The following is a 64,266-nucleotide window of genomic DNA, read 5'->3' on the forward strand; positions in this document are numbered from 1 at the left end:
TTAAGGGCTATGACTCGTCGGTTATTTCACCCCAACCCTTCTTTCTTTGATTCTTTGGTTTACCCTTCGGGTAGGGTTTTAAGTTTTGATAAGGATCAGGTGCATAAGGGCATCCATGATCTTTTGTCCACCCCTTAGGTAGAACTTAGGATTGGATTAGGTGTACGAGGGCATCCTTAACATCCTTGATCATCTGTCCACCCCTTAGGTAGGGTTTAGGATTTGATCAGATGCCTTCGTGGATCAGGTGCACGAGGGCATCCTTGATCGTCTGTCCACCCCTTAGGTCTATCCACCCTTTAGGTAGGGCTTGGGATTTGATCAGGTGCTCGAGGGCATCCTTGATCGTCTGTCCACCACTTAGGTTAGGATTTGATCAAGTGCTCAAGGGCATCCTTGATCGTTTGTCCACCCCTTAGGTAGGACTTAGGATATGATCAGGTGCGCGAGGGAATCCTTGATTGTCTGTCCATCCCTTAGGTAGGACTTCACTTTAATAAACCTTTCTTCATTGTAGATAATAATAATTCCATTTGAAAATAAACTAAATAAAATGTTGATAACTTGCTGTTTGATCAGCTAGAAAACTGGTCTATTAACTACTTAAATAAAAACTTAAAGAAAAGTGATAAGATAAGCGATATCACAAGCTGTTGCTGATGCACTACTGATAGTATCTTCTGAGATGCTTAGCATTCCAAGGATGGTGCAGCCTTTGCCTGTCGAGCGTTTCCAAGCAATAGGTGCCCTTCCTATTATAATCAATGATTTTGCATGGACCTTCCTAAGTGGGTCCTAACTTCCTTTGTATGGGATCTTTGATGGTCGGGGTCACTTTCCTTAAGACAAGGTCCTCGATGCTGAAGTGTCAAGGCTTCACATTGGTATTATAGTGTTTGGCCATGAGGTCTTGGTATCGAGTCATTCGTTGCTTAGCGGCCACCCTTACCTCATCCAGCAGATCCAAGTGCAGACGGATCCCCTCTTCATTCTTCCCTTCGTCATGGTGGGCTATCTTATAGCTCGCTATTCCCACTTTCGTAGGGATGACAGCCTTACCCCCGAATGCTAGATGAAATGGTGTTTCTCCTATGGGTGTCCAAGCGGTTGTCCTATATGCCCATAAGACGCTTAGTAGCTCGTTGGACCATATCCTCTTTGCCCCCTCCAACTGAGTCTTGATTAGTTTGAGTAAGAATCGGTTTGTAACCTCAACTTGCCCTTTGGCTTGTGGGTGGGTGAAGAGTAATGATTTTTTATCTCTAATTAATTGCGAAAGTATTTAAACACATTGTTGTTGAATTATTTGCCATTGTAAAAAACGAGGACCCTAGGGATCCTAAATCGGCAGATGATGCTCTTCTAGACAAAGTTATGGACATTCTTCTCCATGATGGTTGCCAATGGTTCTGCTTCTACCCATTTGGTGAAGTAGTTGACCCCCACAAGAAGGAACTTGAGTTGTCGCATTGCCATCGGAAATGGTTCCATGATGTCTAGTCCCCATTGAGCAAAAGGCCATAGGGCGTTCATCAGGGTGAGTGGTTCTGACGGTTGCATTACGACATTGCTGAAGCGTTGGCACTTGTCACATGCCTTTATGTAGGATTGGGCATCCTTCTACATTGTAGGCCAATAGTACCTTACTCGTATGAGCTTGTGGACCAATGATCGTGCCCTTGAATGGTTTCTACACACCCCTTCATGGACTTTCCTCATGACATAGTCTGCTTCATCAGGGATCAAACACCTTAGGTATGGTCAGGGGAAACCTCTCTTGTATAGTACATTCACTATCAGCACGAAGCGTGCTGCCCCAACTTTCAATCGTTGGGATTCATCGCTTTCTTCGGGAAATGTCCTGTTCTTAAGGTAAGAGATGATCGAAGTTGTCTAGTCAGCACCCTTTGGAATCATCTGTATCTCTAATTCCTCAATGGCGAGGGATTGCTGAATGAAGGATAGGACTTGTCGATCGATCGTAATGTGTTCCACAGATGCTGCTTTGGCCAATCGATCTGCATATTCATATTCTTCTCTTGGGACTTGTAAGAATTTTATTGCAAAGTTTTGATTTGTCTATTTTCTAATAAGGTCGAGATACTTTTTCATTCGTTCGCCTTTGGTTTCGTAATCCCCATTGATACGCCTAACGACAACCTGGGAGTCGCTATGAAGGACGACTAATAAGGCCCTAGTTACTTTGGCCAAATCGAGCCCTATGAGAATGGCTTTGTATTTGGCCTTATTATTAGTCGTCAGGAATTGAAGTCAAATGACACATTTGATGATGTCCCCTTCGGGGGATTAAAGGACCACTCCGATCTCTCTAGCATGTTTATTGGATGACCCATCCATTTGAAACTTCCAAGAGGTTGCCCCCTAATTGTCGGTTTTGCCCATCGTGAATTTTGCAATGAAGTCAGCTAAGGCCTAGGCTTTGATCGTGGTCCTCAGGTGGTACCGTATGTTGAATTCACTCAACTTTATTTCCCATAAGACCAATCGTTAGGTGGCCTTTGGATTATCCATTGTTTTCCGAAGGGGCATGTCCATTTGAACCACTATGGTAGGTGCTTGGAAGTGTTGGGAAATTTAAATCCTGGTCGATAGAATTAATAAGTTTTAAACCTAAATTATTAATTAGATTTATTATGAATAAACCTTGTTAAAACAAACAAACATCAATATCATGCATATTGAAAAATTAAATAAGATAAGATATGATGACTTAGGAAAACCAATGAAACAAACTAGTTTCACAGTAAAAACTGTATGTATTTAGACCCCTTAAAACATAACCGGATTAACTTAGTTAATAAGCTAAGTTATTAATTAATCCAAATTACAGATTTAAGTTATCACAATAAAAAAAATCATATCATGTATAGCAGCGGAAAAATAATAATACAAAGATATGATCACTCAGGAAAACTAAGTCGGTAAAAAATCAGGGGAGGATTTAACCTAGCTACCCTCAAGGTAAACTTGAATCCACTATAGAAAGAATCAAAGTTTTACAATAGAATTTAGACCACTAACATTCTATTACTACCTACTAGTAGAAACTTATTGACATGACTACATGCAAAATTCGAGACCACGAACTCCTTATTTCTTGGATTCTCCAGCAAGTACAAGCATTCTCACTTGTGTATCTTTAAGCTCTTATGGTAGCAACTGAATGATCATCAAGTTCTTGAATAAATCTCCTCCTTGATAATCCTAAGCTTGTGTGAAGGAAAGCTTTTTACAGATATCACATGAGATTCATACAAACAGTAATATGAGCAACCTCTAAAACTTGGCTAGGATTTGCCTTATATACCTAGGGCAAAACATAAAACCCTAAATGTTTTAAATGAAATAGGGCTGAGTTGGAATTCTGCAGAAAAACGCATTCTGCCCGATTTTTGATTAATCGAGACTAAACTTCGATCAATCGAGCCAGGCCGAAATGCATAGTAACTTCTGCATCAGCTCGATTCCAACTTTACATAAAAGACATAACTTTGAGCAAGCCTAAACAAGACTAAACAACCTGTTTTGATCATAGTTTGCCAACATTACACATTAGAGTTCTAAATACATAAATTCCTAAATCTTTAAAATCTAACAAAAATCTGGGGAGAAACCTTCTCGAAAAGCAATCTACTATAATAAAGAGAAGTTTCAGATCCAGTACAAAACCTTTGTCCTAAACTCTATAATTCTCATAGATGAACTTATAGCAGAAACCTTATACCGCTTCAGAACCTCTGAACTCTTCAATATATGAACACCACCCTTTTGCATGGATCCTAGTACGTGACTAACCAATGATACATGGCTCCAAGTACGTGACTAACTCACCAACTTGAAGATGTTGTTGGCTGCAAAGTTCTTCACTTCATCAACAATGAAGATCAAGAAGCACTTGGTTACAAAACCCTAAGCCGCAAAGATGCAGTAGCTTCTTTCAGAGAAAATAAGGCACTCAGTCACTTTTTGCATGTGTTCTCTTTGTTACTCTTGTGTGACGGCCTTTAAAATAAGATTTATATATGTCTAGGGTTATGAGAAAAGAAACCCTACACATACACATTAGCATGGATTGAAAATTAGATCTAAAAATTTTGATTTTTTAATTCTCAATAGATACAATTGTCGAACTATCTGTCGAGACCTCGATAGATATATCTGTTGAGCTATCTATCGAGAATCTGTCCAGCTTTAATGAATAACTTTTCTTCATTTGCTTCTTGGTCCAATCTTCATGGTTTTAATACTTGGCTTGGACAACATGTTTTTTGAAATACTAAACTTATCATAGATCTACCCAATTACAAGTAAAGTACGTTTTGTCAAAGGATCAGCCAATTATATATGACATATGTTCTTAACAAGTTCCGCATATGTCCTAACAGGAAGTATGGCTCGAGCTTGCGTGCTATTGTGATCAAAGCAAAGGCTAACTTTTCCATGGGGGGATATCTCTCTTTTGCCCCCTTTAGTGCTCGATTGGTGTAGAATACAAGCAATTGTACGTAATCTTCTTCTCGAATCAGGGCTGAATTGACAACCATGGGGGATACGGCCAGGTATAGGAAGAGCTTTTCATCTGGTTTAGATGGACTTAGGAGCGGTGGGGATGCCAAGTATGCCTTCAACTCCTCGAATGTTTTCTGACATTCGTTGGTCCATTCAAAAGCTTTCTTTAGAATTCTGAAGAATGATAAGCATTTGTCCATTGCCTCGCGAGACGAATTTGTTAAGTGCCACAACTCTTCCGTTTAGGCTTTGTACCTCTTTGACATTCTTCGAGGGGCTTATCTCTAGGATTGCTTAGATCTTATCGGGGTTGGCTTCGACACCCCGTTGGGATACCATGAAGTCAAGGAACTTTCTCGATGATACCTCAAACACACATTTGCTAGGATTGAGCTTCATTTTGTAAAGGCGAAAGTTTCGAACGTCTTCTTTTTTTCTCTTCACTAACATGTCATCTACATATACCTCGACGTTCCACCTGATCTGTTGGACAAACATTTGGTTTACGAGCCTGTGGTATGTTGTCCCTACGTTCTTCAATCCGAATGGCATGACCTTTTAGCAAAAAAGGCCTTAGTTTGTGACAAACGATGTCTTCTCTTGGTTAAACTCCTCATGTTTGATCTGGTTGTAACCAGAGAAAACATCCATGAAGCTCAACAACTGGTGTTTAGCCGTCGAGTCTACAAGGAGGTCGATTTATGGGAGGGGGTAGCTATCCTTTGGACAAGCTTTGTTTAGGTTGATGAAGTCTATAAACATCCTTCATTTCCCATTTTCCTTCTTAACCATTACTACATTGGCCAACTATTCGGAGTAGACAGCTTGTGAACTTCTTTAGATATGGCCTTGTCCCTTTCTTGTGTGAAGACCCTCTTTCTTTGTCAAACAGGTGGAAAGGATAGAGAGACCTTGAGCTGATGAACCATGATATTTGGATCGATCCCGGGCATGTCCTTATGGCTTCAGGCAAAGATGTCTAGGTTGCCCCTTAGAAAAAGGATCAGCCCATTCCGAACCAAAGGGCTGGCTTGTGTGCAAATGCAAGTGACCCGATTTATGCATTCGCCATCTAGGGAAATGGTTTCTAATCCCTCCATCGGTTCTATATTCACTAGTTACTCCTTAATGTTCATGATGGTCATTTGTTCGTCCATCTCCAACATGGCTACATAGCATTCCCAAGCCGCCATCTGATCACTGCGAGCCTCTCCTATCCCACAATCCGTAAGGAATTTCAGTAGTAGGTGATATATGGATGTGGCTGCCCTCCACACATTGAGCGTTGTTTGCCTGATGATGGCATTATAGGCTGACGAGCAATCCACTACCAAGAAGGTGACATCCTTGGTGTTTTGTTGAGGATAGGTGCCAATGGTGACTACTAGTGTGACGGATCCAACAGGCATGGCCTTCGTTTTGCCGAAGCCTACTAGAATGATGTCTGATGGTATAAGTCGTTCCTTACCAATCCTCATCTGTTGGAAGGCTGGATGGTAGAAGATGTCGGCTGAGGTTCCATTGTTCACTAGGAATTGTTAGGTATTAAAGTCTACAATGGTCAGATTGATCACTAAGGCATCGTCATGGGGGTGGTAGACTCGCCGAGCATCCTCCTCAATAAAGCTGATCATTGGGTCATCCATCCAAGTAAGCTTGGGCGAATGACCTGTGAGCTGAACATTCTGCACCATCTGTAGGTAGGTCTTCCTTGCCTTCCTCGAGGATCCGAACTTTGCGCTCCCCTCGATGATCATTCTTATCTCTCCAAGTAGGGCCCTGAGTCATTCCTCAACTCGTCAGTTCGGCTCTTAGTCCCTTGGTGGGTTTTCTCCTGCTCTTTCTCGCCCTATGAACTGTTACAATTTTCCTCGTCTAATGAGGGCTTTATTTGTTACTTTAAGTCATAGCAATTAGAGGTGTCGTGCCCATAGTTGTGGTGGAAGCGACAGTACTTATTCTTCGGCCTCTTGTTTGGGTTGCCCTTTAGCTTATTGGGCCACGCCAAGGCGAGGTCATCCTTAATCTGCATTAGGACCTGATCAAGTGAGGCGTTGAGCGGAGTGAAGTTGGTCATTCGTCTTGGCGAGGGCCTTGACCTTTGTTCGTCCCTTCTGTTACTTGTTTGGGCTGCCTTCCTTCCCCTATTCGGACAGGGATCGTTATGCTTTTCTCGCTTCTTTGGTCCGCCCCCTCTAGTAGTCATGACATCCTCAGCATTCATAAACTTGTGGCTTGGTCCAGCATGTCAGCCATGGTCTTCAGATCGTTCTTGTAAATAGAGAATAAGAACTTTCCAGATTGGAGTCCATTGGTAAAGGTTGTGACTAGGACTTTATCGTCGACTTTGTCGATCAGTAGTTCCTCCTTATTGAACCAAGTGATATACGACCTCAAGCTCTCGTCGTCCTGCTGTTTGACGTTCAGGAGGCTTGCTAAGGACCTCTTGTGTTGTTGACCCCCAATGAAATGTGTGACATGGAGCCCGCTTAATTCCTTGAAGGTTGAGACAGAATTGGGGGCAATCTTGTCGAACCATACTCGGGATAGCCCTTTGAGTGTAATAGGGAAGGCTCTACACATGATCTTGTCCAGGACTCCTTGCAGGTGCAAGAGGGTTTGAACAACTCCAAGTGGTCGAGGGGGTCCTTCGACCTATCATATGCCTCTACTTGTGGCATTCTGAACTTGGCTAGTAGGGGGAAGGATGTGACTAGTGTAGTGAAGGGAGAATCGGTACGATGGACTAGTTCGTCCAAGCTAGTGGACACCCGACCCTTCAGGGTATTCATCATCATATCCATCTTCTCTTTCATCATTTGCATCTCTTGCATCATGCACAATGCACTGCCTTCTAGCTTAGAGGGATGACTGGTATCCTGCTGGTCCTGTCTACTAACGGCATTGCTTTTCTCTTGGTCGTCCCTCTCTTGGTGATCATTTGTCGGGGGACAATCATTGACACATTCGTCCTTTTCCTATCTGTCATTTTAATCATTCGGCTACCAATCATTCCGCTGCTTTAACTATCGTTCCAACTTGTGGTTCTGCTTAGTGAGCTGTTCAATCATTGTGGTGAGGGTTTACACCTGCCTTTCCAATGCATTAGGCGGGTTTCCAATCTCTTGGTTAGTGGTGGCCATTGATCGTGTCAGGACCATACAACTCTTTGTCTTTGAAACAGCGATATGACTTATCACTCGTTAGTGCCAACTAATGATGCACAAAAATCGTCAGTGAGTTGATTGTCCACACACATGCCAATGGGTGTCCTTGAAGAAAAAAGAGAAGAACCAATTAAAGGGCATTAGTGGGGTACCGGCCAAAGACCCTCCGAAAGTTAAGTCAGTGATAGAAGAATCTCCAAGAACCTAAGAGTGCAAGAAATAGGGAGAATTCATGTACTTTAAGAAGGGTAAGGTTTGTGGTTTATAAAGTGGTTGAGAGCTGACTTGAATCCTTTGATACAGGGGAATTTCCTTGTAGCGAGAAGGGTCTCAAGATGCTCAAGATCACCTTTCCATATATAAAAGATCTGATTGCGTGGTAGGGCCTTTGGTCGTGATGTGCAAGTAATTTCCATGTAAGGATGTATGAGTGGGCCCTACACAAGCCCCATGGAAACCCTAGGGGGACAGGTCATCAGGATCGAGGATTACCTGATTCATTGGCACATGGGTCGGTCATCCCTTTTTGGGGTTGATCATCCCTTTTGGGGTTGGTCATTCCTTTTGTGCACCCCCATACCAATCAGTCAAAAATTATCCTCATCAATATATATATATATATATGTATGTATGTATATAAAACTTTATTGATAATCCCAAAACGGTATACCAAAATAAACCTGTATCAAATGGTGTATATATATATATATAAATTTTTTTTTTCTAGACTGCTGTATTTGAAAATATTATTCAAAATGCCCTAATATTGTTTTTGGAACACCATAAATTTGTGTTGAATTTTATTCCAAAAAAGAAGTAGTCATTTCATTTGTGGACTAAATGCTAGCCAGAATTTTTCCTTAAATAATTTGGTGGAACATACATAATTCAAATAGGAGTTAGTTTAGATGAGGATGACGATGTTGTGTAATATTATATCTATTCAATAGAATATAATTATTTGCTTAATTACATGTATATAATCCGTTTGACAAAATTACATGATGAATTTGTTATATTTATTCTAAAAATCTTAATGTGTGGATTGTGGTTAGGAGGAAGAGAGATGGTGGCGGCGTTGATGGTGATAAAGTACGCACCAAAAGACGACATCAAATTATTCAGCAATTCAAGTATCTCCAAATCACATGATATGATTTAAGTGAGCTAGTTGTTTGGAAGGAAGAAATATCAATATATCTTTTAATAGATATTTTTGTAATCAAGCTATAAATTGATATATTTTTATATGGTTATTTTAGCATTCTTTTAGTGTGATTAGGGGTGTTCATCGAACTGCAAAAATTGCATCAAAACCGCCAGCAAAATGGCATAATCGCACCGCAGCGCAAGTAATAGTACACCACACCATACCACACTGCATGGTACAGTGCGGTTTGCGGTTTTATAATAAGAAAACCGTACAAATCACACCGCACCATACCCTCTCTATATATTAATATATTTATTTGTTTTTAATATTAAATATATTATTAATAGTTTAATAACCCTAGTTTAAAAAAAAAAAAAATTTAATAACCTTAACAAGTGTTGACTAGAAAAGCCAACTCAAAATAAAGAAAAACTAGCTTAATAATTTAAAACTTGGCCCAAAAAAAGAGAAAAATTAGTTTTGAGCTGAGTAAGAAAAATTAGTTTCCAAAATTTGAAAAATATACCGACTTCAAACTGCATCTTATATATAGTGTCGCCCATGTGACCACAAAAATAAAGTGCGGTGAAGTTATGATTTTGGCTAACTCTAAACCACACCACACCGTACATGTGACCGTAAAAATAAGGTGCGGTGTAGTTATGATTTTAGTTAAACTACACCGCAAAGTGCAGTGCTAAAAATGGTCCAAAATCACACTGCACCGCACCGCGAACACTCCTAAGTGTGATTATCAAATTACAAATTGTTATATTTTTAAAACTCAAAAGTATAAAAAGTTTTGCACGTGTCATTTTCTATAGATGATTCTCACATCTTTCTTTATTTACTAGAGAGAAAAAAAAAAGGTTATTATTTGTTGCCGTTCGTTCTATCAAATTTTATCATTTCCTTTTTCATTAATATTTATTAGGGTTCTGATGATTTTTTTATTTTATTACATTAACTCAACATGAAAGTGTGTCATATTTGGAGTTTTCAATGCTGTACATATGATGAATTTTTCAACAATGGTTGAAATATAAAAAGCTTTTGTATAATATAAAATAACTGTAAGTAAAATAAACACAATATGATAATTTTTGAAAATTTCACATATTTGTTTAAGCATTAAGGCTCAAATAAAAATGTGTTTAAAAATTTCTAAGAATGAACTTTATACACATATTTACTTAGATTATGTTATAGTAAAATTTCTATTTTGTATTTTAAAAAAAAAATTGCATTTTGTCAATTTTAGGTTGCAAGTTTAAGGATTGAATTCTTTGAGGAAAAAAACATAAGGGAATGTAAGTAGGTAAAAGTTTCTTTAAAACTTTCTGTGTTAAAAAAAGTGAGTATTCTTTAAAAAAAAAAAAAAATTTACACTAAATATCTAATAAAAAACCATGCGAAGCACGGGTGGCCACTGACTAGTAACATGAATATGCAAGGTCAATGCGCTAAAAGACTTAAAAGACTCGGAAGCTTCCTCCCTAGTTCATGGTGTATATCGAATATTGCTTTATTATTTGTCTTTTGTACTTTTTTTATTATTATATTAAAATCTAATTCATCCTTAAAAACTAAAAAAAAAAGAGTTTGCATTTTGCATAGTTGGGTAGAGTGAGTGAAGTCTGGGAAGAAAAGTTATGGCAGCAGGGGCAGCTCTTGGGGCAGTATTTGGAGAGGTTTTTGCGGTGTTTCATGACTCAGTTAAGGAAGTGGGAAGCAAAGCCCTTATGTTCAAACCCATTCTTAAAAGCCTCGAATCCCAGCTAGATAGTTTGGCGCCATTGGTCAAGGATATAAGACAGTTAAGCGAACAACTTGATCTCCCAAAAGTGGAAACAGAGACCTTGATCGAACATATGAAGAAAGGCGAGAAGCTGGTTCGCAAGTGCTCGAAAATCCGGTGGTGGAACTACTACTTCAAAGTCCTTTACTCCACCAAACTTCAAGAGTTGGACAAGGAGATCGTCAAGTTCTGTCAGGTCGATTTGCAAGTATATGGCACGAGGAATGCGTTGATGGCTTTGTTAAGTATGAATCGTATGCTGCAGAAAGTGGATTCGGTCGTGGAGACACCAAGGGCGTCGTGCGCGGTTCCTGGACTCCGGGATTTAACAGTTGGGTTGGAAATGCCAATAATGGAGTTGAAGACTCTGCTGTTGAAGGAGGAAGTGCAGCTGCTTCTATTGACTGCCCCTGGAGGATGTGGGAAGACCACGTTGGTCCAAAAGCTTTGTCAAGATGACCAAATTAAGGGTACTCTCATTTCTCTCTCTCTCTCTCTCTCTCTCTCTCTCTTTTTGGGTGTATGTAATTTTTTACTTTATAATTGGCACCTGTTTTAGAATATTGTTTGCATATTGTTGAAGTTATGTAAATCCTTATCATTTGGGAGTACCAACAACAAAATACACATAGAATTTCAGTTCTGAATCCTGATATGAATCTACTGATTGAATATTATATGTTTGGTTATAATTGGAATTGGAATAATGCGATTGCATTCACACATGAAAACTTGAATTTATGCACATGAAATTGAAATACTGTTTGGAAAAAAAAAAAAAAAAAACTGTCTCATTAGGTAAGATGTGGTATGCCGTGGCTAATTATGTTCATTCTTTTGTTTTGGCCCTTTCAACTGTCATTGCAGTGTTTTTTTGGCATATTTCATACTATGAAATTCTATCTTAGAAAAGTAGTAAAAGAAAAGAAATAAAACAACAACAACAACAACAATTGAGCCTTAGTCCCAATATTTTGGGGTTGGCTATGGATCTTGACAGAGTAATTAGGGTCATTCGTATGTATTTTTTTCCACCATTCTATTATATCTGAAGTTATACTTTTGTTACCACCTTAATTAACATGTAACATGTCAAATTAGGAGATGCTTAAAAAATACAATTCTCATATCTTCATAATTGGTAGCATTTTCACTTCTTGCCCTTTGCTGGGATTGGGATTGGGAATTCTATTCATATGACTTGGCCATTATGCGTGTTTGTGTGCGTGATGTTATGGATATGAAATGTGCCTCCACTGCAGCTTTCTAACTACACTGTTTTTGGATAGGCATATATAAGGAAAATATTCTCTTTGTCAACTTTTCAAAAACTCCCAACGTGAAGGTCATTGTACAAAAACTATTTGATTATAAGCATTGTCAGCCTAAGTTTCAAATTCAAAGTGATGAAGAAGCAATCGAACAGCTACCACAACTGCTGAATCATATTGGACCTAATCCTATATTGTTGATCCTGGATGACGTCTGGCTTGGATCAGAATCCCTTCCCGAAAAGTTTAAGTTTAATATTCCAAAATACAAGATTTTGGTTACTTCAAGAACTGCATTTCCAAGATTTAATAAGTTTACATATCACTTAAAACCGCTAAATGATGTTGATGCAATGACCCTTTTTCGTCACTCAGCATCCCTACAAGATGGGAGCTCTTACATTCCAGAAGAAGATGTCAAAAAGGTACTTTGTCAATTTGTGGTGTGTATATATTTGTACATTTGCCTTTTGGGTAAGGGATATAGATGATAATACCATATATACTTGCCAAAATTATGTTTTCATACATACACATACGTTTAAGCTTTGCTTGGTTTTTTTGTTTTTTGTTTTTTCCCCAACAACCCAACTTTCTCCAAAATCTTGGCCAAAAATTACCCCTGTAACCTCCAAACAATAACTGAGTTTATTTGGTTCCTTGAATTGTAGATAGTAAAAGGCTGTGGGGGATTCCCACTAGTCCTTCAAGTAATTGGCGGCTCACTGCGTGGGGAGCATGCAGTGGTATGGAAAAGTAGACTAATGAAATGGTCTAATGGTCAATCTTTTCTCGGTTCTGATGCTAAGCTGCTTGGTCATCTTGAAAGTAGCCTAGAATTTTCGGATGACAAGGTTATCATCAAAGATTGTTTCATGGACCTAGGTTCATTTCCCGAAGACCAACGGATCCCTGCTGCTATCCTCATTGACATGTGGGCAGAATTATATGAACTAGATGAAGATGGCATCAATGCCATTGCCCATTTGCAAGAACTCACTACTCGAAATCTGGCTAGTCTTGTGATGGCAGGGTATGCTGGCTTTCTATTTTTATATTATGATTTTCTTGGAGTGAGATTTCTTCATGTGATTACTTCTAGTTGCTAGTTGTAATATGTTATAACTCTATACCCGGCCGTAGGCCCAAATATTTTATCATGTCTTATGGCTTAATTAACTTCCAATGGCAATTTATAATATTATGGTTTATTTGACATGTCTGGCCAATTTAGGATTTTTCTTACCATTGGAAGGGTGATTACTTCAAAGAGCTAGAAAGAAGGAAACTTATACCAGACTAGAGATTCCAACTACTTTGGCCATGAAATGTGCGGGATTTCAAATTTTCTTAGTCTATATCTCTCCGTTGCTTGTCTCACAGACCCTTGGTTTGATTATTGTAAACAAAAATGATTTCCCTTGGTTGTCATTATATTCTTTTTTTTTTTTTTTTTTTTTTTTTTTTTTTTTTTTTTTTTTTTGAATGATAATGGAATATATGTTTTTCGTATGCAAAGTCTGAAAATTTTGAATATGTTCTAAGCTTCTAATTTGCCCATTCACCAGGAAAGATGCAAGTGAGGCCTACAGCTATTACAATGATGACTTTGTCACACTGCATGACATTCTTAGAGAGCTTGCTATGCATCAGTGTAGCAAAGAGCCTGAAGAAGAAAGGCTAAGACTGATTCTGAACATAAGTGGAAACAATCTACCAAAGAGGTGGATGGAAAAGAAACAGAAACTCATCAATGCTCGCTTATTATCTATCTCAACTGGTGAGTGCATTTCCTCTCTAACACATTATGTAAACTACATAATAATGAGTGATTATCACACTGTATACAATTCTTTTTGCAGATGAATCATTCTCATGGAGTTGGTGCAACATTCAAGCACCCAAAGTTGAGGTTTTAGTTCTGAATTTTCAGACACAGAATTACACCTTACCTGAGTTTGTGGAGAAAATGGATGAACTCAAGGTTTTGATAGTCACGAATTATGGTTTCTTTCATGCTGAAGTAAGCAATTTTCAACTGCTCGGGTCTCTACCCAATTTTAGGAGAATTAGATTAGAGAAGGTTTCAATTTCCTCCCTTTGCAAGACCCTTGTACCATTGAAGAGTTTGAAGAAAATATCCTTGTTCATGTGTAATATTGGTAAGGCTTTTGAGAATTGTTCTATTCAACTTTCAAATGCTTTGCCAAATCTAATAGAGATACGCATTGACTATTGCAATGATCTGTTGGAATTGCCTGTTGGGTTGTGTGATATTGTCCTCCTAAAGAAACTCATCATCACCAATTGTCATAAGTTGTCAGCATTATCTAAAAGAATTGGAAATCTGGTGAATTTGGAAGTACTAAGGTTTAGGTCTTGTACTGATTTGTTAGAGTTGCCAGAGTCAATCAGAAGCCTCCATAAGTTAAGCATTCTTGACATATCTGACTGCCTAAGCATTAGCAAGTTGCCAAAACACATTGGTGAGTTGTGTAATTTAAAAGTGCTCAACATGAGAGGTTGCTTGAGATTGCGTAATTCATTGCCAGAATCAACCTTGGAGCTTATGCAATTAGAGCTTGTGGTTTGTGACGAAGAAAGGGCCAGGCTATGGGAGCCTATCAAGGAATTCCTCACCAAGCTTAAAGTAGAGGTGGCTGAAAAAGATATCAACTTGAATTGGCTTCCCAAATAATGAGTTATGAGAATTGTTCTTCTTGGAAAATGTTTTAGGTTTGAGTTTATATTTTATGTCAAATGGAAATATGGAGAATTGTTGTGAATGCCATTGTCAACAGTAGCTGCTAGTCAAGATAGTCTCAGCAGAAGCAATGATTGTTCTTCATGAGAGAACCTGTGTACATATTTTCAAGGTGTTTGAGGATGCATACAAGTCAACACTGAGAATCATTATTCTTAATGGCATTGAAAGGTTATTGGGGAATGTTGCCATTAGGCCTCATTTTTCAATTATAATCTCTTAGAAGCTAGTGATCCTGCTTAAGCCCTGAATGATGTAAGCTTATGCTTGATCATTCTTTTGGCATAATCCTTGGGTCATTTCAATTTTTTTTTTTTGGGTATTATGTGTTTCTCTTGAACACTGCCTCTCTCTCTCTCTCTCTCTATATATATATATGTGTATATATGTATATAGGTTCCATTGGTTTGATCCTATAGAATCTGGCCCACTTTCTCATTGATTGAAAGGCATCCAGCAAGACTTTGTAATCTATGATAGTCCGCCTGTGGACATTGTTTTGCTTTTGTTTTATGACTATATTGGCATGTACTATGAGAGGACTCATCCTTAAACAGTTGTTTCCTTTGGGTAGTTCTTAATATATTATCCTTTTTACCAAAAAAATAAAAAATAAAAAATATGACTTCTCTTTTGAACACAAGTACTATGTGAAATCTTTAGTATTTTTTTTTCTCCTTTCTCTATCCCTACCCTGTAAGTGCAGCTTTTGAATCAAAGAGGACCTTTTGTGCAGTTACTTCATTAGCATCGTATTGTTTCCTAGGGAACCCTATAGTTTCAATCATGTTTTATTATCTGAGCACCAGTTGAATCTCATTTCCTAAAATGGGGCTTGATTTTGCCCTGAGAATAGAATGGCCCATGCGTAGGGCAAATTCACTCTTATTGGGTTTTGTTTTCTTTTTTTAGTTTTTTTTTAAGGTGTTTTAAGTTATAGCATCTTTTTGCACTTGATTAAACTCATCCAAAATAATACACTGGATGTTGGTCAGTAATTATGCTTCATGAACACTGATTAGATTTCCACCATAACGATCCAACAGTCACACTATCATAAGAGATCAACTACTAAGACAATGTCTTGCATGATTTCTATTATAATGTTTTCTAGATATCACAATTATATTCCAATAGTTATCAAAAACAATAACACACCAGTCTAAATTATATTCTAGATCAGCATAATCAGTTGATAGTTGAGACAGGAGATGCAATTTAGTTAGTAGTCCATTAAATCTGTATTTAATTCCATGCTTTGACTCTCATTCTGACTGTCTAAACTTAGCCTACATTTGGCTCCTTGCTGCCATCTGTTCTCTTAGCCAGGGTGGTAATGTGAAGAAAAGCAAGAAGAAACCAAAGGACTGATGTTGTAATCGTACTTGAAACAAATTAATAACGTGCTTGTAAACAAGTGCCTTTTAAACTAATGAAGCCACATTCTGAAAGCTTCATCATGATTCATGAGACGTTCTTCTTCATGATATTGCAGTTTCTTACGAATTAACAAGCCTACCAAATGCACATACAAAATAGAAAGCTAAATCAATTTGGAATTCTGATAGAGTCACTACTGATTGCCAGTTGCTTCTATTTCCTCTACAATTTAACGAGAGAATTTTTTTTTTTTTGAATCCAAGAGATAAATCAAGATTGCAACAAGCTTCTTGTAAAGACAGGAGAACTATATTTTAGTGGCTATAGAGCAGTACAATTCAAACTGGCTAAAATTCAAGCGATTAGTTACAGATATGTTAAATTATGATAGAATTTGGGGTAGAAAATTATATTTGTACAAACGAGAAATCATGCTAGCATGTTGCATAATGTAGTTACTACCATTCAAGGGACTCACAAACTAGAATACAGAGAAGAGATAATAAAAGAGTCTAAAGATGGTTCAAATGGTTCTTACTTCTTATATCAAATGGCCTCACCCAAGGCCTTGATGAACAAAAGGTTAATTTGGTTATCAATTATTATCTCCTTGTGGAAACTGGAAAATGGAAGTCCATCAAAGCTGGGCTATAGGGTTTGCTTGCATTTGCATGCGATAGTGTGGCAGTGCATTTTAGCCATTAGGGAGCTGTATTTCATTTGCACTGTGGTCTTATAGAGATAAAACGTTCACGGAAAAATTGATAAGCATTTTGACACCCAGGTTCTAGAAGTGGAAATCTTGGGATAGCGACCAAGATTTTGAAGGCACTCTTTAAGGTTTAGTGTAAAATCCCAAGCAATATACATGCCAGGCTTCCATAGCTAAATAGTATTCAATAGAAGCATGACAATAGTTTTAACAAGAACTGTAATAATACTAAATAAAGTGAAAACAAAAGCTACTTAATGCAAGCGGGATAATTATCAAGAAAGAATGCTGATGCTTGCACGAGTTCTTCAAGCACACCTCTAGCTAACTGTCGAAGCAAAAGAAGAACAACATTAGAAAAATTTATATTCTCCAGTAATTTGTGCAACCAATCAATTATCAACATGAACACAAGAACAGGTAAGATAAAGTGCAATTACTCTTCTCCCCCCCCCCCCCTCTTCTCTCTCTCTCTCTCTCTCTCTCTCTCTAAATACTTGTTGATCCACCATTGGACAACTCCCAACAGTCTCAGGAAGCAGCACCAAGTCTTATAAGGGAAAAAAGGAATAGTCATATATCACAGACACTCCAAGAAATGAATCCAGAAAGATTTGTAGAAAATGCACATATCAGAGGAACATTATTCCACTTATGTTTCTGACATCATGTAGAAACATGCCTTAGATCTTTAGGTGGCTTGAATTACCAATGGTCTCCACATGAACAACTTCCATCCTTAAAAGAATGGAACCAATTTGAATCCCTTTCTATTATTTTTCTTTGAACAATTTATGAAATAAATTTAATGTCACTGTGGCAATCAACACGAGTTCTTAAATTGTTTAAAAGCTTGATTGTTGTTCCTGGTGGAGTTGAAATGATTCCAAATGCAACTGCGAACTTTTCACTGTGGTAGGAGCGAGAAGCCTGCACATATGAGCAGTAGCATAATTTTCCACCACAGGTATACATGAACCTCTCTTTAAATCTCAATCAAACTTAAACCCACTTTTCACTGTGGTAGGAGCGAGAAGCCTGCACATATGAGCAGTAGCATAATTTTCCACCACAGGTATACATGAACCTCTCTTTAAATCTCAATCAAACTTAAACCCAGTTTCTTTATCACCCCTTTGTCATCAATAGCCTTTCTAACCTTTGCCACCTAACCCTACATACGAGCAGCAGCCAGGGCATATAAGAAGCTTGATTCTCAGGTTTTATCTTAAATAATGCTTCTGCTACATGCTTACCAATTCAAAGTTTCCATGATTCTACAACCACCAAGTAGGGAAGCCAATAAGATCTTATCAGGTTTCATGGGTATTTGGTTAATAATATTCTCAGCGGTACAAGCATAACGATCTGTTATATGCGTTAATCCAGCCTTTTCCTTTATCAAGTGGAAATATCCTGTCCAAGTACTTTATCAAAGTAATCAAGCAAGGATACAAGCAGAAAGAACTACAACTAAAGTAATGTGGCCATGCTGGGCTCCTGGATTGAGAAGAACAAAGAACTTAAGAGCCTCATTTAGTTGACCATTTTGAGCATTTTGCAACAATCAGGGAAGTCCATGAAACTAAATCTGGTCGAGGCATCCATTTAAAGGCCCTTTTTGCATTTTGAATGGTCTCACACTTTGAATACATATGAACAAGAGCACTTGCTGCAAATGAAAGGGGATCAAACCCTATCCGTGTCATGTAGCCATGAACTTGCTCGCCCAGGTCCTCTGCAACATGATCAGCACAGGCATTTAAAACCCCAGTAAACGTGAAATCACTAGGCCTAATCACCAATCTCATCAACACCAAGAACAAAGCAAATCCCTCTTCCATAGTCCCATCCTCCAAGTATCCATCTATTACTGCTGTCCAAGACACAACATCCCTATCCACCATCTTGTCAAAAATTTGCCTAGCCTCCTCTATACTCCTTCAATTCTCATACATGTCTGACAAACACTCCAAACCACCTTATCTAAATCCAATCCATTCCACATTATATATTCACGAATCTGAAGCAGGAAGAGCACTAGATACAGTGAACCTACTCAATTTTGAATTCCAATGTCTTAACCTCATTTTGTAAAATTCCAAAGCCTCTTTAGGCCAGTCATGGTGAACACACCATGATATCATTGCCATCCACAAAAAATTATCTCTTTGCAGCATTTCATCAACCAACTTTCTAGGCTCTTTAAGCTTCCCCACATTTGCATAGCCAAAAATCATTGTGTTCCAAGAACAAAACCTTGTTCACCCATTTCATCAAACATATTCTAGGCATCCGCAATATCCTTACAATTGACATGGATATCAGGGAAACGATTATCAATGAAATCCCCGGACACTTTTGGCGTGGGGATAAACTTTACGTAAATTTGTATCATGTATGAGGTCCGACTTTCGAGTACATCCTTGAAGCAGAGGGTTGTCGGTGAATTTAGTTAAGCGAACGACTGTAAATAAAAAAATAAACCAAAAAAAAATAAAAAAAGCGAAAATTGAAACTGGGTTGTGAGAAAAAGAGTGGCCCAACCAAACACTAACCCAGTCTTTCACGTCCACGGGGATAGCCAGATTTTTTTTCTTCTTCTTTATTTTGGGCCTAGCCCATTTTTGGCAACTCGCTATTCACTGACAAAGAAGAAAAAAAAAACGCAGTGGCTTGTGGCCTGTGGGTATGTTTGTATGCAATGAAATTTGTTAGATACTGATCACCTTTTCTTAAAATGCTCTCTACTGAAAGCTCTCGCTCTCTCATTCTCTCAACGGAAGAGCAAGAGGAACTAGCACGTAGCAACAAAAAGGTGAAAAATGTTGGCCATGCAGGTTTCCAAGAAGGAATGGACACATCTTCCTCGTCACCAAGACGTAGCAATGGCCGTTGGAACCAATCCATGACTTTTAAGGATAGACTGATGGGTGAAGTCCCGGGTGCCTACACCCAAGCGTTTAGCTTTGAAGACCTTATGAAGGACGATATTGAATCAGATGATGAGGTGGAAGCTCTTCGAGAAGGTCTGGTGGCAGTGAAATTTTCTAAGGATCTCAAGCATGAGATGCGTAGCCCTTGGACTCGTGCGCTCATTGTGAAGGTCTACGGTAGGCCTGTGGGTTTTAACTTCATACACAATAAGCTCCTAGCTATGTGGAAGCCTGCTGGGAGACTTGACTGTGTAGGACTAGGACATGGATTTTTTCTCACTAGACTATCGCTCAAGGAGGACTACGAGAATATCCTTAGGAAGGGGCCATGGTTTATTGGAGGGCACTTTTTATCCATTAGACCGTGGGAGCCGAACTTCCATCTGGCGACGGCTAATGTATCCTCGATGGCAGTATGGATTAGATTGAATGAGCTACTTATTGAGTACTACAATGCAAAAGCTCTGCATCAGATTGGTAAGTCGATTGGCAATGTTCTAAGAGTAGACACGCATACTGCCACTGAAACCAAAGGGAAGTTTGCTCGACTTTGTGTACAGATAGTCGTCAATAAACCTTTGGTCACGGCAATACTGATAGGGAAATTTGAGCAACCCGTCTGCTATGAGGGTATTCAAAAACTGTGTTTTGGGTGCGGTAGAGTGGGGCATCAGAAGAACATTTGCCCATACACTATCCGACATGACTCATCGGAGAGGATGCCTGAAGGGAGCGTGCCTTCCTCTCCATGTGAGAAGCATGCACCTGACAAAGCCAAGATAGGACAAGGCATCAATGAGAGTGTGAATGGGAGTGTGAATGAGGAGGCATCAGAGAGTACGTACGGCCCGTGGGTTGTGGTGGCTCGTAAGCGTAATGGGACAAGGAAACAGGCAGCTGGTGGGTCCCCCATGGTTCAGGTGCATAATCAGCCATGGAGTGGTCCTGTGTTGAATGGGAGTGGGAGTACAAATGACGTGGGTAATGTACAACCCAGTCATAATGCTGGGCTTGGGAAGGAAGTGAAGTGCAGACTTTCGGCCACTAGAGATATAAATGGGCCACTGTTGGCTAATTCTTTGCAGCGGCTAGGGAAGATGTCAAATTCATGGGATAAGAAGGAGGTTGTGGGAAGCCTAGTTAATGTGGGTGTGGAGAAGGTTATGGGCCAGACTGGGTTTGGAAAAGATAAGCAAGTGCCCAAGCCCAACCGGAGTACACCTAACCAAAGTGACTCAGTTAAGGGGAAAAAAGAGCTTGCGCGTGCTAGGGCTTTCAAAGTTAACTCACCTTGCGCTGTTAGAGCAGCTGAGGAAAAAATACTCTCACTGAATCACCAATCTCAAGACCAAATTGCTCAAATCGGTGATGGCAACCAGCAGTCACGGACATCATCGGACTTCCAGTTCACAGCCGCGACATGCTTGGAAGCGGGTTTTAAGGTTGAAGGGAGAGATCGCCGTTCTATATCCGAGTTGAAGCAGGGGCGGTCTGGTATGGGCTTCTCTAAAACGGAGCTCAGCGATTCCGACACCATGCAGAGTGAATCCATCGGAGTGCTTAGCCGAGTTGAAGATGTTAGTACTAATTCCGAGCACCATGAACTGATTGGGGTCCAGACCCATGGCAACAGCGATACAAATCTTTTAATTAGCTATACTGGGCAATCCTCTAGTGGCTGCTTAAGAGATGGAATGAGGGATGATGCTGGCGTTGTGGGAGCAGATAGAATGGACTTTGAAGGAGAAGGTAAGGTTGTTGCTGACCTGTGAGTGTTGTTTTTTCTTCCTAGTCCATTTTTAATCATGAATATTATAGTCTGGAATTGTTGAGGGGCTTTAAAGCCTTCCTTTCAAAAACATGTTGGCGAGCTGGTTCGGAATTATAATCCAGCGATATTGGTAATTATGGAGACCCGAGTTGGGGGTGACAGGGCAAAAGGGATCATCGACAGATTGCCGTTTGATGGTTCAGTGCATACGAACACCATTGGGTATGCGGGTGGACTCTAGATGCTATGGGATTCAGATAGGGTGGATGTTACTCCGCTGGCTAACACTGAACAGAAAATTCATGCTACAGTTAAGGTACGAAATGCTAACTCTAGCTGGCTTTTTACTGCTGTGTATGCTAGCCTTAGAACTGCTGAAAGGCATATTTTATGGAATAACCTTATTAAAACTGCTGAGTTACATAATTTGCCATGGGTTGTGGCGGGTGATTTTAATGAGCCTTTGTCGGAGGAAGATAAATTTGGGGGAAGAGTAGTGAGTGTCAGTAGATCACTGTTATTTAAGGAGTGTCTGGATAAATGCAATATGATTGATATGGGGTTTTTGGGTCCCCGATTTACTTGGACTAATAGAAGAGAAATTCAAGCACTAATTCAAGAAAGAATAGACAGGGTTTTTGTTAACCCCAATTGGTGTTTATTGTACCCGGAAGCTTGGGTGGTCTATCTTACTAGATGCCATTCCGACCACTACCCCATTCTTTTGGAGATGCAACCGACTATTAATAGGGGAAAAAAAAGGCCTTTTAGATTCCAGACTTGCTGGCTGTCTGAACCTTCTTTCCCCTCTATTGTGTCAAGAGCGTGGAGTGATTCACCCGCTCTAGAAGAGGCAGTTAGCAAATTTACCCAGGCGGCAATTAGGTGGAATGTCTCTCATTTTGGCAATATTTTTACTAGAAAAAAGAATATTATGGCTAGGATCAATGGGATTCAACGGGCATTATCTGTGAGACCGTCTGCTTTCCTTGTAAATTTGGAGAATGAGCTCCTTAAGGAGCTAGACAGAGTTTTGAGCCAAGAAGAAGAGCTGTGGGCTTTAAAGTCCCGTGTTAATTGGATGATCCAAGGTGATCGTAACACAAATTTTTACCATGTGTCCACACTTGTTCAAAGGAAAAGGAACCAGATCTTAGCTATCAAGAATTCTATGGGGGAGTGGGTTCATGAGGAGAGTACTATAAAGGAGGTTGTTAGAAGCGGTTTCAATGATATTTATACCTCTTCTTTTGCTTCGGGCTCTAGGGCTGCTCCCGATGTATCTCAATGGCCGGCTAGCTTAACGAATGAGGAGAGGGAGAGTATTGGTGGGGTTGCATCGGAGGAAGAGATAAAATCTGCCCTATGGTCTCTCAAAGCTTTCAAAGCACCGGGACCGGATGGGCTGCATGCTGATTTTTTCCAGAGATTTTGGTTGATTGTGGGTAACTCAGTGGTTGATGTAGTAAAGAAGGTGTTTGTGGAAAAGGTTGTACCAGAATACTTGAATAGTACTCTTATTGCTCTAATTCCTAAGATACAAAGCCCTGAGAGTTTGAATAACTATAGGCCCATTAGTTTGTGCAACACCGTATATAAGATCATTACAAAGATTATTGTTGCTAGACTTAGACCTTTCTTGGACAAGCTTGTTTCTCCCCTCCAAACAGCTTTTGTTCCGGGAAGGAAAGGCATTGATAATGTGATTATAGTGCAGGAAATCATTCACACTCTCAGTAGAAAGAGAGGGAAGGCGGGGTACATGGCCATTAAGATTGATCTTGAGAAGGCATATGACAAACTGGAATGGAGTTTCTTAAGAGATATGCTCATTAGGGTAAATTTGCTGGCTGATTTGATTGACATTATTATGAGTTGCATATCCACGGTTTTGACTTCTATTTTATTTAATGGAGAAGCTCTTGACCCGATCTATCCTTCGAGAGGCATAAGGCAGGGAGATCCATTATCTCCGTATTTATTCATTCTTTGCATGGAATTTTTAGGACAACTCATTGAAGAGAAATGTAATGCTAATCTTTGGCAGCCTGTGAAGGCTTCGTGTGGCGGACCGACTTTTTCACATCTATTTTTTGCAGATGATTTGGTCTTATTCGCCAAAGCTGACCACATCAATTGCTTGGCTGTGAGGGATGTCCTTGATGTTTTTTGCAATGCCTCTGGCCAGTCAGTGAGTGTTGCCAAGTCTAGAGTTTATTTCTCGCCAAATGTGGATAGGGACTCGAGGGAGTCGTTCTGTGATATCCTTGGATTTGCCTCAACTCCGTCTCTTGGCAAGTACCTTGGCTTTCCTATTAAGCACCCTGGTTCTTCTACACAAGATTTTAATTATATTCTTGATAGGGTGAAGAACAAGTTAGCGGGTTGGAAAGCTAACTTGCTCTCCTTGGCTGGTCGAACAGTCCTTATTCAAGCTTCTTCAGCGGCTATTCCAGCATATGTCATGCAATGCACATACATCCCGAATAGAATTCTAGAGGGGGTTGATCGGGTGAATATAAATTTTCTTTGGGGGTCGACGGAGTCATCCAAGAAAATTCACTGGGTTGGGTGGCAAAAGGTAACAAAACCAAAGGAGGAAGGCGGCCTTGGTTTGCAATCTGCTAAGGGCAGAAACACCGCCTTACTGGCCAAGCTTAATTGGAGGTTGAATGTTGAAAAAGAAGCATTATGGGCTCGAGTTTTAAGATATAAATACTGCAGCCAGAGGAGGATCAATTCAGCCAATGCGGATAAGTTGCCTTGTTCGCAGATTGTTCGCAGATTTGGAAAGCAGTTAAGAAAGGGAAGGGTACTTTCAATGAGGGCAGCATGTGGACAATTGGAAGGGATAGTAATCTCCGTTTTTGGTGGGATAATTGGACAGGTAAAGGGCCTCTCCGCTGTATGATACAAGGCCCATTAACCCAAGGAGCCGATCAATGGAAGGTATGTGAGATACTTTCAGATTTTAGTTGGGATTGGGGGCGGATTCCTTTCGATCTCCCTTTCAAGGTCAAGTCCATAATCCAAGCCATTCCCATTCCTATTGCGAGTAGGGGGCAGGATAAGCTAGCATGGTCAGGTAACCTGAGGGGTACTTTTGACCTTAAGAGTGCCTACTCTATTGCCACGGCGGAGGAAGCCGTTCCTCTTATCAGTTCTGGGTGGATTTGGAAGCTTGAAACGCTGCCTAAGATCAAGACTTTCCTACGGAGATGCCAGCATAACAGCATAGGTGTAATGAGTTGCCTGGCTAGGAGAGGGGTGGAAGTTGATGAATTATGCCCAATTTGCCATAGAGAACCTGAATCAATCATTCATGCCATTAGAGATTGTGCTTGGGTCAAAGGAGTTTGGATGCAGCTAGGTGTGAAAATATATAATCAGGATTTTTGGATGAGTAATCTCTAAGAATGGATCATCCTTAATGGGAAAGTTAATTGTAGCCGTGACCAAGGTAAACCTCCTTGGAGAATTATCTTTTCTTTTGCTGTGTGGTGCATATGGTTAAATCAGAATATGGCTGTTTTTAAGGGGAAAAGGGTGAACCAAAACTTGTCAAAGGATATTATGAATCAAGTCTTGGAATTTATATACTGTGTTCACTCTCCAAGGAGCTCGAATCGGAAAATCAATAGGAGTCTTAGATGGGAAAGGCCTTCTTTGGGTTGGAAAAAACTTAATACTGATGGTTCATGGTTGGGAGGGGCGGATAGAGCTGGTTGTGGTGGCATAGTAAGGGATGATCAGGGGGAGTGGATTGCGGGTTTTACTAGACATATTGGTTCAGCAAATAGCTTCACAGCTGAATTATGGGGGCTGCGAGAGGGTCTTCTTCTTTGCTGCAATTTAAACATTGAAGCACTTGTTGTTGAATTGGATGCTCAAGCCGTGGTGGAAGTCTTGACCAACAATGCTTATGTAAATAACGTTGTCTCTCCCTTATTGGATGATTGCAGACACCTGGCAGCGAGCTTCCAGCAAATCCAGTTTAAACATTGCTACCGACAAGCCAACAGGTGTGCCAATTTGCTTGCTAGAATGGGTGCTGCTCAGGAAAGCGATTTTATTTCATTTCTTAGTCCACCTGTGGACATTTGCAATGCTTTTGAGGATGATTTGAATGATGTATATTTTAATAGGATGTGCACTGAACCTTTTGTAATTGTCTAGTTGTTTAATGAAATCGTCTGTTTACCAAAAAAAAAAATTTGTTAGATACTTTGCAATATATTCCCTCTCTCTCCCCTCAATAAAAACCTGCAAAGGAGCTTTCACAGTCAATGGTGTCAGTCAAGTCAATCTGCAATAAGTTAAGATCATGCGCTAAATAATACGCGGAATTAGAAACTTCCTTCCTGGTTCGTGGACCTAATCGTGGTACACAAACACAATACACATTTATTGCTTTATTTTTATTATTATTATTTGTCTTATTGTCGTCATTGGATTCATTCTTTTCCACGAAAGAAGCTATTGAGGGGCTTACTTTTATATATTTTGTATTTTCTGTTACGTTTACTGATTATCAGCACAAAGAAACTGAGAAGAAATTGAAGGGTTTGAGATCTCAACTGGTTTCCGTCTTTGTAGTTATTCTAGTATCAAGTTCGCTTCTACTTTAGTTTACTTGTACTGTTTTTTGCACTCTTTTCATTTGTTTGAATAAAATTCTCATTCATCGTCCTAAAGAAAAAAGAAGAAGAAGAAGAAGAGGCAGCAAAGTTATGGCTCTGATCGTTGCAGGGCCTCTTCTTGGGGTAGCATTTGGACAGGTCTTTACGTCGTTACGCGAAACAGTTAAGGATACGGTAAGCAAAGTCTGTCAGTTCAAACCCATTCTTGAACGCCTCCAATCCACGTTAGATCGTTTGGCGCCAATGGTTGACCAAATGGTAGAATTAAGCGAAAAGCTTGATCTCCCAGAAAGGGAAACAAAGAGATTGAAGGAACATATGGAAGAAGGAGTGAAGCTGGTTCGCAAGTGCTTGACAGTCCGGTGGTGGAACTACGTTTTCAAATTCAAATACTCTTCCAAACTTAAAGATTTGGACGACGAAATCATCAGGTACTGTTGGCTTGATTTGATAGCACAGTGCGCAAGGAATGGGTTAATGACTTTGGAAAATAGTCAAAATATGACTCGTATGCTGAAGATATTGATGAACAGGGAGATACCAAGGCCCGTATCGTGCGCGGTTCGTGAACGCACGGAGTTTACAGTTGGGTTGGATATGACAATAAGGGAGCTGAAGACGCTGCTATTGAAGGAGAAGGTGCGGCTGCTTCTATTGACTGCTCCTGGAGGATGTGGGAAAACCAAGTTGGTGGAAATGCTCTGTCAGGATGAGCAAATCAAAGGTACTTCCAAGTATTGTCTCCATATTGTTGAAGTTATTTATGGTGCTAGTATGTAAATCCTTTCATAGTAAACCGCTAGGGAGTACCAACAACAAAATACATACAGAATTTTTTTCATTTTTTTGAATACTGATATGAATCTACCGATTGACTGAATGTTATATGTTTGGTTATATTTGGAATTGGAATAATGGGATTGCATTCACACATGAAATTTTGAGTTTCTGCAAAGTGAAATTGAACTTCTGTTTGGAAAAAAAAAAAAAAGTTCTTTGTCTCATTAGGTAAGATGTTAATAATGTTCATTCTTTTGTTTTGGCACTTTCAATCATCATAGCTGTGTTTTTGGCATATTTCATACTTAAGGATATTTTCTCTTAGAAAAGCAGTAAAAGAAAAGAGATACAACAACAACAACAGCCCAGCCTAAAACACAAAATTTTGGGGTTGGCTATAGATTTCAACAAAGTACTCAGGGTCATCTGCATTTATTCTTTTCCACCATCCTATTAATTTATATCTAAATTTATACTTTTTGTTACATTTTTAATTAACAAGTCATATTAGAAGATGCTTAAAAAAATTAACAAGTCTCATATCTTCATAATTGATGGCTTTTCTCACAAAATTACTTTTTGCTGGGATTGAGATTGGAAATTATGTTCATATGACTTGGACATTATGTGTGTTTCTGTGTAATGTTATGAGATATGAATTGTGCTTCCATAGCAGCTTTCTAGCTAAATTGTGTTTGGATAGGCACATTTAAGGAAAATATTCTCTTTGTCACAGTTTCAAAAACTCCCAACGTGAAGGTCATTGTACAAAACCTATTTAGTCATAAGGGTTTGCAGCCGAAATTTGAAATTCAAAGTGAAGAAAATGCAATCGACCAATTGCTGCAGTTGCTGGAAAACATTGGACCTGATCCTATATTGTTGATCCTGGATGATGTTTGGCAGGAATCCCTTCCTGAAAAGTTTGAGTTTAATATTCCAAATTACAAGATTATCGCCACTTCAAGAATTGCTTTTCCAAGATTTAAAAATTTTAGATATAACTTAAAACCGCTAAATAAGAAAGATGCAATGACTCTGTTTTGCCACTCAGCAGAGCTGCAAGATGAGAGCTCTAACATTCCAGAGAAAGATATCAAAAAGGTAATTTTTCAATCTATGATATACATGTGTGTGCGTGCGCGCATGAAATATGCTAATTTTATTTGCACTTTTACCTTTTGGGTAAGGTATGTATACATGACTAAAGATATATATTCTTTGTTTTTTTGGTTTTTTTGGGATGGGTGCATAATACCAAACATACTTGTCAAAATTATGTTTCCATAATTACACTCACACATGCATTTAATTTTGCTTATTTTGTTTCTAACAACCCAACTATCTCCAATACTTATGAAAAGAAGGGGAAAAAATTGTCATTAAAACCATGCTTTCATATTTCTGGACAATTAGTGTTGTTTAGATAATTAAAACCTTGGCCAATAAAACCCTCGTGGCCTCCAAATAATAATTATGTTTAGTTGGTTCCTTGAATTGCAGATAGTAAGAGGCTGTGGGGGGTTCCCATTGGCCCTTAAAGTGATTGGTAGCTCACTGCGTGGGCGGTGTGCAGAGGAATGGCGCAGTAGACTATTGAAATGGCCTAATAGTCAATTTTTTCGCAATTCTGAGATTGGGCTAGTTGATCAACTACTAAAAAGCCTAGAATTTCCAAATGACAAGTTCTTCATCAAAGACTGTTTCATGGACCTAGGTTTATTTCCTGAAGACCAAAGGATCTATGCTGCTGCCCTCATCGATATGTGGGCAGAATTATATGAACTAGATGAAGATGGTATCCATGCCATTGCCAATCTGCAAGAACTCACCACTCTGAATCTAGCTAGTCTTGTGTTGGCAAGGTATGCTGGATTTTTATTTCTATAATATGATTGTCTTGCACTGTGATTTCTTCATGTGATTACTACTATTTGCTAGTTGTAACATGTTCTAGCTCTTATGATTAACTTCTAATGGTAATTAATATTATTTATTATGGTTTATTCAACAAGTTTGGCCAATTTAGGATTTTTCTTACAATTGAAAAGGTGATTACTACAAAGAGCTATAAAGAAAGAAACTTATACCAACCTAGAGATTCCAACTACTCTGCCCATGAAAAGAGGGAGATTTCAACTTTTCTTAGTCTGTATCTTTTTGCTGCTTGTCTGGCAGAAATTTGATTTCAATAATTGGAAACAAAAAATAGTGTTTATTACCTTTGGTTGTGTCATTTTATTCTTAATTTTGCTGGATAATAATACAACATATATTTTTCATAAGTGAACTCTGAAATTTTTGAATACATCCTAAGCTTCTAATTTTTCCCATTCACCAGAAAAGATGCAAGTGAGGTGCACAAATATTACAATGATGACTTTGTCACACAACATGATGTTCTTAGAGAGCTTGCTTTGCATCAGAGCAGCCAGGAGCCTATAGGACAGAGACAAAGACTGATTATGAACATAAGTGAAAACGATCTACCAAATTGGTGGAGAGAACAGAAACATCAACTCATTAATGCTCGCTTATTATCTATTTCAACTGGTAGGCACATTTTCTCTCTAACAAAGACACATACACTATGTAAACTACAAAATATTGATTGCCTGTCATACTGTATACAATTCTTTTTTCAGATGAATCGTTCTCTTGGAGTTGGTGCAACATTCAAGCTCCCAAAGTTGAGGTTTTAGTTCTGAATTTTCAGACAAAAAATTACACCTTACCTGAATTTGTGGATAAAATGGATGAACTCAAGGTTTTGATAGTCACTAATTATGGTTTCTTTCATGCTGAGCTAAGCAATTTTCAACTTTTGGGGTCTCTACACAATTTAAAGAGAATCAGATTAGTGAAAGTTTCAATTTCTTCCCTTTGCAAGACCCTTGTTCCGTTGAAGAGTTTGAAGAAAATATCATTGTTTATGTGTAATATTGGTAAGGCTTTGGAGAATTGTACTATCCAAGTTTCAGATGCGTTGCCAAATTTGTCGGAGATTAACATTGATTATTGCAATGATTTGGAGGAATTGCCTGTTGGGCTATGTGATATTGTCCACCTCAAAAAACTCAACATCACCAATTGTCATAAGTTGTTTGCATTGCCAAAAGAAATTGGAAAGCTGGTAAATTTAGAAGTGCTAAGGTTTAGGTCTTGTACTGATTTGTCAGAGTTGCCAGAGTCAATCAAATGCCTCAATAAGTTAACCATTCTTGACATATCTGATTGTCTAAGCATTAGCAAGTTGCCAAAACACATTGGTGAGTTGTGTAAATTAGAAGTGCTCAACATGAAAGGGTGCTTGAGATTGCGTAATCCATTTCCAGAATCAGTAATGAATCTTCAGCAGTTAAAAGTTGTGGTATGTGATGATGAGAGGGCCAAGTTATGGGAGCCTATTAAGGAATTCTTCACCAAGCTTGAAGTAAAGGTGGCTGAAAAAGATATCAACTTAAATTGGCTTCCTGATGTAGATGAGACAGTATAGACTTCCCTTTAATAGAGAGACTGTTATAAGTCAACATGCAAAAAATCCATGAAATAGAAAAGCAAGAGTATAAATCATCAGTGACAATGACAGAATTGTATGAAAATTGGTGACATAAAGGGAAACGACACTAGGAGCAAAGTTGCTTTTCGAGCAATTTCTTTTGTTTAGCCCTTGAAATCTGTGTTTTTGCCATTTTTAGAAAAAGTTTTTTTTTTTTCTTTATAACTTTTAATTTAAAAGTCAGAATAAGATTTTGTTTGTGCTGGGACGTCTCTTAGAGATGGCCATTTTTAATTTTGCAATTATCTCAATTTTGTCTTTTTTTTTTTTTTTTATTTATCAAATTTACTATTTTGCTACCTAATTTCGTGATTATGGACTGTTTGGGATTCTTTTATTTTGCTAAAACTGAAAACGTTTTGCTAAAGTATTGGAAATAAATATAAAAGTTAGCTCAAATAGTACAGTGGAACTTATGAATAGTACCAAAAAGTGCAGTGAGATCATGAATAGTAACAAAAATAAGCTGAATAGTAAAATAAGCTGGTTTTTTAATTTAGAGCCAAACGCATACTTAGGGTCTGTTTGAGATTAACTTATTTTGTTGAAACTGAAAAATTTTTGCTAAAAATATTATAGATAAAGGTAAAAGTAAGTTGAAATGGTATAGTGAGACTCATGAATAATACCAAAAAGTGCAGTGGGGCTCATGAATAGTAGCAAAAATAAGCTAAATAGTAAAATAAGTTGGCTTTTTAATTTTTGCCAAACACACACTTAGTATGAATTAGGGTTTTGTGGGCATTTTACTAGTAGCCTTAGGTTTTCTTTTACTATTTAAACATATTGTAGCCTTTAAGAGCATTCACATCAATCTGCTCAATTCATTATCCAAATTGATCTAAAAAAATCTATTTTCTCCCTCAAATCACTATCTCTCTTTTCCATCACTAAAAGGAAAATAAATAAATAAATAAATAAATAAATAAAACCTAAGCTACTCAACCACTTGCATTTCTATTGCACTATAAGTTCATATCCCCCCTTGCCAAGTTCATCTGGATCATGGAATTTGGTCCAAAAAGGGGAATATGCTTGTTAATGACTAGCTCTAAGAACAGCCACAGCCACAGCCTTCACCATCACACCCATATCCCAAATTTCAAAATCTCCCAAAGTATAAAGTTGGACTTCAAAATCTCCCAAGTAGAGCTATTTTTTGTTAATCACCACCAACAGTACCATCACAAGCAGTGGACGATGGTAGAGTAATAGCAACGAACACAACCCAACCACCTAACCCATATGCCAAGCCTAGCCCAAAAATCCAAACTCATAAAGGAGGAGCTCAACCATGGAAGTTTGATTTGAAGTAAGAGAGAGAAAGAGAAAGACCTAGAGAGAAGACAAGGGACAAATGTGTGTGAGAGAGAGAGAGAGAGATGAAAACAGAAAAATAAATTTTTGGCTTTTGGCAAGGAAAGTGTCTCGCCACATTTGGCTTGGCACTAATCCTCGCTAAGTTTTTTGCACTAGTTTAGTGAGACTTATGTGTGAGTTTTTTTTTAGTCTTTAGCTATAAATTTGTTGAAATATCAAAATAGTTACACTGATGTGAATACTTTAAGACATTCATTGTTTAGATTAATAAAAATATGGGGAAATTACAGTAAACCCACCTGTGGTTTGACTCGCTTTTACTTTGCCTACTTGTGGTTTAAAACTTAACACTTTGTCCACCTGAACTTCAATCCATTTGCTCTCCATTACCCACCTCACCCTCAAACGTTAGAAAAATACCCTTTTATTAAATATTAGAACATAACACGGATCAAAACACGAATCATTGAAACTTTTCCTCACGAGCCCTAACAACACAAAAAACCCCTTTCTGCATCTGATATTGAAATTATGCTGCAAGTATAAACCTAGACGAGCAATGGGTTGTTCGAGGTACTAAAATCTGGTAAGAAATTAGTCACTATTTGGGTTTTTAAATTGGGTTTGTGGTTGTTTTATAGTCTTTTGAGTAATTAGTCAATGGTCAATGTTACATGTAACGGAATGAGAGTATTGGTTGTGTTTGTTGATGTTTACAAAAAATGTGACCACCTGTTGTCTGGATTTGTGTTTGTTTATGGGAATTTGTCTATCGTGGTCATTGCGTCTTATAGTGGACCTAAGTTTCTATTGGGTTTAAATTTTAGTGTTTGCATGTGCTTATTAGTAAAATAGAAACAAAAGCAAAGCAAAAAATGTGGTCCCTTTGATATGTGTGTTGCATCCCAAAAGCAAAACAGAAACATACAAGTGTTTACTCTTTATGTGTCTGTTGTTTATAATTCTTTAATTGTGTACATGTCAAATGGTAATTTGTTATTGTAGATGGATGATGAGGAAGTGAAATTCGAGGTTTATTATGGGGGTACTTTTCTGTGGAACCCAAGTTTAGAATACTTTAATAGGAAAGTTGAAATAGTGGATAAGAATCCTAATAGGCTTAGTTATTTTGAAATAGAAGGTATATGTGAAGAATTGGGGATTGATGAACCATCTAGAGTTCATTATTTAGCTCCTGGGGGCAACTTGGAACAAGACTTGAGGCTCATAGAAGATGATATAGATATGGTGTCCATGTCTAAACTTAATGAGGGAGGACCAAGAGACACCATTATATTGTATGTAGAGAGTGGTCATGCTCCACTTGCAATTGAAGTTCCTAATGAGGTTGGTTAAGGAGTTGGTGCAGGGGGTGGTGCAGGAGCTGCTATAAGGGTGGTATAAGAGCTGCTACAGGGCGTGTGTGAGAGACCGCGCCCCCGGCCCCTTTTTAGGATGTTTTAGGCCAAATCTACGTAAATGGGTGGAGTCGTGTTATTGCCTCTCAAAATGGAGGTTCGACTAATTATATTTTTCCCTTTAGATTAAGGGTTTTACAATGAAGTCGTCACTTATTTAATTATTGAAAAAAATAAGAAAACCATAATTGAAAAATTCCTCATTTTATTAATTTGAAATTGAATTTATATTGAACATAGAAAATTACATGGCTTTGGTCCTAAATACAATCTAAGATAAAGTACATGGCTTTGTTTCCTAGTTACGATCTAGAAATTGAAAATTACAAGGATAAGTATTTGATCTACTAACCCTTGATCTAAGTTCGAAGACTATGTTACAAGGTGGGAAGGTGTTAGGCATCCACCTTGCTCGGTAAAACCGGTCTTCTAGACTATGGTGGCCAACAATCATATCATATCATCCAATATATCAATCAATTTACATGTTGAATTTAATGTGTGTGCATGTGATAAACCCTAATTCAATTTATTAAGCATTGTATTTGGATTGAAAAATAAATTCTAGTGAATGTGTGTGGATGGTGATAACCTAGATTCAAGGATTTGAAAGAATTATTAAACAAACATGTTTTTCATATTTTTGATGTAGATTTAAGATTAAAACTAGTGATATGCATGAACATGTGATGAACAACCAAGAACATATAAGAACAATTAAGAACATTCAAATATATCCAAGAGAATTTAAATGATTACTATCATACTTTAATCTTAAATTCTCATCATAGTAACACAAAAAACAAGTTAAGGAAATGGATTATACCTTCATGCAAGATCTATACGGTGAAGGAGGAGAGTCTTGGTGAAAGTCCTAAGGGTGGAGGAAAAAAGAAGAACTAGGAGAGGGAGAGTGAGTCTCACTTAATACCTTGAGTCTCAGGAAGACCAAGATATGACAAGACTACTCAACTTCATTAGAACTCAAGAGAGGAGAGGAGAGGAGATTTTTTGTGTGCTTTGAAATAAAGGAGAGGGAGGGTTTATATAGTAGTGGTGAAGGAAATATGAATAGAATGTCATTTAATGAAGGTTAACAAAAAATCATGAACCTAGACCTCATTTTAGCCTTGGGAAAAATCTGGTGCATTAAATGGAAAGATTGGTGGGAGTGGGGAGCAAGCCAAAATTCGGTTCTCTCGTAACTGCTGTAACAGCTTGTAGAGCAAACTTCGAAAAATCATATCTGACTCAATTCTGATCGGAATCATCTTGTTCTTATGCTCAAATTGAAGCCCTGGATGTCTAGTTTCTGAAAAAATTAACCTCATTCACAGATTCAAAATATTATGAAAGATATCAATGAAATGGTGAGCAAAGGTCATTTGTTAGAAAATGGTTTTAGCATAATTAACATCTATAAGTCCCAAATTAGCTCCCAATTAACATTAAATAGCTCCAATCACTCCCATTTCAGACTTAATTAGTTCCAAATTTACTCTAATTAAAAGATAATTGCACAAATTACTCATTGAATAATTAATGTTTAACTATCTAATTAATTATTAGATGTATGCAACCTCATCATAAAATCTAGTCCTAACTAATCAAATTATGACACATCATTGATCTCCAATTGATTATACTTATAACCAATTGAAATCAATTGTTCATAATCACATATAATCGGACTTAATTTGTGATAGTGCATCTCAGCCATTAAAACTTGATTTGATGATAACTTTCAATCTGGTGGTCCGATTAGGGCTTATGACCAGTCGATTTGATCATTACAACATCAAGATCATTTTGGTGAAATGAGATTAAGGATTTAATAGCTAGAGTCAAGATGCATATTTCCAAGGTGAAAGTACAATTTTGCCCTTCATGTAAGGTTAAATGCAAGTTACAAAATGAGGTGTCAACAGGGCGATGCTAGGGTGGGGGTAGAAGAGGAGTTTGATTAATTAAATGAAGGGCTGGAAAGAGAAGACTTTGTTGATGATATTTTTGATGAGTCTTCTCCACCTCACAGTGTTCCACCTGAGCCTAACACTATTTCATTTAAGCCGAACACTATTCCACCTTAACCAACCATTGATACACCTCAACCAAACACTAATACACCTTAGCCAAACACAAATACACCTCAGCCAAGAAATGTTGCACCTTCAAACATAGATTTAGATAAAGAATGGGTTGAACCAGTTTTAGAGAATGATATTGCAAGTGTGGATGATTTTGATGATGAGCAGAGGCCTGGCAACCTAGAATTCAATGAGAGGATTGATATGACAAATGTTTAGTTGGTAAAAGGAATGACGTTTCCAAACTCTAAGGTTTTTAGGAAAGCTTTAAGGGAGTATATGATTTAGCATTACATTGATATCAAGTGGAAGTTGAATGAGAAGAAGAAGATTTATGTACATTGTAAAAACAACTGTGGATGGAAGTGTTATGCCTCAATGGTGACTGGAGAGTGCATATTTGAGATCAAGACACTTAATCCTAAGTGTACCTGCCCCGTAACATTTCAAAATGGGCAAGTTACATCAGCCTATGTGGCAAAGAGGTATTTGGAGGATTTTAGTAAGAATCCTAACTAGGAGGTCTCAAGTGTTAAGCACCATGTGATGCAACAGATTTCAGTTGATTTAAGTCTTAGTCAGGTATATAGATCAAGGAAGGCAACTAGGGGTTTAATCACTGGAAATGAAGAGGCTCAGTATGGCCTACTTAGAGATTATGCAGAAATGATAAGAAGGACAGATGTAGGAAGCAAGGTGATACTACAAACAGAGATGGAAAATGAGAATGCAGAACCCAAGTTTAAAATGATGTACATTAGGTACAATGCTCAGAAAGTTGGGTTTTTCAGTGGTTGTAGACCCTTTGTTGGGCTGGATGAATGCCTTTTGAAGGGTAGGTTTGATGGGCAATTATTGTCTATCACTGCCAAGGATGAAAATTACAATATATTCCTAGTGGCAATGGCTGTGGTTGAGCAAGAAAACAAGGATAGCTTGATCTAGTTCTTAGAGTTGTTTGTAGATGACATTGGCAGGCCAGAGGATCTCAATTTGGTATTCATCAGCGACAGGCAGAAGGTATTATCATCTATCTCATGTTTATGACTTGATTAGTTGCTTACTTGAATGCTTACTTGCATAGTTGCTTACTTGAATGCTTATATGCTTACTTGTTGACATTGAATGCTTGCTTACTTGCTTACTTACTGCAATACTCAAGGCCTTCTACTTGCAATGAAAACTCTATTCCCAACTATAGAGCATAAGTATTGTGTGAAGCACATATACAACAACTTCAAGGTTAACCACAAGGGCATGAAGTTGAAGAGTGTACTGTGGAGGTATGCTGGCACAACATTAGTCAAGGAATTTGAGAGGAGGATGGAGTATCTTAAGAGTTTGGATGAAGAATTTTGGAAGTACCTTGCAGATATTGAGCCTGCACAGTGGACCAGATCCCACTTGTCTCTAAGCGCTTGGATAGATTGTCTGGTAAACAATCTGAGTGAGAGTTTTAACTCCATGATGGTGAAGGCTAGAAACAAGCCAATATTATCAATGCTGGGGTGGATCAAAGTTAGGCTTATGAGAAGGTTGTATATAAAGAAGATTGGCATAGAAAAGTATGGTTGCAAGTTGTGTCCAAGTGTACATAACACCACTAAGGCACGGGAGAATGCATAAGTGGTTGAACTCGGACTCTACACGTGGAGCAGTTATGAAGGAAGGGAGAGTAGGTGATTGTTAAGAGATTTTGTCTTGGTCAATGCTAAAGGCGTGACTGCCTTGGGAAGGAAGTGAGATTTATACCTGAAACGGTACTCAAGTATTTACCAAAAAGGGACATAGTGACTTTTTAGAGTTGAAGGCTATAAGGACATCTCTTATTGGTTGAATGCATGATGAGTCACCCTGGAAACATGTGTACCAATCACAATATTCCTGATGTCCCTCTTGATAACCAAGACTTGTCTCCTAAATAGTGACAAAGCTACCTACCTTCGGGTCTCAGTTGCACATTGGCACAATCTCTTAGTCAGCAAATAACATCACAGCTGTGAAAAGATCTCAAAAAAGAGAATATGATAACTTGACACATGTCCTTGTGCTCAGCCATGTTCCTTAGAGTATAAAAGGAGCATGCAGCTGAACTTCTAGGGCAAGAACCCAAATAGATATTTTAAGATGAAAGTAGAGAGTTGGTAGGAAAGAAAGGCAACTTCATTGTAAACTAATTTCTTTATGATACATAATACAAGCTGAGCAGAGCAAGAATGTTATGTTCTTGCTCAAATTGTGATTTTTTATCCCTTCTCTAGGGTTTTTCACGTACATCCTATGTTGTTTTGATAATTAGTTTCTTCTTCTTCCAATCTAAATATGCGCATTTTTCATGTCCTACCATCATTTTCTTTATTTCTTGTTTAAGTGTTATGTCAAAGCTTGCATCTTTTCGAGCTTTTTCATGTAAATGTACTGTTAGATAACTTATTTCATTCTCATAAATAAGCTCAAATCTAACTTGCACATACACCAAGCATACATGACAAGTTAGAGAAGTTGAAATTAGAGTCTAAGAACTTCTGTGCAATGCCATTTGGGAGGATTGTGTATGAAGTTGACAATGAGAGGGAAAGGAATTTGGTGGACTTGGTAGGGAGGACATGTAGTTGTAGAGTATGGGACTTGACAGGAATCCCCTGGAGTTGTAGCCATTTTTGTGATTCGTGAGAAACTAGAGGATTACACCTATCCATGCTACTACAAGGATACTTATGCGCAAACATATAAGACACCCATACCTCCCATGCGTAGCTAGTATAAGTGGATCTCTAGTGGCCAACCCAAGCTTGTTGCACCTACTATCTATAAGCCACAAGGCAGGCCACCCATAAAAAGGAAGAGAGATGCTGATGAGCCCAGGAACCCTTATAGGATGTCTAGAGCAAACAAGCCAGTGAGGTGTGGAAGGTGTCAAAAGAAAGGGCACAATGCAAGGGGATGCAGGGCCAATGTCACTGGTGTTACACTATGGGCGAGGAGGAAGAGAGTGCAGAAAGAGAAATCTGTAAGTTTTTTCAAAATTTTTTATTATATGCAAAATGCCAATAATTGACACTATAAACATGCTCATATTTGGTTGCAAGCAAGGGAAAGGCCTTCTACATGCAGATAAGAATCCCAAGCCTCATCTTCATCATAGGCCCAATCCTCATATTAGGCCCAATCTTCATCCCAAGCCCCATCCTTATCTCAGCCCTTAGCATCATCTTAGCCTCCACCAACACATTAGCCTTACACTATGGCCTCATCCAACCAAATAGCAGGGTCACAACCACTAGGTTAGACTCTATGGTCATAACAACCAACTCAGTGATACTCTTCAGATTTCAGATACACAGTTAGAGGAGCTCCTTGGTTCTCTTCAAACTAGCAAGCACCACACACCCCTGCAGAAACATGGGACACTAGAGCACCATCACCACAAGTACTGTAGTTTTAAGTTTGATGTTTTATTCATAAATCTGTGATACTGGTAGCTAACATCTGAATTCTTGTACTTTGTAGCCTACAAGACCACTTGCTACCAGAGGAGCTGCTTTGAGAGGAAGGGGTAATGCAGCTAAGACACAAAAATGTAAAACAAAAGGTGGAAAGACCAGTTGTGGTAGGAGAGGCAGGGGCAATAAATGAAGCTTATGTCAAGACAATATTGTTGCTATGTATATGTAGTGTTAGGGTAATATGGTCTGTGTTGGGACTATATGTAATTTGTAGACATTGCAGGGCAGACAATTGTTGATTATATATGCTGTTAAAACATTGTTGAGATTTATTTGTATTTTTGTAAGTTTTGTAAACAAGGGCATGTGCAAATGTTTTGATTGTTGTTGTACCAAATACCCTTTATTTATTGGTGGTTGATGAAAAACTATTTAATGCCACCTTAAATGTGTATACAATTTCCCAACTTAATGGCAGGTGTTCAAATTTATTATTTTGACTAGTTGTTGTCATGTGGTTGATTATTGCAGTTGAACATATATATGTTTGTTTATGTGTGTATGTATTGAATATAGCAATCACTTTTGAATACAACAGGTTTATGTGTGTATTTATTGTCTTTTATTGCAAGTTGACAGATGGTTGTCATGCACTTTCAACACAAACACTTTACACAATGCACTTTATGCACAAACCAATATAGCTCACAGTATCCAACAAAACAAGTCATAAGTTGCCAATTCACTTTAAACAAAAACACCAATATCATCTAACATAAATAACACTTTATCTTAAAACAACTTATATATTATAAAGTGGCTTCAAGGCAACAACATCTAGCATCTTACATAGTTCTATTATAATACAATTAAGGACTTGCTTATACACTACAACCCACCAGATAGACTTAATCTCATCATTCCAACATTCTCACTTGAGCCAAAACATGAAAATAACATAACCAAAAAAAAAAAAAAACCATGATATAATTAGTGCAATTTTTCACTTTCTCTTTTGCTCTAAAGCTCTCACTACTATCTCCTTAGCTTAACAGAGGAAGCTCGAAACTTTCTCTCCCTCTCAGTGGCTTTTGTTGCCATTTCTTAAGCAAGTTCTACCATTTAGGTACTTCTGTTGCTATCTAGGTAGCTTCTACTACTGTCTGGATAGTTGCTCTTTCCATTTCATTTGCAAGTTGTAGCTCACTAAGCAATAAATCCAGCTTTTGTTGCACCAAATAGGCAGTTTCATTCCCACACATACAAGTAGGATTATCAATCCATTGAAAGAAAGGGCACTTGGGACCAACTTGTTCATAAATTGAATTGAACAAATCACATTCCAAACTCACTTGAGTCAACTAGATTAAGTAAAAACTATACTTACCTTATATCAGCTACAACCTAGAAACCTTCTCCCAAAATTATTCACTGTTAGACTTGTTCTTAGCACACAAGTCTCATATGTACATATATGCCCACTTGAACCTGAGTAATTTCCACTCAAAGAAGACATCGCTTATCAACTATGTGTGAATCAAATTTCTTGTGAATCAAAGCTACCATTAAAAGTTGAAACCCCAACCCACATAAAGCAGAAATTTTGTACCTGGTGATGATGTATCTTTGCATATTCAATGCCTCAAGACAACCTAAAGTCGGAACCTCACCCTCACATAAAAGTGTTATGCACCACAATCAAAAAAATCAAAACCCCTAGCTCAATACAAGGGTGTTTCGTGTTTCTAGAACTCGTAAGGAAAAGTTTCAATGGTTCGTGTTTTTGATCTATATTATGTTCTGATTTTTAATAAAATAGTGTTTTTCTAATGTTTGAGAGTGAAGTGGGTAACAGAGAGCAAATGGATTGAAGTTCAGATAGGCAAAGTGTTAAGTTTTAAACCATAGGTAGACAAAGTAAAAATGGGTCAAACCACAGGTGGGTTTACTGCATGGTTGTCAAAATCGCGATCCGGATCATAAAATCGCACGATTTTACGATCTCACCTCACCAAAAAGTTTAAAATCATTACAGGATCGAAAAAATGGTAGAATCGTATGTAGGATTGTGTAGGATCGCATAGGATCGTAGGATCGTATGGGATTCTACCGATCCTACCATTTGGCTTGATATTTTTATTTTTATTTTTATTTTTTTTTTAAGTGGGATTCATTTGGGTAAGATAATCCACCTAACCCCAAAGCCCAATGGGTTATCAAAAGCCTAATAATGAATTAAAATCCCAAATTTACCCCTATGTTAACATAAAATCTCAAAAAAACTTATAATAATTAAGTTTAACGTTTTCAAAAATAAAACCTAAAATATTTAGATGATGAAATGGGATATAACAATGACAGTGATTAGATTAGAAGAACCTTAGAATGAGAATTCTTTTTTGGATTTCATATTTGTAATTAGCTAGTTTACCTTAGATTGAGAATTCTCTTTTGGATTATATATTGTAAATTTGTAATTAGCTAGTTTTTATATGCTAATTAGCCTAACTTGTTTTAGATTTGGAACTTAGAATTTGGAAAACATTTTCCATATGTGTAGATAATATTTTGATACTTAGTTGCTAATTAAACATATACTGAACTTTTTAAATACATTATGTTAAAAGTTAAATATATTTTGTTTCATTAGAATGACATAAGAATAATGTAGTGTGTGCAAATTACATTTTATGATGCAATTTTTTTTTTAATGGATGGATTCATATTTTAAGTGATTATATAATATACAAAGTCACTATCAATAGGTTTTTTGCTTAAAATCTGAAAATAGGTAGGATCTTACGATCCACGATCTGATCCTACGATCCACGATCCGATCCTACGATCCATGATCCTACTTACCTCTCACGATCCTACACAGAATCCCGATTTTGACAACCTTGGTTTACTGTAATTTCCCCTAAAAATATAGACGTTTTGTCCTCTCTTTTCTAGTGGATTCTAAACTCTATCACCTTGTGAATTGAAAATTATTTTCTTGAAGTAAATGCTTCTTGTGGTTTACGCATCATATCTGATATCACTTCCCAAATAATGATATCCAAGAATTGTTTCTTCTTGGAAACTTTTGTAGGTTTGAGTATGTTAAGTCAAATGGAAGTACAGAAAATCAAGGTCAATGACATTGCCAACAGTAGGCGCTAGTCAAGATTGTCTCAGAAGAAGCATTAATGATTGCTCTCATGAGAGTGCTCTTCATGAGAGAACGAAGTGTGCGCAGATTGTCAAGGTGTTTGAGGATGCATACAAGTCCCTACTGAGAATAATTATTCTTAATGGCATTGAAAGGTTACTAAAGTGTGCTGCCATTGGGCCCTTATTTTTCAAATATGATTCTCTTTGAAGCTATTGATCCTGCTTAAGCGTTGTCCCCCAAAGCAGAAGAAGAAGACAAAAAAAAAAAAAACTCTAGTTATAGGGACAAGAAGTGAAGTGGGCTTCTTAGATTCAATTGGTTTTTGTGATGCTCTCTCTGTCACTCACCATGATGCGAGGAAGGTGCTAGAACAGCTGAATGCTTTGCTAATGAAGACATCATGCAGCTATGGAGGCCCGGAATGATGTACACTTATACTTGGTCATTCTTTTGGCATATTCCATGGGTTATTTCAATTTTTATATTTGTAACTAGTTTCCATGAATTCTACAACCACCAAGTAGGGAAGCCGTAAGATCTTATCAGATTTCATCAAGGGCGGACCTACACGAGGGCAGAGGGGGGCCATTGCACACAACCCCCCCCCCCCCCCAAAATAAAAATTATGCCCCTTTAACTACAAAAAAAAAAATATATATATATATATATATAGACTAAACAAAAATCGCGCACAAAATAAAAAACACTTATTATATATGTTATACTTTGTAGATGTGTTTTATAGTATGAAATGTTTAAAAAATACTTATTTTGTATGTAGTATTTAGTTGAATATGAAATAGATGTTAGTTTTTATTTTCATAAATTTTTTATTTTGGTTTTAAGCTTTGGCCCTCGCAGGTATAAATCCTGGTTCCATCCCTGGGTTTCATGGGCATTTGGTTAATAATATTCTCAGCGTTACAAGCAGAATGATTTGTTTTACGAGTTAATCCATCCTTTTCCTTTATCAAGGGGAAATATCAAAGTACTTTATCAAATTAATCAAGCATGGGAAGTCCATGAAACTAAATCTGGTCGAGGCATTCCTTTAAATACCCTTCTGCGTTCTGAATATTAACACACTTTGAATACGTATGAACAAGAGCACTTGCTGCAAATGATAGGGGATCAAACCCTATCCTTGTCATGGAGCCACGAACTTGCTTGCCTATGTCCTCTGCAACATGATCAACACAAGCATTTAAAACTTAGCAAACGTGAAACCATTAGTCCTAATCACCAATCTCATCAACATCAAGAACAAAGAAAATCCCTCTTCCATAGTCCAATCCTCCCCAGTATCTATCAATCACTGCTGTCCAAGATACATCATCCCTATCCACCATCTTGTCAAAATCTTGCCTAGCCTCCTCTATACTCCCGCATTTCCCATACATGTCTGATAAACACTCCAAACTGCCTCATCTAAATCCAATCCATTCCACATTATATATCCAAGAATCTAAAGCAGGAAGAGCACTGGATATAGTGAACTTACTCGATTTTGAATTCCAATGTCTTTACCTCATTCTGTAAAATTCCAAAGCCTCTTTAGGCCAGTCATGGTGAACGCACCATAATATTATTGTCGCCCACGAATATTTATCTCTTTGCAGCATTTCATCAACCAAGCTTGTAGCCTCTTAAATCTTCCCCCCACATTTGCATAGCCAAATATCATTGTGTTCAAAGAACAAATCCTTGTTCACCCATTTCATCAAACATGTTCTAGGCATCCACAAAACCCTCACAATTAACATAGATATCGGGGAAACGATTATCATGTATGAGGTTCGACTTCCGAGTATATTGAAGCAGAGGGTGGTCGGGAATTTACTTGGGCTAGCGATTGTGCCAAAAAAAAAAAAAAAAGGAAAACGAGCGAAAATTGAAACTGGGTTTTGAGAAAAAGAGTGGCCCAACCAAACACACAACCCACTTTCGCGTCCACGGGGAGAGCCAGATCTTTTTTCTTCTTCTTCTTTATTTTGGGCCTAGCCCATTTTTGGAAATTTACTATTCACTGACGAAGAAAAAGAAAAAAAAACAATTTGGTCTGTGGGTATGTTTTGTATGCAATCCAAATAATGGGCTTCCACGTACAGTCAACTCAATGGTGTCAGTCAATCTGCGAAGAGTAGTTTACTTTATATGTTTTGTATTTTCTGTTCCATTTAGTTATTATCGGCACAAAGAAACTGAGAAGAAATTGAAGGGTTTGAGATCTCAACTGATTTCCATCTTTGTAGTTATTCTTGTATCAGATTCGCTGCTAGCTTAGTTTACTTGTACTGTTTTGCACTATTTCATTTGTTTGGATAAAATTCTCATTCATCTTCCTGAAGAAAAAAGAAGAAGAAGAAGAAGCAAAGTTATTCCTCTGAGCATTGCAGGGCCTCTTCCTGGGGCAGGATTTGGACAGGTCTTTACGTTGTTACGCGACGCAGTTAAGGATGTGGTAAGCAAAGCCCGTCAGATCAAACCCATTCTTAAAAGACTCGAATCCACGTTAGATCGTCTAGCGCCTACGGTCACAGATATAGAACGATTAAACCAACAACTTAATCGCCCAGTAGAGGAAACACAAAGCTTGATAGAAGAAATGACGAAGGGTGGGGAGCTGTTTCGCGAGTGCTTGCAAATCCCACGGTGGAATTTGTATTTAAGATTCAAGTACTCAAGCAAACTTACTAAGTTGGAAGAAGACATTTTGAGGTACTGTCAGGTTGATTTGCAATTACATGATGCAAGGACTGGGTTGGAGACCAGAAAAATTGTGAGTGATATTAGCCAGAGAATGGATTCGATCGCATCCGTAGAGACACCAAAGGTGTCATTCGCGGTTCATGAACCCCCGGATTTCACAGTTGGGTTTGATATGCCAATGAAGGAGTTGAAGACGCTGCTGTTGAAGGAGGAGGTGCAACTGCTTCTATTGACTGCTCCTGGAGGATGTGGGAAGACCACATTGGTCCAAATGCTCTGTCAGGATGAGATAATTAAAGGTACTTCCTTGTCTTTTGTGTGTCGGTGTGTAATTTTACTTTCTATTTGGCTATGGTTTTAGGAAATGTGGGAGGTTTGGTCCAGTGCTCAATGGCACTGGACACCGTAGGAATTGTGATCCATGGCACCGTAGACCAGGTTCAGTGCACTGGAAGCACTTGACCTGGATCCTTAAGAAATATATAGTTTGCATATTCTTGAAGTTAATTATAGTGGGACAGGTTTCTCTCCAACAAACCTCAATTTTGAAAAATTTTGAAAATTTATCTTAGATCGCACATTCCATTCATATATCATCAATCAAATAATTAAATTTAAAATTTTTGAGGTCTAAAATTACGTATAATAAATAAGTTTATCGATAGAATAGTAAATAATATCCGATGTGAATGAAATTTGACATAATTGTTAAAGAATATAAAAAACATATAATTTAATGGTTAGATTTTTAAAATGCATATCTAATAAAAAAAATAGTATTAACAGTCACCTTGGGTTGCTTGTTAAGAAACAACTTTATGTCAATGAAGTTAACTTTTGTCAATTCTTTACCAATTTTATAAGGTGTAGAGCTAATAAAGCTAACTTCTTGAGTTTCACTTGTTCCTTTAGTACTATTTTCAGTTATTTCATTAATTTATACCAATTTTTATGGGAAATGTTTCCTTGAGTCCCATTTAATAAAAAAATTAGATAAATGAAAAAAAATACATAAAAGAAGCTCCATGGTTTATTTTAATATTTTTTTTTCTTTCTAGCAAGCTAGCTACACAGCTTATAAAACTGGAAAAAATAACATAAAACTATATAAATGACAAAAGGTTGCCAAAAGAATTGTTGTTAACGACATCTTATGGCACCCATTAACACAATCTTTTTTTCATTAGGTAGACTCACAATAAATCATCTTTATTAAACCCTTTACGGTGCTCATTAATATTTAAAAAAATGTATATATATATATATATATATGAAAAGTTTAAAAGGTTTCTACCGAAAACGTAGAAAGCTTGTCCTTTTGCTGCTGCTAGTACGTGGACCCTTCATAGTAAAGTAGTAAAACGTTAGGTAGTAGCGAAAACAAAATACACTGTGAAATTCTTTGTTGAATCCTAAAATGAAATAATGTATTAAAATAAAAGGCAATTCTATATTTGGCTATCATTGAAAAAGTGAGATTGCATTCACACTCAAGAAATTGAACTACTGTTTGAAGTATGCCATTGCTACTTATCTTCATTCTTTTGTTTGGTCCTTTCAACAGTCATACCAGTGTTTTTGGCATATTTCAGCCTTGGGAATTACTGCCTTAGAAAGTACTAAAAGAAAAGAGATGGTTAAAAAAGAAAAAAAAAGCAATTCTCATATCTTCATAATTGGTGGTGTTTCTCATAATTTTTCTTCCCGCTTCTCACCGTTTGCTGCGATTGGGATTGGGTATTCTGTTCATATGACTTCAACATAACGAGTTTAATATTATGAGATATGAAATGTGCCTCTGGCAGTTTTCTAACTACGTTCTGTTTGGATAGGCATGTTTGAGAACAATATTCTCTTTGTGAACGTTTCAAAAACTCCCAACGTGAAGGTCATTGTGCAGAACCTATTTAATTATATGAACATGCAGCCTGAGTTTCAAATTCAAAGTGATGATGATGCAATCCACCAGCTGTCACAACTGCCGAATCATATTACACCTAATCCTATATTGTTGATTCTAGATGATGTCTGGCTTGGATCAAAATACCTTTTGTCTTTTATACCAAAGAGGTGGACAGAAAAGAAACAGAAACTCATCAATGCTCGCTTATTATCTTTCTCAACTGGTTGGCACATTTCCTCTCTAGCACATTATGTAAACTACATAATAATGAGTGCTTATCACACTCTGTACAATTCTTTTTGCAGATGAATCTTTCTCATGGACTTGGTGCAACATTCAAGCACCCAAAGTTGAGGTTCTAGTTCTGAATTTTCAGACACAAAATTAGACCTTACCTAAGTTTGTGGAGAAAATGGATGAACTCAAGGTTTTGATAGTCACTAATTATGGTTTCTTTCATGCCGAAATAAGCAATTTTCAACTGCTCGGGTCTCTACCCAATTGTAGGAGAATTAGATTAGAGAAGGTTTCAATTTCCTCCCTTTGCAAGACCCTTGTACCATTGAAGAGTTTGAAGAAAATATCCTTGTTCATGTGTAATATTGGTAAAGCTTTTGAGAATTGTACTATTCAACTTTCAAATGCTTTGCCAAATCTATTAGAGATACGCATTGACTATTGCAATGATCTGCTGGAATTGCCAGTTGGGCTGTTTGATATTGTCCTCCTAAAAAAACTCATCATCACCTATTGTCATAAGTTGTCAGCATTATCCAAAGGAATTGGAAATCTGGTGAATTTGGAAGTACTAAGGTTTAGGTCTTGTACTGATTTGTCAGAGTAGCCAGAGTCAATCAGAAGTCTCCATAAGTTAAGCATTCTTGACATATCTGATTGCCTAACAGCCTAAGCATTAGCAAGTTGCCAAAACATTTTGGTGAGTTGTGTAATTTAAAAGTGCTCAACATGAAAGGTTGCTTGAGATTGCGTAATTCGTTGCCAGAATCAACCATGGAGCTTAAGCAATTAGAGCTTGTGGTATGTGACGAAGAAAGGGCCAAGTTATGGGAGTCTATCAAGGAATTCCTCACCAAGCTTAAAGTAGAGGTGGCTAAAAAGATATCAACTTGAATTGGCTTCCCAAATAATGAGTTATGATAATTGTTCTTCTTAGAAAATGTTTTAGGTTTGAGTATATATGTTACGTCAAATGGAAATATGGAGAATCGATGTGAAATCCATTGCCAACAGTAGCTGCTAGTCAAGATAGTCTTAGCGGAAGCAATGATTGTTATTCATGAGAGAATCCGTGTACAGTGCCGGCTCAAGGCCTAGGCAACTTAGGCCTAGGCCTAAGGCCCACAACAAATAAAAAATTTCTTCACTAAAAAAAGGCCCCATCTCCCTTAGTAAAAAGCCCAAAATTTTATAAAAATATAACACTTTTTAAATAATTGGTACTTTTTTTTTTAGAGTGATGCTAAAAATACCACAAATTTTATTATAGATTTAACTGACATATCACTAATCACATAAAAAAGTAATTCAAACACAAATAAATTAAGTTGTTGAAATTTATCAATTACACTCATAATCACATTTATTGTGAGTATTTTGTAGTATTTTTAGTATTTTTCTTTTTTCATTTCTAACGTGGCTTTTAAAATAGGAGACCAATAAAAATTTAACCCAATTGAAACCCTAAGATGTTTCAAATAAAATGCTGCAAATGTGATAAATCACCAATGATGACTAATTTCCTACTAAGTCACACACCAAATAATATCTATCTATCTCTTTCTCTTAAAAAGAATATATAAAATTAAAATTTAGATTACAACCGTAATTAAGTATGTATAGTCATATATCCAAGTTAAAGTAAGTTCCTTTTGATTCAACTATAATATTCAATCTTCTATTTGAAATTAACCTTAGTTGAGCTAGTATTATTCATCAATTTCTACATTTAGTATTATATAATTTTATTTAATTAATGTTTACAAATAAAAAGACCTCATATAAAATTTTTGCCTTAGGCCCCAAATTTTGTTGGGTCGGCCCTGTCCGTGTACATATTGTCAAGGTGTTTGAGGATGCATACAAGTCACCACTGAGAATCATTATTCTCAATGGCATTGAAAGGTTATTGGGGTATGTTGCCATTAAGCCTCATTTTTCAAATATAGTCTCTTAGAAGCTATTGATCCTGCTCAAGCCCTGAATGATGCGAGCTTATGCTTGATCATTCTTTTGGCATAATCCTTGGGTCATTTCATTTTTTTTTTTGGGGTATTTACTCTCTCTCTCTCTCTCTCTCTCTCTCTCTCTCTCTCTATATATATATATATATATATATATAAAAGTTCCATTGGTTTGATCCTATAGAATCTAGCCCACTTTCTCATTGATTGAAAGGTATGAAATAAATAAGATTTCTCTTTTGAGCACAAGTACTATGTGAAATCTTTAGTTTTTTTCTCCTTTCTCTATCCCTACCCTGTAGGTGCAGCTTTTGAATTAAAGAGGACCTTTTGTGTAGTTACTTCATTAGCATCGTATTGTTTCCTAGGGAACCCTATAGTTTCAATTATGTTTTATTATCTGCGCTAGACTGGCCCATGCATATGGCAAATTCACTCTTATTGGGTTTTGTTTGCTTTTGTGTGTGTGTGTGTGTGTGTTTTAAGTTATAGCATCTTTTTGCACTTGATTAAACTCATCCAAAATGATACACTGGCTGTTGGTCAGTAATTATGCTTCATGAACACTGATTAGATTTCCACCATAACGCACAATCCAACAGTCACACTATCATAAGAGATCAACTACTAAGACAATGTCTTGCATGATTTCTATTATAATGTTTTCTAGATATCACAATTATATTCCAATAGTTATCAAAAACAATAACGCACCAGTCTAAATTACATTCCAGATCAGCATAATTGGTAGATAGTTGAGACAGGAGATGTAATTTAGTCAGTAGTCCATTAAATCTGTGTTCAATTCCATGCTTTCTCTCTCATTCTAACTGTCTAAACTTAACCTAAATTTGGTTCCTTGCTTCCATGTGTTCTCTTAGTCAGGGTGGTAATGTGAAGAAAAGCAAGAAGCCAAAGGATTGATGTTGTAATCGTATTTGAAAAAAAATTAATAACATGCTTGTAAACATGCGCCTTTTAACTTAATGAAGCCACATTCTGAAAGCTTCATCATGATTCATGAGGCGTTCTTCTTCATGATATTGCAGTTTCTTACCAATTAACAAGCCTACCAAAGACACATACAAAATAGAAAGCTAAATTAATCTGGAATTCTGATAGAGTCACTACCTATTGCCAGGTGCTTCTATTTTCCTCTACATTTTAATGAAGGAGTAAAAAAAAATTTGCATCCAAGAGATAAATCAAGATTACAACAAGCTTCTTGTAAAGAAAGGAGAACTATATTTCAGAGGCTATAGAGCAGTACAATGCGAACTTGCTAAAATTCAAGTGATTAGTTACAGATATGTTAAATTATGATAGAATTTGGGGTAGAAAATTATATTTGTACAAACGAGAAATCATGCTAGCATGTTGCATAATGTAGTTACTACCATTCAAGGGACTCACAAACTAGAATACAGAGAAGAGATAATAAAAGAGTTTAAAGATGGTTAAAATGGTTCTTATATCAACTGGCCTCACCCAAGGCCTTGATGAACAAAAGGTTTATTTGGTTATCAATTGTTATCTCCTTGCAGAAACTGGAAAATGGAAGTCCATCAAAGTTGGACTATAGGGTGTACTTGCATTTGCATACGATAGTGTGGCAGTGTATTTTAGCCATAAAGGAGCTGTATTTCATTTGTAGTGTGGTCATATAGAGATGCAACGTTCACGGAAAAATTGATAAGCATTTTGACACCCAAGTTCTCAAAGTGGGAATCTTGGGATAATGACCAAGATTTTGAAGGCACTCTTTTTGAAGGCACTCTTAAGGTTTAGTGTAAAATCCCAGGCAATATACATGCCAGGCTTCCATAGCTAAATAGTATTCAATAGAAGCATGACAACAGTTTTAACAAGAACTGTAATAATACTAAATAAAGTGAAAACAGAAGCTACTTAACTCAAGCGGGACAATTGTCAAGAAAGAATGCGGATGCTTGCATGAGTTCTTCAAGCACATCTCTAGCTAACTGTTGAAGCAAAAGAAGAACAACATTAGAAAAATTTATATTCTCTAGTAATTTGTGCTACCAATCAATTATCAACACGAACACAAGAACAGGTAAGATAAAGTGCAATTATTCTCTCTCTCTCTCTCTCTCTCTCTCTCTCTCTCTCTCTCTCTCTCTCTCTCTCTCTCTCTCTCTCTCTCTCTCTCTCTCTAAATACTCGTGGATCCACCATTGGACAACTCCCAACAGTCTCAGGAAGCAACACCAAGTCTTATAAGGGAAAAAAGGAATAGTCATATATCACAGACACCCCAAGAAATGAATCCAGAAAGATTTGTAGAAAATGCACATATCAGAGGAACATTATTCCACTTATGTTTCTGACATCATGTAGAAACGTGCCTTGGATCTTTAGGTGGCTTGAATTACAAATGGTCTCCACATGAACAACACACATCCTTAAAAGAATGGAACCAATTTGAATCCCTTTCTATTATTTTTCTTTGAAAAGTTTATGAAATAAATTTAATGTCACTGTGGCAATCAACACAAGTTCTTAAATTGTTAAAAAGCTTGATTGTTGTTCCTGGTGGAGTTGAAATGATACCAAATGCAACTGCAAACTTCTCACTGTGGTAGGAGAGGCAAGCCTGCACATATGGGCAGTAGCCCGACCACATGTATACATGCACCTCTCTTTNAAATAAATAAAAAGTCATACCCATTGAAATTGCCTTTAATGACAATTTAACGTTGGTTTGACTTCCTTGCAAAATCAAATAGTAAATAATTATTTATACCAATAACTCCCATATTAAAACGTCATCAGAGCATATGAAAAGAAAACGTTTTATAAGGAAATGTATTTGACAGGGAATATTGCTATATACATTAAACCATTAACATTCATTTAGTTATTAGTATTTATATCAGCCAACTCATCATAGGCAGGTTATGAAATTATATTAAAAACGTATAAAAATTAAATCAGCAATTAATCAATATTTTTTTAAAAATATTTTATATAAAAATATTCCAACAATACCATCACAATTGCCAGACATTAGGGAAATGATTACAAATGAAAACCCAGGACGATTTTGCGTGAGCATAAACTTCTAAACAATGGAATGAATTTTCAATTTCTTCCATTAAAGAGCTTCATGCTATCTAGGGACGTAAAGTAGTATTGAAGCAGAGGAGAGGGTCAGTGAATTTGGTTAAGCAAGCGAATTGGCAGTCGAAAATTGAAACTAGGTTTTGAGAAAAGAGTGGCCTAACCAAAAACACTAACCCACTTTCTCTTTAGGGGGATAGTTTATATAATTAACGTTTTTTCTAAAATTAAAAATAAATATAAAAAAAAAATCTAATATTGATCCATAATGAAACAGCAACAAGTTTGGCACTATGGCAAAGCTTTGATTATCCGACTGATAGAGCTCTTCCAAACATGAAACTTGGGCTAGACAGAATGCTGGTTTGAATCAAATCCTAACATCTGACGAGAAGGGTGGATTAATTTTTTTAAAATTAATGTTTTTCTAAAATTTAAAAATAAATTAAATTTAAAATATTAAAAAAAAAGTTAACGGCCGAAACTAACAACACATTAATAAATGACTTAATTAGAAAGAAATGAAACTTAAATGAGTGATATAAAAAATAGTGAAGGTTAGAAAATAGTGAATGTTAGAGCATTCCATCAGATTAGTTATAGTCTTCTAAAATACATATACAGTGTAAATTTTGCACATTTTGAGCAAAAAACACTCACATCAGTGGGTGTAAAAATATGTAAAACCGGCCATATTTTTCCCTGAGCTACAGTATCCGTGTAAATATACATGGGTACTATAGCTCGTGTATATACTAAAATAATATTATCCGTTCGCACCAAATTTTCTCTCCCCATTCCGTGCACAACGACCTCAGCTACTCATTTTCTTTTCCTCAGATGAACACAAACACACCCACACACAAACACATATCAACACAAACAAACCCACAAACAAACAAACCCACACAGACAAACCAAAAGATAGAGAGATCGGAGCTTGGTTCGTGGGTCGCCGGAGCTTGGTTCGTGGAGCGTGGTTCGTGGATCGGCCGGTGAAGACACGATCTGGGTCGCCGGGGCTTGGTTCTGAGTCGCCGGAGGTTGGTTCGTGGATCGGCCGATGTAGACGCGATTTGGGTCACCGGGGCTTGGTTCTGGGTCGCCGGAGCTTGGTTCGTGGAGCATGGTTCGTGGATCGGCCGGTGAAGACGTGATCTGGGTCGCCGGGGCTTGGTTTTGGGTCGCCGGAGCTTGGTTCGTAGATTTGCTGGTGAAGACGCGATCTGGGTTGCCAGAGCTTGATTTCTGGACCGGCCGGTGAAGAAAGCTTCTGAATCCGGTGAAGAACTTTATCTAGGCTGGTAGTTTTTTGAGAAAGAACGAGATGGAGAGAGAGAGAGAGAGAGAGAGAGATAAGAGAGAGGGCTGTTAAGAAAAAAATGAGAAGAGAGAGGGAGAGGTGATCTGATAAGTGAGGGGGTGCGTAGGGTAGTTGGGAGATATAATAAAAAATAGAGAAGTGTGAATATTTTATTTAAATAGATGTGTATAATAAACAGACTGATGTAGGTGTCTTGTAAAATTAAGTGTGTAAAATAGAAAAAGTAGGTTTTGAATGTGTAAAATGGAAAAATTTATAAATGAGCTGATGCGAATGCTCTTAGAAGGTTAATTTTAGGGCTGTAATCGGTTCGGTTCGGTCGGTTTTTTTTAATCCGACCAACCGAAACTGAAATTTTCAGTTTTTGAAAATCTCAACCGAAACCAACCGAAATAGTTGAAAAACCGTCGGTTTCGGTCGGTTTTTCGGTCGGTTTCGGTTTTTGGGCCTGCAGTTTGGCCAGTTGGGCCTTCGATTTTTTTTTTCTATAACTTCTCTGTTTGGGCTTTTTTTTTAAAAAAATGCAGTATTCAAGTCTCTTTTTTTATGGTCTTTTATGCTCTAATTAAGTCTTATTTAAAAACCTGTTTTGGGCCTTTGTTAGGAACCATTAAGTCTTTTTCAAAAACCTGTTTTGGGCCTTTGTTAGGAACCAGTTGTGGCCCAGATTCAAGCATTCTCTATTTTGGCAATGGCCATCTTTGGGCTTTTTTAGCTTTCTGTTTTGGCCCTTAGAGCCCAGATTCGGTCCTTTATTATTTTGGCCATTTTTGGGCCTTTTTACACATCCATAAAACATTTTACAAACAAAAAAAAAATTACAACCTGCTTTTACTCAAACATAAATCCAGAAATACACAATCACAACTTGCTGCTTTTACTCAAACATAAATTCAGAAATACACAATCACAACCTGCTGCTTTTACTCAACATAAATCCAGAAATACACATAATCACAACCTGCTGCTTTCACTCAACATAAATCCATAAATCCAGAAATACACAATCACAACCTGCTGCTTTTACTCAAACATAAATTCAGAAATACACATAATCACAACCTGCTGCTTTTACTCAACATAAATCCAGAAATACACAGAATCACAACCTGCTGCTTTCACTCAACATAAATCCAGGTTTTTACTCAACATAAATCCAGAAATATGTAATCACAACCTGCTGCTTTCACTCAACATAAATCCAGAAATACACATAATAGCAAATTCTTCCACAAAAAAATAAAAATAAAAATAACCTGTTACAGATTCATAAATCCAAAAATACAACACATATATAGCAAATTCATAAATCACAACCTATCATAAATTAATAACTTGTCCAAAATACATTTGCACAAACACAACCTGTCAACACAGATTCATAAATTCAAAAATAATCTAGAGCAAAAAATTGCTCTAGTGATCAAAGCCTCAAAACTAAGCTGTAACTTGTTACAAACACCCATCAAATACAAACAAGATTAAAAAAATAAATTGTACAAGTCAAAATAAAATAACTAGTACATATTTAGTTACTTCATTAGTAATATATCAATGTCCACATTGTCCATATGTCAATACCTACATAGCATTATAGCCAAAGACTCAAAATAAATTGGCTATATGTCAATGTCATCATATACAGTCCATATTTAATATTTGGCCAAATACTCAAAATAAATTGGCCATATGTCATTGCCTACTGCCTAATATCATATATTGTCTATGTATTATGTATAGGCCATTGTCAAAGCTCAAAATAAAAGCCTATATCTATATGTACTAGTGTAGGCCACTGTCTAATAGCAAAAAGTATACAAATATACATATCAAAAAGTGTACATATAATTATCAATACCACCAGTCCAAAGAGCAAAGAGAAATCTTCAACCGTCAACTTCAATAGGTGTTGGTGTGGACATGCCTAGTTCTGATGTTAATGCAGCATCACTCACAAGTTCTACAAACAAAAAATGAAAAAAAAAACCATAAAAATCACTTGTACAATAAAGCAATAAATATGCCAAGAATCCAAGACATTCAGTTTTTTTTTTATAATAATAGACATACAGAGAGTAGCATGTACTAGAACAAACAAAAATAGCATGCACAAACTAAAAAGTCTCATCAATGAGGAAAGCCATTGGCTTCAAATCCACCATAATTGGAGCTACTGTGTAGTACTATATTTTAGTATATTTCTCATCCTAGGTTCATACCAATCTGTTCAATTTAGGCTATGGATTGTATCGTACGAAAAGATAGTTACTTAATGTAAGAAAATTGACACCTTTGACTTAACAAGTAAGATGACCATAGATAAACTTGAAAAAAAAAAAAAAAACATTTTTTTGACCTAGAAGTAAAAGTCAAACATGTGTTTTCTTATGCTTTATGAAGAAAATTTGGACCATTTAGGTTAGTTAGGCAACTTAGCTATTTAGAATCAAAGGTTAGAAAGATAGAATACGAAATTTGAATAAAGTGTAATTATAAAAGTGGGACAGTTTATGATAAGGTAATGTCTCATCAGCATTGACTAATTTCAATGGTTTTAATATAACAAATATCATTCTATAGATCTAATATGTTACATAGGACAAGAAAAGGATGTATTAGCACAAAAAAAAAAAAAAAAAGTACAAGAAAAGGATGTATTAGCACCCAAAAAAAAAGTACAAAAGAAGGATGTATTTCTAAAGTTTTCTCAAATTGATTGAGAAAATTAAATGAGTTATTTTATTAATTATATATATTTGAATATTTTGTTTGAAGATAAGTACTCTTCAATCTTCATATCAGACCCTTAATTTATAGAATTGTTTTTTTAGTACATAAGAGATTTACTATTGCATGTGAAAATATATAAGAATATCAATAATCACAATCAAACACTAACTTATTAGTTATTAGAAATTATCAAAATAACTAATCTACATTTGAATTTCTTTTTCTCACTATATATGCTGATACATGTCCTGAAATTCAGAATGAAAATCCATCATACTGAAAAAACAGTTGTAGATGGATTTGTTGCCAAATTCATTTAATGTTGCTGTTTTGCAAGCTTGCTCTGTACTCAAAACTTCAAGGAAGATCTTATAAGATAGTTTTGATTCTTTTGAATGGTCCTACGAGCTAACCATTGTTGCTGAAAATCAGTTAAAGCTATTGTTAATTGTCTAATTTTTTATTTTTTTCTTCAAAACTTTTTAATTAAAAAATATTTTCCATAATTAAAAAAAAATTAATGGAAGTCAACGGAGAGGACTTAAATAATGCACTTTACATTTTTTTCCAAAAAACTATTTAAAAACCCAACTTTGCATAATGTAAAACCTATTTTCAATTATTAAAAACAAAATATAAAACAAAAATATATTTAATCAAGGTTTTGGTTAACTCTCATTTCTTTGACCTTTCTCTTCTTTACTCTTTTTTCCCCCTTAAATTATCCTGCCTTGTCATGTATTGGATAGAAACGTAGGCAGTCACAGATTCACAGCAACAACATGTCAACAACAATAAACAAAAATATCACAACAATAAATAAATAAAAAAGCAGCTAACTTTATATATATCAGACCTCAAAGGCTATCAGCTAACTTTAATAAAGAAACCAACTAGCACATGCAGCCAAACATTAACGATTTTTTCAAAATGCTAACTTTATTTGCATATAAAACATTTAAACTTGAAAAAATAAACAGAGAGAAACATAACACAGAGAGAGGCTCAAAGGGTGTATCGATATTTCTATTTTCAAAACCTAAAAACCAAAACACAAAACACATAACACAGAGAAACACAAAACAGAGAGAGGGTCAGAGGGTATCGAGATTTCTATTTTCAAAACCTAAAACACAAAACCCACTAACACAAAGTAACACAAAACACAGAGTAACACAAAACAGAGAGTGGGTCACGGTATCAAGATTTCTATTTTCAAAACCTAAAACACCAAACACAGAGAAACCCAAACAAAAGACAAACACAAAACAGAGAGGCGGCGTGGGGAGGCGGCGTGTGGAGGGCGGCGTGAAAGTGAAAGTGTGATGTCGATGGCAGAGGGAGAGTGAAAGTGTGGGGAAGACGTACCGTGGGAGATGAGAAGCCGATGATCGTGGAGAGGCCGGCGTGTGGAGGCGACGGCAGAGGGAAGGAGTGGAAAGTGTGAGAGGTAGAAGTGGGGCGGCCTGAGGAGTGAGGTCTGAAACTCTGAATGTTTGAGAGTGAAAGGGTGAGAGTGAGAGTGAAAATGAAAGAGTGGGCCGAGTATGTAGGGTAGGGTTTTCACTTTTTCCTTTTATAGTTCAATTAATTTTAGTTTAATTAGTTTAATTAGATAATTAGCTAGTTTAATTATGGGCGATTAAAATCTAATAGATTTTAAAATGGAGGCCGGATCATTTGAAATTTAAAACTTTGAAGTCATGACTGAAAAATAAGAAAAAGGCCCACTGCACATTACAGAATTTAGTTTCCCTTTAGTCACTTGATAACTTAGTTAAGTTAGTTTGGTAACTTAGTTTCAACTTAGTTTCTTGATTCAGCTGATTGATTGGACTTTGTCCACTGCCCAAAGCAAAGCTGGCATGCATCTGCCAAAGCTGAAAAGCTGAAAAGCAAATTTTTATTTTTTTGAAAATATCCGGTAGAGAGGAGCATCAGTAGCTGTTTAAAAAATATTTTATATTTAATATAATATAATAATATATTAATGATATTATTATATAATAATATTTCGGTTCGTTTCGGTCGGTTCGGTGTATTAAAATTTGACACCGAAAACCGAACCGAAATTTTCGGTTTTTTATAAAATAAAACCGAAACCGAACCGAACCGAAACCGAACCGAAATTTTTACATCGATTTGGCCGGTTTGAAACGATTTTTTCGGTTCTTCGATCTTTTGCACACCCCTAGTTAATTTTACATTATGTTAACACGCTATTCCTATTTCATGACGAAGAAAAAAGAACACACTGTGGTCTGTGGGTATGTTTCCTTTGTATGCAATGCAAAGGAGCTTACACAGTCAACGGTGTCAGTCAATCTGCGATAAGATTTGGAAACTTCCTTCCTAGTTCGCGAGAGACATTGATTGCTTTAATTTAATTTATTTTTGTCTTTTACTTCCTTTTAGTGCAAAGAAGCATTAAAAAAAAAAGTACTGATTAAAAAATAAAAATAAAAACATAAAGAAAGTACTGCGAAGAAATTGCAGGGTTTACTTTAACTTTGTATTTTCTGTTTTGTTTCCTTATCGGCACAGAGAAACTGAGATTCACTTTGTATATTCTGTCGGATTTCCTTATGAGCGCAAAGAAACTGAGAGGAAATTGAAGGGTTTCGTTTAGATTCACTTCGTATTTTCTGTTCCTTTTCCTTGTCAGTACCATGCTTATAATTTTTGTAGTATATAAGTGTTGATTTTAGCTTTGTAATTTTCAGGTTGCACTGCTAGTTTAGTTTACTTGTACTTTGTTGCATTCTTTCATTTTTTTTTTTGAATAAAATTCTCATTCATCCTAAAACAAAAAAACAAACAAAAAATACAAAGCAAAGCTATGCCTTTGGACTGTGCAGGGGCTGCTCTTGGGGCAGCATTTGGAGAGGGCTTTGCGGATTTTCGTGTCGTAGTTAAGTATGTGGTAGACAGAGCCCGTATGTTCAAACCCGTTCTTAAACACCTCGAATCCACATTAGATCGTCTGGCGCCAACGGTCATCGAAATAGGACGATTAAGCGAACAACTTACACTCCCAGAAGTGGAAACAAACAGCTTGATTGAACATATGAAAAAGGGAGAGAACATGGTTCGCAAGTGCTCGAAAATCCCTTGGTGGAACTACCTTTTCAAAGTATATTACTCCCCAAAGCTTAAAGAGTTGGAAGACGAAATCGTCAGGTTCTGTCAGGTTGATTTGCAAGTACATAACAAAAGGAATGGGTTGAGGACTTTAGAAACGGTGATCAGTATTAGCAAGAGAATGGGTTCGTTCAGGGTCGTGGAGACACCAACGGGGTCGAGCCACGGGGTTGCTGGACCCCAAGATTTAATAGTTGGGTTGGATATGCCAATAAAGGAGTTGAAGACGCTGCTGTTGAAGAAGGAGGTGCAGCTAGATATTTGCTACCTTCCCCGACGCCTCCTAAGCTATATCCAATTTCCAGTTCAGATGCAACTTGGTGGGGTCTTTCCGCTAACATGAAGGTTACCTTGACCTCGGACTTTGGTGTCCTCGGACGTGTGTTATGCCGCTGTATATAATATCTACTCGTTTCTTTCATACCACCCATTTGATAAGAATAAAACTTTTTTAGGCTGTCCTCGGATAACTACGTGTTCTCGGATTGGGCCTTTGGGCCCCGAGCCCATTTCTGAGGATTACTATACCTTTTTAACTAACAGGCCCCACATGATCATTTCAACAATCCTACTTGTGGACCTAATAATTTTTCTCTGTGTAATCAGGGGAGACCCAACAAATTTGGAGGCCTAAGACAATATAATTAAATGGAGTCTTTTTATTATCATTTAAATAATATTTAACTAGTATTTAATATTATAATTTTTTTTTATAACAAAAATCTATTCCTTTCATTTTGTAATATGCTTTTTTTCTTTTCTTTTTTTCTTTTTTTTTGGAGAAAAATGCCAAAACTATAACAAATTTTACTAAAAAAAACTTTCAAACGATTTAGAAATGAATGCAATTAATGACACCTCAAGAAGATAATAAACAAGCATTTGAATTAATGATGTTAGGGATATTATAAATTTTATAACATGATACTTACAAAGATGTATCACTAATCACAAAAAAATAATTCAAAAATGCATTTAATAGGTTATTGATGCCCACATATCATATTAATTGTTACATCAATTTGTAAAGTTTTCAAGTAAAATTAATAATATTTCTAACATTTTCCTATCTAAGTTATTTCTTGTGATTAGTGAAACATATATTTGTAAGGGAAAATGCTAGAGATACAAATTATTTTACAAAAACTTTTACAAACTACTGATGATGTGGAAAATGATTATAGATAAATAAAAAAGTAATGTTATCGGTGGGTTTATATAAGAACCAATAAGAAGTTGGCTATAACAATAGATTGTAAAAATATTGTAAAATAGTTTGTAACTGTAATATTACTCTATTTGTAAGACCCATATATTTAAAGTTGTATTATCTCTAGCATTACTCAATTCTTTAGAATTTCTTAAAACTAGAGGAAAAATATAAAACTACTTTTTTTTTTTTCTATATCTCCAATTTTTTTTTTAAAAAATATATATTAATTTTCCCCCCAAAATTTGGGCCTTCCTCTAGTAGGGGGCCTAGGCGGTGGCCTAGGCCCAAGGCCAGCCCTGTGTATAATGTTGTGAGCCTTGAAATGTGCCTCCATGGCAGCATTTTTTTTTTTTTTTTTACAAGATAGAATTCTACTTTAGCCTCCATAGCAACTTTCTAATTACGTAGTGTTTGGTTGGCTAGGCACATTCAAGGAAAATATTCTCTTCGTCACAGTTTCAAAAACTCCCAACGTCAAGCTCATTGTACAAAGCCTATTTAATTATAAGAATTTGTGGCTTGAGTTTCAATTTCAAAGTGATGAAGATGCAATTGATAGTCTGCCGCAACTGCTGAATCATATTGGACCTGATCCTATATTATTGATCCTGGATGATGTCTGGCTTGGATCAGAATCCCTTCCTGAGAAGTTTAAGTTTGAACTTGTGCAACCCCCCCCCCCCCTTACTAGGGTCTTTTCTACTTCTTTCCCCCCCGTTCCTCTGCCTCTAGATAAAATGGGAGGACCTCCGAGTAGAGCTATTTTAGCAAGCGATCATGTGCCTCTTCCAAACGTTCATAGTACGTAATGGTATCATCCAATTGGTGGTGGAGGTCTACCTGCTCTTCCTTAGATAATAAATGGAGGTTTTCCAATTTCTCTTCGCTTATCTCCTATGGTTTGGGGGTGGGGGGGAGATAGGGATGAGCGGGCTGGGCAGGAGGGGCAAGCTCAGGGCTAGGGGTGACATTGAGATCGAGAAGTGGTCGTTTTTATGTAATCTGACTTCTTCTCGCTATTAGTTAGCCAGAAGACTTGATTGAAGTGAAGATAGTTTTGCTGAGGTTTTCCCTAAAAAATACACAGAACTTCTTTTTCATATCACTTCGAAGGCGAGAAATCGTTCTGCTAACTTCTTCTGACGAACCTAACCAATCTCTTACCTGTGGGTTCTCCTCATATCTCACCCATAGCAGGTTTCTATTCCGAAATCCTTGATTTCCTATTCAGATCTAGTAGGCATCTGACTTGCTATTCCTAAATGGTGGAAACTTTCTGATTTTGAGAGCTCCCGCTGTGAACTTGCTGAACAAGCTGAACATTTTAGTACTAACCTCCTACATTTCAAGGGAGAATGCCACTGCTGTTATTTACGCTATTTTTCATCGTCTGCCTACCGTCTCACTTGGTATTGATGAGCTCGAGATCAAAGACTCTCACTTCCAATCGCCAAAGTTAGCATTTCTTTTTCTTCCTTTTTTCTGTCCTCTCTTAATAAGAAGCATTCTTATCCCTGCCTACTATCTTCCCGAAAAGACAAAGTGCATTACTCTCACACTTGTTAGGAAAGTAAGTTATTCGCCAATGAGTGTTGTGTACTAAAAAATCTGCTTACCATAAGCGCAAAGAAAGAATCAGGAACAGCTTTTTTCCAAAAAATGGGAAAAAAAGGATTCAATCCGGCTTGGGGTCTCCCCCAAGCTACCTTGTGACGAGCAATCTTGAGAAGGGAGTTTCCAACCCCGCCCTTATTACTAAGACGGAAGGAGAGGGATAAAGCTTAGAGAGAAAAAAACTCTCATCATCAATTCTTTTTTATTAGCCTTCACTTTCTATTATGATCTAGATCTCGCATTCTCTATTTAAAAAGATATCCCCCTTGACAAATGGAATGGGAAATCCACCAGGTACTATGATAGTCACTTTTGCTATTAGATCTAACTCCTCTATTAGCTCTGTAAACATTTTTACATTAAAATATTTTTGGTTATAAATAGGAATGATAACTTCATAATCAAAGTGAGCGTACTTCATTTTTGGAGACTTGACTTTAAAGGCTTGATCTAAGTAATCAAAATAGTAATTTAGCAAGACTTGGGAAAGAAACCCAAACTTCGAACCTGTTGGAATTCCCTTTTTCTTTGACCAAGGTGTCCAAGCTCTTCTCCTGTCTTGTCGATGAATGGCCAGGTCAGAAACGAGGAAAGCAAGTTCAACAGGTACCTATCATGCAAGACCATTTCCTTTTTTTTGGAAAAGTTTTTTTTGGGACAGTATCTCTACAGATCTAGATAGGTCTACTATAATAAGGTTCTCTACCTGACCCCATCCTATAACTGTATTGATGAAGTCCTTTATTGTTCTATCCCTTCTATTCAAAAAAGAATTCTCTGAAAAAAGGGAACTCTCCATCAATTTATTAGAGATTAATCTCACTAAAGCCGTCAAGACAAGTTTTTCTTCGGATTCTAAATAGACGGAAAAGTAATGAGTCGGTAATCCCGCTAGTTCTACTGCGAAAGAGACATTTTGTTGTAAGAATTTTTCATCTTTTCCTTTCTCGAAAGCCATGAGTTTCATTGGGGAGAGGCTATAGATTTCTTTCAAAACGGCTTCCTTTAACTCATTTATTTCTTTCTCATTAAAGTGAAAGAAAATTCTCCCTGAAGCTGTTGAAAATGCGATCAATCTCAATGTTAAGAAGAACTCTTTGTTCTTTTACAACCATAAGTTCCTCTTATCTTTTATCTTTTCTTTCTTCGCCACAAAGGGGCTATGGGAGTTGAACCCAATTCTGTGCCACAAATCCCCACTCAAGAACGAGACTAGAACGCAATAACGAAGGAATGAGCTTTCCATTGATCTGTTTTTTCTTTTATTTAATACGACATTTTTTTTCTTAAACTTTTAGATCCTTCTTGTCCTCACTGTGTGTGCAAGTTACATAAAGTGATCTATGGTCTTAAGCAGGCACGTGGTATTTAACTCCGCCCCCGGGCATGAATGTTGAGCTCGTGAGCTTCCCTCGCTCAACCATATCAATGAACTTCGAGAACGATTAAGAATTTAAGAAACAAAATCCGTAGTATGCTCAAAAAGGGCTTTTTCATGATGATATATATACCAATTGTTGTCGTTTCTTCGCGACTGGTTCTGAACGCTGGCTGTTATTACAATACGTCGTTAGTTAACATTCGATCTTTCCTGGAAACGCGCTTCCTATTAGTAGAGAGGAGGAGAAAGAATAGAAAGCTTATGATGAAAAAGAAAGTCAAAGCATTATTCCAATTTAAGAACCACATCCAAACCCAGCCAGAAATCCCAAACTATTTGGTTGAAGTCGATCTACCACAGGCACATCCAATGGATTCTGCGGATACTTTGCACTTAAAGGCTTCTATCATCCTGAAGTACTTTTTCAAGGATTCCACCATTCCTCGTGATCAATACACATGGCTAGACATAGCACAAAGCCTCGCTCAAGAGGTCTGCTCCGGGGATACAGTAACTCAAGATGACCTCAATCTGCTACTAGACCAATTGCAAAATAGTTATGTGGTAATCATTGTTATGTGGTAAACTTCACAAGCATCGTATCACTTACTATGGAGCTCGAGTTTCAATTATGTTTTAATTTCTAAGCACCAGTTGAATCTCATTCCCTAAAATGGTAAAGTCACTCTTATTGGGTTTATATATATATATATATATATAAATTCAAAGAAAAAAAAATGATAGCCTCTTATAGCATTGGATTCAACTCATCGAAAATAATATACTGGCAGTTGATAAATGATTATGCCTTATGAACATTGATTAAATTTCCACTATATACGCTAAAGCGATTGGATTCAATTCATCAAAAATAATATACTGGCAGTTGGTTAATGATTATGCTTCATTAACAATGATTAGATTTCCACTATATATGCCAAAGATCCAATGGTCATGCTATCATAGGAGATCAAGTGATCAACGACTAAGACAATCTCTTGCATGATTTCTATTATAATATTATCTAGACTTCATAATTACAATCCAATGTTAAGACCCCAATTCAGCTTAGTCACCAAT

The 64,266-nt window shown here is 37.0% G+C and overlaps 3 protein-coding genes and 1 pseudogene across 4 annotated transcripts; 3 read left to right on the forward strand and 1 right to left on the reverse strand.

The window, feature by feature from the left end:
• The first annotated feature begins 10,434 nt into the window (after positions 1-10,434).
• On the forward strand, positions 10,435-15,326 carry LOC112040544 (probable disease resistance protein At5g66900). Its single transcript, XM_065776033.1, has 5 exons — positions 10,435-11,118; positions 11,938-12,344; positions 12,591-12,952; positions 13,488-13,699; positions 13,782-15,326. Exons 1-5 carry the CDS (start codon positions 10,503-10,505, stop codon positions 14,615-14,617), a joined length of 2,433 nt encoding a protein of 810 aa, XP_065632105.1. The 5' UTR covers positions 10,435-10,502; the 3' UTR covers positions 14,618-15,326.
• Positions 15,327-17,480: 2,154 nt separating this feature from the next.
• Positions 17,481-19,059, reverse strand: LOC112040535 (pentatricopeptide repeat-containing protein At4g37170-like; annotated as a pseudogene).
• A 6,920-nt stretch (positions 19,060-25,979) lies between these two features.
• On the forward strand, positions 25,980-30,752 carry LOC112040547 (probable disease resistance protein At5g66890). Of its 2 annotated transcripts, XM_065776034.1 has the most exons (6): positions 25,980-26,553; positions 26,656-26,846; positions 27,639-28,006; positions 28,406-28,767; positions 29,244-29,455; positions 29,548-30,752. In XM_065776034.1, the coding sequence occupies exons 1-6, from the start codon at positions 26,213-26,215 to the stop codon at positions 30,396-30,398; spliced, it is 2,325 nt and encodes a 774-aa protein (XP_065632106.1). In that variant the 5' UTR covers positions 25,980-26,212; the 3' UTR covers positions 30,399-30,752. The 2 variants fall into 2 exon arrangements, with proteins under 2 accessions (XP_065632106.1, XP_023929199.1); XM_024073431.2 differs by having other exon boundaries at positions 25,980-26,846.
• Positions 30,753-44,074: 13,322 nt separating this feature from the next.
• On the forward strand, positions 44,075-47,736 carry LOC112040534 (probable disease resistance protein At5g66900). The gene is given in 4 exon segments (XM_024073422.2): positions 44,075-44,897; positions 46,431-46,724; positions 46,807-47,399; positions 47,402-47,736. Coding segments are annotated over 4 exon segments (1,521 nt in total). The 5' UTR covers positions 44,075-44,494; the 3' UTR covers positions 47,633-47,736.
• Positions 47,737-64,266: the final 16,530 nt, after the last annotated feature.

This window comes from Quercus suber, unplaced genomic scaffold, assembly GCF_002906115.3.
Source record: "Quercus suber isolate HL8 unplaced genomic scaffold, Cork oak 2.0 scaffold_125, whole genome shotgun sequence".
Classification (NCBI taxonomy): Eukaryota; Viridiplantae; Streptophyta; class Magnoliopsida; order Fagales; family Fagaceae; genus Quercus; species Quercus suber.

What these genes read in the sequence shown, in the direction of transcription:
- LOC112040544 (XM_065776033.1), top strand. Translation starts at nt 10,503, where the DNA reads ATGGCAGCAGGGGCAGCTCTTGGGGCAGTATTTGGAGAGGTTTTTGCG. An exon ending in TCAAGATGACCAAATTAAGG is followed by an intron (nt 11,119 to 11,937) that starts GTACTCTCATTT and finishes GTTTTTGGATAG; the next exon opens with GCATATATAAGGAAAATATT. An exon ending in CAGAAGAAGATGTCAAAAAG is followed by an intron (nt 12,345 to 12,590) that starts GTACTTTGTCAA and finishes CTTGAATTGTAG; the next exon opens with ATAGTAAAAGGCTGTGGGGG.
- LOC112040547 (XM_024073431.2), top strand. Translation starts at nt 26,213, where the DNA reads ATGGCTCTGATCGTTGCAGGGCCTCTTCTTGGGGTAGCATTTGGACAG. An exon ending in CAGAGAAAGATATCAAAAAG is followed by an intron (nt 28,007 to 28,405) that starts GTAATTTTTCAA and finishes CTTGAATTGCAG; the next exon opens with ATAGTAAGAGGCTGTGGGGG. An exon ending in GCTAGTCTTGTGTTGGCAAG is followed by an intron (nt 28,768 to 29,243) that starts GTATGCTGGATT and finishes CCCATTCACCAG; the next exon opens with AAAAGATGCAAGTGAGGTGC.